Source organism: Triticum aestivum, chromosome 4A, assembly GCF_018294505.1.
Source record: "Triticum aestivum cultivar Chinese Spring chromosome 4A, IWGSC CS RefSeq v2.1, whole genome shotgun sequence".
NCBI lineage: Eukaryota > Viridiplantae > Streptophyta > Magnoliopsida > Poales > Poaceae > Triticum > Triticum aestivum.
In genome coordinates this window covers 70,722,925-70,795,013 of record NC_057803.1, presented here as the reverse complement: position 1 = coordinate 70,795,013, position 72,089 = coordinate 70,722,925, and the positions used below count along the sequence as shown (strand labels likewise).

General features: G+C 40.8%; 2 protein-coding genes and 1 long non-coding RNA gene across 8 annotated transcripts; all 3 read left to right on the top strand.

Annotated features, from left to right (window-relative positions):
• The first annotated feature begins 5,399 nt into the window (after positions 1–5,399).
• LOC123085209 (TSL-kinase interacting protein 1) lies at positions 5,400–11,117 on the top strand. 2 transcript variants are annotated; one of them, XM_044506824.1, is made up of 15 exons: positions 5,400–5,527; positions 5,643–5,696; positions 5,790–5,921; positions 6,012–6,094; positions 6,188–6,235; positions 7,138–7,247; positions 7,893–7,977; positions 8,065–8,338; positions 8,513–8,689; positions 8,780–8,886; positions 9,215–9,453; positions 9,551–9,866; positions 9,954–10,358; positions 10,431–10,568; positions 10,669–11,117. In XM_044506824.1, exons 3-15 carry the CDS (start codon positions 5,822–5,824, stop codon positions 10,849–10,851), a joined length of 2,265 nt encoding a protein of 754 aa, XP_044362759.1. In that variant the 5' UTR covers positions 5,400–5,527; positions 5,643–5,696; positions 5,790–5,821; the 3' UTR covers positions 10,852–11,117. The 2 variants fall into 2 exon arrangements, with proteins under 2 accessions (XP_044362759.1, XP_044362760.1); XM_044506825.1 differs by having other exon boundaries at positions 5,402–5,527; positions 8,783–8,886.
• A 5,424-nt stretch (positions 11,118–16,541) lies between these two features.
• Positions 16,542–20,772, top strand: LOC123085207 (protein FAR1-RELATED SEQUENCE 5). Of its 5 annotated transcripts, XM_044506819.1 has the most exons (11): positions 16,599–16,798; positions 16,914–17,062; positions 17,257–17,348; positions 17,454–17,549; positions 17,642–17,821; positions 17,906–18,131; positions 18,249–18,308; positions 18,389–18,939; positions 19,094–19,551; positions 19,662–19,949; positions 20,035–20,772. In XM_044506819.1, exons 8-11 carry the CDS (start codon positions 18,903–18,905, stop codon positions 20,317–20,319), a joined length of 1,068 nt encoding a protein of 355 aa, XP_044362754.1. In that variant the 5' UTR covers positions 16,599–16,798; positions 16,914–17,062; positions 17,257–17,348; positions 17,454–17,549; positions 17,642–17,821; positions 17,906–18,131; positions 18,249–18,308; positions 18,389–18,902; the 3' UTR covers positions 20,320–20,772. The 5 variants fall into 5 exon arrangements, with proteins under 5 accessions (XP_044362756.1, XP_044362753.1, XP_044362752.1 ...); XM_044506821.1 differs by having other exon boundaries at positions 16,542–16,798; positions 19,662–20,772; XM_044506818.1 differs by having other exon boundaries at positions 16,598–16,798; positions 18,249–18,939; positions 20,051–20,772.
• A 36,952-nt stretch (positions 20,773–57,724) lies between these two features.
• On the top strand, positions 57,725–58,329 carry LOC123081768 (uncharacterized). Its single transcript, XR_006438782.1, has 2 exons — positions 57,725–57,950; positions 58,039–58,329. It is a non-coding gene; the product is annotated as an uncharacterized lncRNA (long non-coding RNA).
• Positions 58,330–72,089: the final 13,760 nt, after the last annotated feature.

The following is a 72,089-nucleotide window of genomic DNA, read 5'->3' as shown; positions in this document are numbered from 1 at the left end:
CGAAAGCATAATCGAGCTTGATGCCCATGTTTTTGCACCAGAGTTTTACCTCGTCGGTGGTAAAGTTTGTACCGTTGTCGGTTATGATGCTGTGGGGGACGCCATAACGGTGTACAACCCCGGATATGAAGTCTATCACAGGTCCGGATTCGGCCATTTTAACAGGCTTGGCTTCTATCCATTTGGTGAACTTATCCACCATGACCAGTAAGTATTTTTTCCTATGGGTTCCACCTTTAAGGGGTCCGACCATGTCAAGCCCCCAGACCGCAAAAGGCCAGGTGATGGGTATAGTTTGGAGTGCGGTGGGTGGCATATGGCTTTGGTTGGCAAAAAGTTGGCAACCAGCGCATTGTTGGACTAAGTCCTGAGCGTCTGCTCGGGCCGTCGGTCAGTAAAAGCCTGTACGAAAAGCCTTGCTAACAAGGGACCGAGCAGCGGCGTGGTGACCACCGAGTCCGGCATGAATTTCAGCCAGGAGGTTCCACCCTTCCTCTTCGGAGATGCACCTTTGAAGGACTCCAGTAGTGCTTTTCTTATAAAGTTCTCCCTCATGGACTCTGTAGGCCTTAGATCGCCGCACTATGCAGCGGGCCTCGTTTTGGTCCTCCGGGAGTTCCTGCCTAGTAAGGTAGGCTAGGAATGGTTCTGTCCACGGGGCGATAACCGCCATTATTACGTGGGCTGAAGGTGTAATTTCGTTGGCAGAGCCTCCAATTGTGTCAGGTTGTTCGGCGTCGAGTGGTGCGGCTGGGTTCGGGCTGTTATTTGCGGGTTCCCCCTCCCATGTTACGGATGGCTTGAACAATCTTTCCAAAAAGACATTGGGGGGGACTGCATAGCGTTTTGCTCCGATGCATGCTAGGACATCCGCCGCTTGATTGTTTTCTCGGGCTATATGGTGAAACTCCAGCCCTTCGAACCGAGCTGACATTTTTAGGACGGCGTCACGGTAAGCTGCCATTTTTGGGTCCTTGGCGTTGAAGTCTCCATTTATTTGGGATATCGTGAGGTTTGAATCCCCGCGTACCTCTAGGCGCTAGCTACCCATGGATACTGCTATCCGGAGGCCATGTAGGAGGGCCTCATATTCGGCTGCATTGTTGGAATCCGTGTACATGATCTGGAGCACATATTGGACTGTGTCTCATGTGGGGGACGTCAGGACGACGCCGGCCCCCAGTCCGGCCAACATTTTGGAGCCGTCGAAATGCATAATCCAGTTTGAATATATGCCGTACTCTTTAGGGAGCTCGGCCTCCGTCCATTCTGCGACGAAGTCGGCCAAAACTTGCGATTTAATAGCTCGCCGTGGCTTATAGGTTATATCGAACGGGAGAAGCTCGATGGCCCATTTTACAATCCGGCCCGTTGCATCGTGGTTGTTGATAATATCGTTTAGTGGCACTTCCGAGGCTACTATTATGGAACACTCTTGAAAGTAGTGTCGTAGCTTCCGGGATGCCATGAATACCGCGTATGCAATCTTTTGATAATGCGGGTACCGTGATTTGCATGGAGTGAGGACAGTGGACACGTAGTAGACCGGCCTTTGAAGGGGGAATTTGTGTCCGTCAGTTTCCCGCTCGACAACGAGCATTGCACTGACAACTTGGTGTGTTGCTGCAATGTACAATAACATTGGTTCGCCGGTGATTGGCGCGGCCAGGACTGGGTTTGTTGCCAATATGGCTTTTATTTCATCAAGTCCGGTCATGGCGGCATCCGTCCACTCGAAGTGTTCGGTGCGCCGAAGGAGGCGATAAAGGGGTAGTGCCTTTTCTCCCAAGCGGGAGATGAAGCGGCTTAAAGCCGCCACGCATCCGGTTAATTTTTGTATTTGTTTAAGGTCCTTTGGGATATCCAATTGTGACAAAGCTCGGATTTTGTCTAGGTTTGCTTCAATTCCTCTACCGGATACAATGAAGCCCAAGAGCTTTCCGGCTGGAACGCCGAAGACGCATTTTTCTGGGTTGAGCTTGATGTCATATTTTCGGAGGTTATCGAATGTAAGCCTCAAGTCGTTTACTAGGGATTCGACATGTCTTGATTTGATGACCACATCATCCACATACGCCTCCACTGTTTTGCCGATCTGGTTTGCCAGACATGTTTGGATCATGCGCTGATATGTTGCGCCGGCGTTTTTCAGCCCAAAGGGCATTGTGTTGAAGCAGAATGGGCCGTATGGTGTGATGAATGCTGTTGCAGCTTGGTTTGATTCTACCATCTTGATTTGATGGTAACCGGAGTATGCGTCGAGGAAACACAACAAATCGTGTCCTGCGGTGGCATCGATAATTTGATCGATACGGGGGAGGGGGAAGGGATCCTTTGGGCAAGCCTTGCTAAGGTCTTTAAAATCGACACACAGGCGCCAGGATTTGTCCTTCTTTGGTACCATCACCAGGTTTGCTAGCCAGTCCGGATGTTTTATGTCTCTGATGAATCCGGCCTCTAATAGCTTGGCTAGCTCCTCTCCCATAGCCTGTCTCTTGGGTTCGGAAAAACGCCGAAGGGCTTGTTTGACAGGTTTAAATCCTTTTAGGATATTTAAGCTATGTTCGGCCAGCCTGCGTGGGATCCCTGGCATGTCTGAAGGGTGCCAGGCGAAGATGTCCCAGTTCTCTCGTAGGAACTCTCGCAGTGCGGTGTCTGCATCAGGGTTCAGTCGTGCCCCGATGGAAATTGTTTTATTGGGGTCCATTGGATGGACCTGGAATTTGACTATTTCGTCAGCTGGCTTGAAGGACGTGGATTTGGATCTCTTATCGAGTATCACATCATCCTTGTTAACCGTGGAGCGCAGCGCAGTCAGTTCCTCGGCCGCTAAGGCTTCGGATAGCGCCTCAAGGGCTAATGCGGCCGTCTTGTTTTCGGCGCGGAGTGCTATGTCCGGATCACGTACCCGTAATGGGGTATCTTAAGCTTCATGTACCCGTAATGGGGTATTGCTTGGAAGATTGTGAATGCTTCCCGCCCTAGTAAAGCGTGATATCCGCTCTTAAACGGGGCCACCTGAAACGTGACTTCTTCGGACCTGTAATTATTCGGCGTGCCGAACACCACATCTAGTGTGATTTTTCCTGTGCAGCACGCTTCCCAACTGGGGATTATTCCTCTAAAGGTTGTGCTGCTTCGCTCGACGCGGTTCCAGTCTATTTCTATTTTTTGAAGGGTTTCCTCATAAATGAGGTTCAGTCCGCTGCCTCCATCCATGAGCACCTTGGTGAGGCAAAAGCCATCCACTATGGGACTGAGGACCAATGCGGCTGGTGCTCGGGCTGTTCGGAATCTAGGTTCATCACTTGCATTGAAGGTAATGGCAGTGTCACTCCATGGATTTATTGTTGCAACTTGATAGACTTCGGCGAGGCTGCGGAGTGTTCTTTTTCGCACATTGTTTGATGTGAAAGTCTCGAAGACTGTGAGAACGGTACTGGTGTCCTTGGGTTGGCTTTCTGCGGCCTCCGGAATTAAGAGGTCCTCGCCGATTTTGGCCACCTGCCGGAGTATCCAACATGCTCTAAGGCTGTGAGTTGGTGTGGCGTCCTCTGTACTGTGAATTCTACAGGGTCCATCAAGCCATCTTTCCAGTACGGTTCCATGCCCTGTAGAGGGTTTTGGCTTTTTGGTGTTTATCCCGGGTGTCCTGTGATAATGCACCCTCTTAGTTCGGACGAGATTACTATTCAAGGCCGGATTATCCCAAAAATTTATTTCGTTTTTTCAGGCGCTTTCCATCGCACAGTATTTTTGTACTATGGACGCCAAGTCAGCGAAGCGTGTGATATCACGACGACTTACGACGTTAAGGATTCCCTTGTCCGTGCAATTACTGCAGAAAATTGAGATTGCGTCTTCCTCGCGGCAATCCTTTATCCTGTTCATAACCAGGAGGAATCTGGCCCAGTAATGATGTACTGTTTCCTCGGGCCTCTGCCTGATTTGGGAGAGATCGCTTATGATCGGGTGGACGGGTGTCGTTGAATCTGAAACCTCACCCAATCCAAGATTCGGAGGCCGAAGAGTTTCCGAACTCTGAAGTTCGGATTCTTGGATGTTGTCCAGTGAATCTGGCCCGTTGCCTGATCTTAAGCTCAGGTCTTGAGTTACATCTCCCCCTCCGCGGGTATCCGGCTTGGAGGGGTCGGGAATTCGGACGTAGCTAGTCCTTAAAATAGATGAAGGGTCGCCGCACTGCGTCTCTACCACGGCAACGTGGTGGGTGACTTGGGGAGAGTTAATTTCTCTTAGATCGGGTTTAAGCCCAACCTGGTCGTAATCCGTAGCGACCCCCAGGGCGGCGATGCGATCCAAGAGCTTGTTTATGGAAGAGAGCTCCATTGGATCTAGCTGCTCGACGAGCTCCGAGCTGGCGTGTAGGTTGCTTTTGATGACCCGAGAGGTCACCGTCGGCGCGACAACCGAACAGGCGGTCATGAGGAAACCACCTAGCCGGAGGGTTTGGCCGACAACCAAGGCTCCCTTAGCAACGGCGCCGTGTTTAAAGACGGGAGGAGGCATCCTTCCTGATTGTGACGGCACAGAGGAACTCTCAATGAAAGCACCAATGTCGGTGTCAAAACCGGCGGATCTCGGGTAGTGGGTCCCGAACTGTGCGTCTAGGCCGGATGGTAACAGGAGGCAGGGAACACGATGTTTTATCCAGGTTCAGGCCCTCTTGATGGAGATAAAACCCTACGTCCTGCTTGATTAATATTGATGATATGGATAGTACAAGAGTAGATCTACCACGAGATCAAGGAGGCTAAACATTAGAAGCTAGCCTATGGTATGATTGTTGTATATGGAGTTGATTGCCTACGGACTACAACCCTCCGGTTTATATAGACACCGGATAGGGTTAGGGTTACATAGAGTCGGTTACAATGGTAGGAGATCTTGAATGTTCGCATCGCCAAGCTTGCCTTCCACGCCAAGAAAAGTCTCATCCGGACACGGGACGAAGTCTTCAACTTTGTATCTTCATAGTCCAGGAGTCCGGCTGAAGATATAGTCCGGCTACCCGAACACCCCCTAATCCAGGACTCCCTCAGGGACGATGAGGTCAAAGCGGCGGTGAGGAAAATATGTGGCTATGAAGCTGCATGGAGAGAAGAGGATAAGCGGCCGATGGGGCCCACATGATATGTGTTGCGCGAGGGATGCGACTGATTTGTCTAAACATCAGCCGGTTGGTTTAAACACTTTCCCTAATTGTTGTTGTTGCGTAGCACGTTTCGCTTCATGGAGTACACCACAACATTAACAGTTGCATATATCTGCAACTTTAGAAAGTTTGAGCGTGGATATTCCTCTTTTTGAGATAGAAGGGCAGTAGTGTATTTTCCCCTTCTGTATCCCAAAAAGCTAACAATAGGAATACAACACCGCAGCAAAAATCGTGGTATTGCAAGGGGACGGACGGACCGACCGGCCAAGAGGGTCCAATACCACACTGTGTGACGTCGTAGGTTGTTTGGGCCATACCAGGGAGAAAAATAGCCGTGCGATCCAAAAGAAGGTACACGTGGCAACAGATCCCTCTTTCAGCGATTGTTCTCATCTTTCATTCCTTAATTTTCCCCAATTCCTCCAAATCCCTAACTCCCCAATCTCAAAATTTCCTCAAACTGTAGAAAATTTTGTCCCAAATCGAAATCTTCTGGCGGCGCTCCCCGATCGGCACCACGGTTCTCCTCTCTCTTAGCATGTGCAATTCTTGGATCTGTTCTTCCGTTTCGTAATTATTCGATTTTTTTTCCTCTCGCGTGAAATCTAAGCAGAGAAATCTCGGGATATTTGCGCCGCGAATGTCATGGAGAAGGAGGTGTGTGAAGAGATGAGTCCGCTTCCTCAACCTGTTGATTTGCCAGATGCCACTGCGCCCTCTGCGTCCGATCCCAGCCAGAAGCCTGGTTTGTTTTCCCCCCATTTCGTTCCCCTGAACTCCTCGTTTGCTTGTGCTGGATTTTCCTGATCTTTTTGCGCTGTGTTCATCTTGATAGCGAAAAAGGCGACGCGACAATGGGCCGCATGGACACGCCAAGAGGAGGAGAGTTTCTTCAATGCTCTGCGCCAAGTAGGAAAAGTAAGATGCATAATTTCCGGATGCAATGTTACGCCGTGGTTTCCAAACTGCTTAGTTGATAGATGGATAACATCTTGTCTTTGTTGTTGGTAGAATTTTGAGAAGATTACCCTACGTGTCCAGAGCAAAAACAAAGATCAGGTACATGTTCTTGGATTTTTAATATGCTGTACATAACTAATTAGGAATTTGGAAGGACAGGAAAATACATCTGAGACCGTAAGTCAAACTGTGCACGAACTGCCCTAAAGGATTCTCAATATTTATGAGAAATAGAATTGGGTAAGCACATTTTATGTTTAGAATCTGGAAGCAAGGCATAAGGGAAATCATTTTTATTACCAAGGCCTTTGTTATTAGTTCACATAGCACCACTATCCCCTTGGTATAAACATATGAAGCCATTATTGCTTAAGCTGCTCTTGTGGTAGCTGGGGAAGGGTTGCAGGGAGGGAGAATCACAAGCTTCATCTCAACAATCCAATGATGATGAGCTCCTTTCACTTGCAGCCGATGTCCCCTCCTTACAGCCACTCACCCTCCTAGCCTGCAGCTGATTTCACTTCCTAATTTTACTTCAACTTTTGTGGTTGGACAACTTCAAACCCCAGGCCATGAGATTTAGAAACACCCCACCATGTCACTTATTATTTTCCTGTCCTAATCACAAGCGTAATATCTTTTGCCTTTTATTTTCCCTTATTATTTTCCTGTCCTAACCATGTTTGGCTACGAGGTGCATGCCTCAGTATCTTAGCATCTTGTGCGGCGAGTAGAAAATGCACAAGCCTCATCGAAGACGCTACACCTAGAGCACCTTGAGGCATTTTGCAATGCTGCACGCTGCCCTAGCAAAGCGTGTTAAACTGGCCATTCCCAAGAAGACAAGTTTGGCTTTCTAGCTTTCTATGTTGGCAGATGCTTTGTCCTCGCGTATTGTTTTACAGATCACAAGTCTGACATAATTATAAAAATTCATGAACCAGCGAATATATTGTACTTCGCCATTAGCCTGAAGGTTCAATATTTATGTTGCAATACAGGTCAGACATTACTACTATCGCCTTGTTAGACGCATGAAGAAGCTTCTGGGTCCTGGGTTCTCACTTGATGCACGAAACTCCAAGGACACGATTGCTGCTATGCTCCGCTGGTAATTGAATGAGCCTTAATGATGTGCAATTAATCTGATGGGTTGTAGTTCAAACTACTATTTATTTATTCAAGTTGCATGATAGAAAAAAATAGTACGTAGTTGATTTTGCAATGTTTCTGTGCTATATATTTCTGACATTGTTTTTCTAGGATGCTTGAACTTTGGATAGTCATTCTAACCTACAAATCATGCGGTATATTTTCCAGCAATGCAGATTACACCTCTGGGGTATTAGTGTTTAGGAGCTAGAACTGTGAGGCCTTTATAGATCAATTGTGTTTAGGAGTGTTTTGTTGTTTTCCCCAAAATGTAAGACCATTTTTGACACTATGTTTTGGGACAGAGGGAGTATGACATTGTATGTTTTCTGTTCTGACTAATCAATCAAAATGAATTTTATGAAAATTTATAAGCTTCTCTTACTCCTGCATTGCATAATAACAATAACTGGGTGCGGATGCTTGGGACTAGGAGGGTGCTTATTGTTCATATATTGACACGCAAAATGCTCTTTTTTTTCTACGTGTAAGAGGGAGAGGACACTGCCTGTTGCTAATAATTGTCGCTTTTCATTTGATCCTGTGTTGTTTCTTTTATATTGTATGGAAAAAAATACTGAGATATTAACTGAGTTTTATGCAGGTGGTCTCTTCTCGAGAAATTTAGCTGCAGTGCTTCAAAGCTACATCTGAAGCCTCGGAGATTCAAAACATTTGTAGATGCATTGGTCCGTTCTCTTCAAGATTTTACCCCAATATAAAGGTTGTTTATTTTGAGTATTTCTGTTTCTCATGCAACATATCCTATTTTATAGGGAAATCAACTGCTAAAAGATAGAAAAAGAACGAGAAGAAAGTGTTCACTAGGGGATACACGTTTATCTTCTTCATCTCCAGTTCTCAGCAAGACTCCAGGAAATCAATCTTTTGCAGTAGGACTCTTGCCCATGGATGCACAAAACGGTAGCAAAGGAGCCTCTTCTAAAGGAGCGTTTATGAAACGGGTTGCAGAACCTAATTCTAACAAGTCAGGAGTAATCAGAGGAGACCTCTCTGCCACAAGAACTGTGAGACAAAAAAGGAGAGCAGGTGATCACTTCTTTTCATCTGTTTTGAGATGATGTATCCTTAGCCTCACTCATCTTTGATCGTATGAAATCTGCATGTTTGACCAGTCTTGCTGGCCCAATTTATCATATGGGGGATTCTATAGTGTTAAACATTCCTTGCATTAGTGTTGATAGCTGATGATTTGTGTTGTAGGGGGTGCTGGTGCGTGTGCGGCATATAAGAAATGGGAGAGAGCTGCCATGGCTGGTGTTTCTTTAGTTGCTGATGCAGCTGAGGAGCTTGAACGCAAAATGACGACCCAGAACTTGTCATGTAATGCGGATGCAACTGTGCTAGCTTCATCACCCAACAACGTATCTACTGTTGATGGTATTGTTTCTAGTCTTTGTTCTGTAGTTCATGTAATTACTGGACTTAGATTAAGTCATGCTAACTCCTGATATTTTTATTCTGTATTAGCAGATGTGGGCACAAATCATATGAAAGAAGCAGATCCGCAAGCACCTTCAAAGCTGAAGCTGCAGTTATTTCCAATAAATGAAGCCACACGGAAGGCATTGGAGAAGGTAAATGTTTCCTTTTGCTAGCGAGCTAAAAAACCAATCACATGTTTCCAGCAACAGCTACACTTGATACATCAGTTATTACTGCTTATTTGGTTAACTGTTAGTCTTAGATCCCTCTAGTCGGCAAAATATTCATGATATATGAAACATGAAGCACAAATAACTTTAGTAGTGCTATTTACATTGTGCGTAAGCTTTTTTCTGCAGTGGGCATGCTGCTGGGTGTTGCCTAGTGCTATGGCTGTGCACACACTGAGATATTATGTTCTTTTCTCATATTCTCAAACAGCACAAGCATGTTATGACATCCCTATCTCCTCTATAACAGGATGATCATAATCCACATCTGGAGCTCACATTAAGTTCCAAGAAAAAAATGTCTTCTGTTTTAGAACATCTGAATCGCAAGTGGGGCAACTCAAACATTGCATGTGGAGAGCTTGTGCTTTTCCCATATTGTGCTCATCAAGAGGATTTAGCGACCTATCAGAGGTGGACAACTCAAGATACTGTTGCAGTGGCTGATGTCTTTTTTTCTGTGAATAGCCCCTCTATTTTCCGATTAAGGTACGGTGTTTCTGTGCTGTATAAAATAGTGATGTTCTAGACCATTAGTGGCCAGCCATATGATTGCTAACTGCTGTATGAACTTTTTGTTGGTAAGGTATGGCTGGTTCTCCCTTGCCGAGCTTGAGGCAGGACTAAGTGAAATATCGTTGACCCGCTTTGAGAATTGCATGATACCAGAAGACATTCAGGTCAAATCTTCCTCAGAGGCCTGTGTGCAAAAGGATGGCACTTTACCCAGTGACTTCACTTCTGAGCAATCATCTAATAACTCAAAAGATCAGTCGGCATTATTGCTTGGTACACCATCTAGTACAGGCAAGAATGCTGCGGAAGAGCCTTCCATTAATACCTTTCCCTCTCAGTCTGGCGATCACAATCAAGAACAAGTTCCTGCAAACCAAGCTTTTGAGGTCCTTATTCCTGTTTTGTGCAAACTGTCTTAAGTTAAAATTCTTATGGTTGATCTGTTATCTCTAATCTGTTCTATTATACTTCAGGTTGATCCTCAGATGGATTGTCTTGCAATATCGGAAGTAGATTGGGCAGATACCCTTACTGATATCAGTGTTGGATACTTGCTGACAGAAGCATCCAAGGCTGCTAATTTGGATTGTGAAGTGACCTCTATTGCCAAAAATCCTCTTTTCGATGAGAATCTGTGCAGCTATGACTCGTTTGATGCTGCTGTTGCCCTACATGCTTCTCGTTATCAAGCGGCAGAGCAGCCAGCTCAAACATCCCATTCCACCATCTGGGGTGCAGAAGAAACATGTGATGAGTTCAGTTTTATGTTGGCCACAGCTAGGAAGCAACAAGGTTTAAACACTTCAGCTAGCAGCCCTCCTGATAGCGACAATGAAGTTCACTCTTCAAATTCAGAAGGGTTTCAAGGTTTTCTTCAGGTCGGTTGTCATTTTCAGGTTCTCAACAAGTTTTTACCTGTTCGACACCGTTAATTTACGTTCTTGTTGTAGGACTTGGCTGGAGGAGATACTCCTGGTAATCCTTGTGCTGATGATGTGAAGGCAATGGAAGAACTTTGTGCCAGATCACCACCTCAAAGTGACAATGATTTTGGATTGAAAGATCAGCCTCTAGATGACGTATTCTGGGTATTAGACGAATGCCCTAGCAGCACTTGTTATCTTTGCTGCAAACTAACCAAACTAGCTATGCCGAGACTTACATTTTTATCTTTATTTCTTTTTGCAGCCCGAATCACTTGGACCACTGGACTTGGATATACCGCCAATAAGATCCCTAGCTGATGAGTTCATCTTAGGAGACAGTCAAAATAGTTGGAGTCGGATGATGGAAAATAGCATGGATGCATTTCGAAACATGTCGTTCTTCGTGTCCGATAACAACGACTCAGTTCTTCCACCCATCATGTAGAGTTGTGGATGCTGGCTATGTTTGGCTAGGAAGGATACTGCCAATCAGGCATCCCGCCGAGGAGGAGGCTTTATATTGTCCAAGCGGGCTGCTTGTTGCTAATACAACATATGCGGACTTGCTGTGCCTTTGCAGTCAAGAGGGACGCATGTTGTTGTAAGGTTATAACATAAAATCTTGTACTATGTAAATCGGGTTGTTCCTGTACAAAAGGCACATACAAGCGCTTGGTTACAATAAAGCCTCTTCATCCGGATATTGTGAAATGAGCTTGGGTCAATTGGAGTTTGTTTTTTTATATACAATTTTTTTGACAAAAACATATTTGAAGTTAAAAATAAATCTTGCTTTTTTTCAACAAGTACATATACATTCATACGACGTACCTGCAAATTTCATAAATCAATGTGTTTATTTGAGGGGGGCAGGTGGTACCTCAGAAGAACATTTTTTGATATTTGGGGTCAATGTTTTAGATGGATGGTGATGTTGATGAAGATAAGAACCATTGAATCAAAGCAGGTTGGATGAAGTGGTGCTAAGTTTCTGGCGTTCTCTGTGAAAAGAGGGTGCTAGAAAAGCTAAAAGGTGGGTTTTAAGGACGGCGATTCGACTCACAATGTTGTATGGTGTTGAGTGTTAGCTGATAAAAATGTGATATGTTCAATAGTTAGGTGTTGTGGAGATGTGCATGTTGCAATGGATGTATGGCCACAAAAGAAAGGATCAGACATGGAATGTTGATATACGCGAGAGAGTTGAGGTAGCACCAATTTAAAGAGAAGTTTATCCAACATCGTCTGAGTTGGTTTGGACATATGCAAGACAAGCCTTCATATGCTTCAATGCATAGCGAACGGTTAAAATGTGTTGATAATGTCAAGAGAGGTCGGGGTCAACTACTAAATGCATCGTAACCAAGGCCCCTTTAGATAGTGTGTGGCTTGGCTTATGCCCATTTTTTTAGGTAGCTGATTTCCAATTTGGCATCAATTCATCCCCCCTCCTCTCCCCCTTCGGTTTATCCTAACCCTTGCACGCATGGCAATGAATTAAACATATTTCATGTCTATTTAAGGAAAAAACTTGTTTGAGTAATATTGGTTTATTAATTGAGTAAACTTTGACACACTAACACACTAACACGAGGTACTAAGAATATAATGATCCTAACATAAATAAATTTAAATATAATGATCCTAATAATATTTTGATCCTTATAGTAAAAAATAATAATATTTTGATCCTTGAGGAGACACTCCTTTGAAGGATCTTTTACATTTTTTAACCTCTGTTGAGATATTCGATTCTACAGTTCACTGAGAGCACCGATATAGAGTCCATACGTAATACTCGACCAGTCCATCTCTTAAATTTGCAGAAGTAAAATAGAGAAAACAAGAATTGCAGTCAATGGTTACAATTGGATATATCATACAATTTTTCATATGAAAGACAATACTCTTTAACATATACCTATCTATTATAACCTCCCTGCTCCCTAGAAATGGGGAGTGATGAGTGCTCCGAGCTTTGTTTTTGTGTTGTCCCCTTGTCAGTTGACGGGGAGCGATGATTTGATCTAGGCATAGCCATGAAAATTATATGAGCATTTTTATTTTATTTTCGTACCTCCATAGAAGAGCCAAGCTTGTGTTTCTAGGAATGTTAGTATTGTCTACAACGTTCATATTCCCTAGACATGGGGAGCTGTGAGTGCTCTGGGCATTGTTTTGGCAGTAGATCCCACATGTCAATCCGTGGAGAGTGATGATTTGATCTGGGCATAGTCGTGAAAATTCATATGAACAACCTTTTCTTTTTGTACCTCCGTCGAAGAGCTAAGCTTTTGCTTCTAGGGAATGCGACATTGAGTTATTATTTGGGTGTCTTATTGTAATATGTTTAGGATCCCGGCTCTGTGTGTTGTCTGCACAGAAACACGGTTAATTTTGGGTTTGCTTTTTCATTAGTGGATTATTTTTTGTATAATCACTCGACTATTTATTTGTGAAATCGGTGAATTTGTCTACTCCACAGTTGCACTTTCAATCTTTTGGTAACGTGCAACAATATTCATTTGTTTCTTTACTTGCACATTTGATGTCCCAAAATTGTATGATCTATTGCACTTAATATATACCGGTTTGACCACCACGAAACTGTGGCATGCCACACTTACGGCATAAAAGTGTGGCAAAGTGAGGAGGGCAACTAGAAATGTAGTAAAGATCATTTTCTCTTTGATAGCTTATATTCTCCATATTTATTAATTCGGTTGCTTTTATTCGTGATATTAGTGGACTAATTGTTTTTGAATATTCAGCCAACTGGTCACCACTTAGAGCCTAGACATTTACATCCTTTTAGGTTCGACACCTGAAATTCACAACACAAAACATTATATTTACATATAAATGGACATATATGAGATATTTTATGTGCTCAAGTCATGATACCCTCACATGACATCAAAATGAAAGAAAAATTGAAGAAACATAGTAAGCCTTGGTGTATTAAAAAATTGTGTGAAGATAAACTAATGAAATTAATATGTAATAACATTAAACATGGTAATATCAAGAAAAAGAATATTGCATACCCTCAGAAGTTTGCATTGTATACAGGAGACTCTTGAACTCACCTATTATTACAGACTGAGCAATTACAAATAGTTTTGCCTAAGCAAGGCTATGAGTTCTAGTATTCAAGTACTCCTACAAGAGAGTTTCCTGGTTAATTTGAAAATAAAGGGGCAAAAACCATTAAATAAACATGTGAAAAAGTACATGCAAGAGGATGTAAACATAGTTAGGCTAGGCAAAACACATAATCAGGGGACATCATCTGACCAACACTATAATCGCATGTAATTTAACTGAATTTGCAACTTTTTTGGGTAACTCGATTTTTTGGGAGAAGGAACGGTAGGAGGAGAAACAAAAATGGATGAACGAGAGAGAAGGACGGTTATCAGATCTTAATTTAATGGCCTAGAAAATCAACGTATCCAAATTAATACTCAGATGACTCACGTATAGCCAGTCTCAATTTTACAAATAACACTAGTGAAATAAACTAAATCAAATTATGATGCCAGACAAAAACTGCATAGGCACCTAAACACCCATCAAAGTAGCAGGAAAGAAAACCGCTAATGACCAATGGAGGCCAAGCTCCATGGAGCTCAGTTTCAAAATATCATTTTTGTACACCGCAAAAGAATTCAAATCTTTTTTTGCGGGGTATAATTCAAATCTTTTTACGAAGATACATAGACATGTATACTATGTATGTGTGAAATTTCATAAGATTATACTTCCACACGTGGGGTGAAAAAAAGACAAATATGTATTTCCAAAATGGGCTGACTTTTTTTTGTTGGGCCAGAATATAGTCTTTTTTGTACAGCATACATAATCATAATATTTTCAAACGATTTTTTACATGTTCGTGCGGAAAACACCTAAGTTTCCACGGATTTATTTCTTTTTTTTGAAATTTTAAAATGTGATTTTATTTATTTTTTAAAAACAGACTCCATGGAGCTCGGGCACCAAAAATCCGCACTCGAAAGAAAACGTCATCTTGTGGCTTATCTATGTACAGTACAACATAGCTATATTACCGAACGGCTCCTAGATTAGTGTCAATAAGAATGGACGATCAAACTCTCCTACAAAACAGCCACCCCATTTCCATCCAATATCTAAACGAAGGGTCGTAGGCCAGTCAAGAACACAAGATCATTATGGGATCAAATCTTAACAAACTTCAGTTAACGCAGGTGCCGTGCCAGCTGGCCCCTCCCCTCCCCTCCCATCCCCGTATAACTCGGCCGGGTGTCCCTCCTCTGCCGTCTCACCCTCACCCGGCCGCCGCCCCTCTCCCACTATATAAACACGCGGTGCAAGCCCTCGTCCAATTCATTCCATCTCCATTTCCTCAAATCCCAGCAATCCAAAACCCCAGAGCAATCGAAGCTTACAAGTCATGGATGCGCGCGACCGCAAGGGGAAGGGGGTAGCCCCAATCCAGCCGCGCCGCGCCGCACCCTACCCCGGCGGTGGCCGCGGGGAGGCCTCGTCGTCGTCGACGCCGCCGCCGCCACCGCAGCAGCAGCAGCAGCGCCCGATTCCGCCCGTGCTGCTGGGGCGGATGCCGCCGACCCCGCCGGTGGGTCTTTTGGACGAAGCGCTTCGCGTCGCGCCCCAAATGCGGACGATGGACGCGCAGACGCTGTACTTGCCAGGCGTGCCACGCGTCCCCGCCTCCGTTCCTCTGGCGGCGCCACCGCCGCGGATCCCGCCGCCGCACCAGCATACGGCCGCACCAGCAGCGAACCGCCAAGCTCTACTCTCCGGGCCCCGCCCGCCGATGGCGCCATCGCCGCATACGGCGAACTCCAGCACCAGCGAACAACTGAACGCCATGGATCCGCGCAACCCCCCCGCGCCCCCCGGCCTCCATCCCCAGCACCAACTTCAACATGATGGCGCGCAGGGACCCGTCGTCGTCGTCGAGGCAGCAGCCGCTGCTGCAGCAGAGGTACGCGGCGCCGACCTGGCCGTAGCCGCCGCAACGCTACGCGAGGAGGGAGCCGCCGATTCAGTACGCTCGAGGCTGGAGGAGGTCCGATCGCAGCTGCGCGAGGACCCGATGGTGCTGGAGGAGCTGGCGATGTCCCCGGCGTCCTCGCCGCTCGTGGTCCAACTGCTACTGCACCAAGAGGGTGGCGACGACATTCGCCAGCGCGTGCTCGACGGATTCGTGAACTACGCCGCGAGCAGCATCATGGGGGAATGAGCAGGGGCATGCCGTGTTCGCCGCGCTGCTGGGCAGCTTCATTGGGCGGCGCATCGAGCTCGAGGCCATCGTGGGAGCCGTGCCCGACTTCGTCTGGATGTCCGACGATGGGTACGTTCACAGATCAACGAATCCTCCCTGCTATTTCAGTGCTGACAGTTTGATCTAAACTAATTTACCATTGGGATTCGCATGTCCAAATTACAGCACTAAATTAACATCTCCATCTATGGCATAGACGGCTAGCTAATCAACCAAGCAATTTCGATCGCAACACCTGCTGTGATTCTGTCGCGATATTATTACTGTGGGTACAAGAAACAAAGTATGGTACTAGAGCTGTGCCCTGTGGGTGGTGAACCTTGCTGCTGAACTTGTGTTGCCTTCATCTGCATGATGCAGGATGGCCTCTCTGAAGCTGCTCATCACGGCTGTGGGCCGGCGACCCGGACTGCGCGAGCAGCTCGTCGGTCGCTTCGTGCGTGAAGGCGTGATCCATCGCGGCCGTGGGCACGAACTGATTGTCCACTGTTTCACCAACATGGATTACGAGGCGTCCAAGGTAAGTCCTGGCCGCAAGATCAGCAACCACTGGGATCAGCGATATGGAATTGCGTGGACGCACCATAGATATGCTTGGCTAGCATCTGCATTTTGTAAAATATACTCCATGAAAATTCTTTTAGTGTGTGCGCTACTTAGTCCTACTAGATATGATGTCAGGTCCATGAAAAAAATTCCACGCAATTCCATATCTATGGTCGTGTACATGTCTATTGATCGGGTTAGTGTCCTTTCAGCTCCTGATCAGGCACGCCCTGCGCACCACGACTAAGTTTTTCTACCGGTGCCGGTAGGTACCGGTGTTAGATCCACCGTTCCTCACTTTCGTCAAGATCTGTGCCGCCAGCGTCCGTATAAGTTAGTAATCGCAGCGGTAAACTTATACAATGAGAATACAACTGTGCAGTCTGACAGGTCGTATAGAATATAATCTAATGAAGCCCACCACTTGGGGATATTTATTCTTCTTATCCTTCTCGTCCAGACCTCCGTCTCCTCTGTTTCCGCCATTAATATTCTTTCTCTCTCTGTCGCCATTGTTTCTCCTCAAGTTCTTGCCGAGTGTATGAGTAGATTGGTGAGTCAAGTTCTCTCTCTCTGCGTGGCCATTGGTTCTCCTCAAGTTCTAATAACAACTGGTTTGTCCTCAAGTTCGGAATCTTAGGAATCTTATGCGTCAATTTGGTAATCAGATTTGAAGCCATGAAGCTGCCGTAGCCCAGATAAGATCTGATTGGAGATTGGAATCGTATAAAGCTACTTACTGGGATCTCTAGGTCCCTCTTTTTTCCAATATCTTAGCGGGCCATCAATCTGTTCGACGCCGAGGAAAGCAAAAAAGGTTAGTTTATCCCCTGCTATTTGACAACTTCCTTGTAGGATATTGATCCTTTTCTGTTGTGTTATAAATTAATCCCCTGCTATTTACTGTTATGCAAGTTTATTGAATTATTATAGCACGGTCATTCTTTTATCTTATTTGGTTGGAAAGTAGGAATATTAATTTAACCTATTGGAAATCCGTTGAGGTTGTAGGTTAATATGGATAGTGAGAGGGACAGCATCCCGGGCAGTTTTATGGCACTACTAAACATGGTTGAGCAGCCAATGTCAAATTTGAATCAACAGTAAGTTGACATACTTCATAATAAGTTTTAATATGTTTGCACCTAACTTTTAAATTTATTATTACAAATTTTGCTTATGTAGTAACTAATTCATTATCAATTTAGGAACAATCTGAAGTCATTACCCGAAGATAGTTCTTGCTTTTCTGATAGACCTTATTGCTCAGAAGACAATGATGTACTTTCGAGACCAAATTTAAGGTAAAATACATAAATTCCATTATGACAACCCTTCGATGTAGTTTACATAAAATTATTGATGTACATGAACTTGTAATCATGATTTCAAACAGGGTGGACACTTACGATTATGCTGATGACTCAAATGAAGTTCAGTCCCGTCTTGAATGTATCAAAGACACCGTTGAAATTACAGATATGATATCTGGGCCTGAAAATCTAGATCAGGACTACTTATTTTCTGCATACAATGTTCACACTGAGGAGTCTGATTCTAATGAACGATACCTTGAGTAAGTAAGAACTTTTTAATATATTTTTTCATACTTAATATGTATTGGGAGTTTGATTTATAGATGTATATTTGTTTTGGATAGAGGAGGACAAGTTGGAGCTGTTGAACACGAAATTAGAAGTTTTTGTGAAGACACTTCTGTTCAAATGTTAAGGCCGGTTGTTGGTATGAAGTTTTCATCAAAGGCAGAAGCATATGACTTCTACAATACTTATTCTTGGGTGCTTCGTTTCAGTATTAGATATGGTGATAATTTTATTAATTCCAAAGGCGTACAAACTATGCAGGAATTAATTTGCCAACGATCCGTAAGTAAATTTGTTAAAAATGATCATATTGTACTATGCTGGATTTTTAAAACATAATTGTAGAATGTATTACTATTTTTAATGACATTCAATCTGATACATCAATTTACTGTGCAGGGAATCAACAAGACTACTAAATATGCCACTACTAGATGTGGTTGCAAGGCAACACTCAGGGTAAATCTTAATGATAATTCAGAATGGTATGTCAAAGTTTTTAGGGAGGAACACAATCATTCCCTTGTGGAATCTTGCAGTGAGAAAAAGCACCTGCATTCACATCAACATATTGACAAGCCAATCAGAGATTTAATAAAGAATCTTTGGGAGAATAATGTATCACTCACAAGGGCTAATTCTATAGTAGCAGGTTTCTATGGATCAACAAAGAAAGTACCATTCTGTAAGCGCAAGTTGCGTACTGTTTGTTCTCAGATTGCAAGTGAAACCCTTCAGGACGACATTGCTAAGACACTGGAGAATTTCCGTGATATGATAGCAATGGACGATAGATTTGCTTTCTGTGCACAGGTGGATGATGACAACAGGCTAAAGTCACTAATGTGGACTACTGGGAGGAGTAGATCATTATATAATCACTTTGGAGATGCAATAACTTTTGACACTACTTATGGAACAAACATCTACAAAATTCCATTTGGTATGTTTGTAGGAGTTAGTAACCACTTTGAGAGTGTAATATTCGCTAGAGTGTTCTTGACTAATGAGAAGGAAGAGAATTTTTGTTGAGCTTTTAAGCAATTTGTTGCTATGATGGGTGGAAAACACCCAGTTACTATTCTTACAGGTAAACAATACTTTTGAAAGACCTTTACGTCTGGCTTGTTTATTTCATGTTTAGTGTATGAGATTCTTCACAAACTAAATTAAGTAATTTGCTAGGACTAAATTTTGCAATTATATGTTCTTAATACATTATTTTCCATCATACTTTATTTCAGATCAGGCTAGAGCAATTGGAAATGCAGTCCGGAAAGTTTTCACTCATGCAGAACATAGATGGTGCAAATGGCATGTTCTTAAGCGGGCTCATGAACTTCTTGGTGCTGTCTATAGCAAGCACAAAACATTTGCCGATGATTTCCATAAGCTAGTGAACCACATGCTAACTGTAGAAGAGTTTGAATATGCCTGGAATTTCGTTACGGTAAAATATTGTTTGCAGGAACATCCTTTTATGACTAGAGCCTACGAGTGTAGGCACAAATGGGCTAAACCATATTTTAGCAAAGTTTTCTGTGCTAGAATGTGTAGCACTCAACGTAGTGAGTGTGCAAACTTTATGCTGAAGATACATACGGTATGCAATTCTTCAATAAATGCATTCATTACCCAGTACACTAAGCTTATAGACGATCGTGAGAGTTGTGACGCAGATGCCGAAAGGAAAAACAAACAGGTGAAAATTTTGTAAAATCCACTTTTGTACTATTTTACGATAGTAATTTGTTGCTATATGTATGTTTTGTTAAAAAAAATTTAAATCTAATTTTCTATAAATAAATGCAGAAAATAATTAAGGTCCATTTTGGATATCCAATGGAGAAGCATGCTTCAGTTATCTATACTGCAAAGGTTTATAATCTATTCAAGAAGGAGCTCATTAAGTCAACATCATACCTTGTGCTTCCTAGCATGGAGGAACATACTTTTGTTGTGAAGCACGTCCAGGCCGAGTCTAGGGAATCGTGGTCGAAAGTAATATACAAAATCAAAGTAGACGAGTCTATTGGATATTACACTTGTGAATGTGGACTTTACGAACATTTTGGTGTTCTTTGTAGCCACGTCCTAGCGGTATGAATCTCAGAAATTTGAATTGTTAAATATGATGTTATATCTGAAAGCAACTAATTTTGTTCGTTGTTGTTTTTTGTCCTAAATTTTTGTGCACCGAGGTGTCTGCAAAATTCCAGATTGTCATATAATGAAGCGGTGGACAAAGCAAGCAAGGTCATCTAGTTTCAACAATAAGTTGGAGAAGTATATCAGCGACACGAACGAGGAATCGAGATCATTTAGGCACAAGCTATTATATTTTGCTGCAATAGATATAGTTAATGAAGCTGAAAATGATCAAGAAGCTTTTGCAATTGCAAAGTCTAATTTTACTCGCTGCAAGAAGGAATTACATGAGCACAGACTTTCAAAGACAACTACATGCTAGGTCGGATATGGATCAATCCCTGAAGATGAAGTAACTACACATTCTGGTGTTCAACAGCAAGTCAATGAAGTTGCTGATTCAGGTCTTCAAATTGTTGATACCACAAACAATATTTCAATTCCGGTTTCTTCAATTCTTGCGCCTGCTATAATGAAGAAGAACGGTAGACCTTCAAATAAGAGGTACATGTCTAGCATGGAAGCAAACATCAAGAAGAAGAACGTGGGAAAACACCGGACCAGAAGACCAAACATCCGGGTGGTGTGTTGGGTGTTGTCCAGTCAAGGTTTTGCAGCAAATGTCGATCGCCAACACACACGATCAAAAATTGTCCTCAGTTATATTTACCTTAATGTTATTTCTTTTCGTTTTGTTGTTGCAATGAAACTACTAATGAAGTGTGTACTGATTGCAAACTTAAATGTATGAATCCCTGAACTAATTTTCTTGTTCTTACCGTTGTTATTTATAATTTCCTTAGTAGTGTGTCGTTAATTAAAGTTTAACACATTGTACATATTTGGATTAACCTGAACGTTTTATTGGTGTGCTTTGTTTTTTGAACGATTTGTCATTATGCTATAGCGCCAATTATTTCAAATATTGAACTATTATGTACTGCATTAATTCTTTGTTACATTGCTGCAAACAGTATTAATCTTTTACTAATGTACAATTCCTTTTGTTAAGATTTTATATTATGCATTTTGAATATATTTTTAAGATTAACTATTAATAAGTATGTGTTCATTACTGTTTTATAAGGAAACCATGAATCATATATATATTTTGATCTAGTTTTTGTTTATATCACATTTATAAGGTGCTTATTAAGTTTCATATTTGAATAAAATTAATTTCCGTATACTTGTTTGTTTCGTATTTCACTTAGATTGACTTCATTTCACTTACAGGGATTGATTTCTTGTAATGTGAAATGAACTAAAAACTTCAATTTCAATTATTACTTATAAGAAAAATCTTCTTAGGGCTGACATTCCTGAGGCCCGATTTTGACATCTATTAATATTTATAATATGTCATTACATTTTTTTACCTTACGAGCATAAATAATTTTGTCAATAAAAGCTAATTCAATAAAGAACTACATTAATTAATTCCTTATGAAAATAACAAATAATTTCAACAGCCCCAGATACATTTATTTTAATTACAATTATGCGTTTAGTTATGAATATTTTATAGTTCCGTTGGAAAATTGCAAATGGATATGAAATAAGATTTGAATCTGGAATGTTTTCACATTGTAGTACGTAGATTTTACTTGCCTCTAATTGTAGTACGTACATTTACATTTATGAGTCAAATTGTTGAATATTAGCACAATTTCACAAATCATAAGTATTGATATTTTCTAACTACATTGCCAATTGAAATATGAAATACATGAGAACGTACAATTATTTAATTCATTTCCTACTGCAGCCGAAAAATGGTGTGACAGGTTTATTTATTTTAGTGAAATACATTACATAAGAATTAGCAGAAATGTTATAGAAAAATTTACATATGAAGAAGCTGAAATGTTATAGAAGCATTTCATATTTAGTCATTTCATTACACTCAATTTTCTAGACATAACGTTCCAAATGTAAGTACTTCACAATCCAAAATATGGTCTAATTGAAACCGAAGCTTAAATCCCCACAATGTTTACACACAAAATGACATTAGAAACACAACTAAGATCTGAAATTTCAATGTCCCACAGTTAACTATCGTTTCTTCTCCTCTTCATTGATATTACATCCGTGCCGATCCTACGCAACAAGGAATGTTTTGATATTCAAAAATGGTTCCATGACGGAATTCGACATTGTAGTACATAGATTTCACAAGTATTATAATGCAGATAGATAAACTAATTTCACAATTAATTGAAATCTGGAATGTTTTGCATATTTTTGTAATTTACATTTAATAAGTTTTACAAAGAATACTTGTCCTCGCGTCTCACTGAAATAAAGTACATAAATATCTCATACAAAATATTGAAATAGCACGTTCTTCCAATTGTGCAATTCAACTCTGGTGCTATTCACCTAATCCTCAATTGTTTCTATGTAGGAAGTTGGAACCGTTCCATGGTTTCCTTTAATGGACAGCAACTCATACAGCAACAATGGCTTGAATGACATTACGCTTTCCTGCACAAGAAGGAACATGTAATTAAATATTAGTGTGGTGCAACATATGGACAGAAGTTTTCTGTATTTTGATAATTACTTGTGTGTGGGTTCCAATAATGTTTTCTCCATGGAAATCACGAATTGATATAACTGTCACCAAACCAGAGTCATCACTTTAGTAAATTTTCATATTACTAAACCCTTTACATAAATAGTTTTTGTAAATGCATTAGGAAAGGTCAAGCAATAGTACCTGTTAGCACCATGAATAATAGGCTTCAAGTAATTTGTGTCCCATGTGGTAAAGTCAACTTCCCATCCAGAGTAAAGCTCTTCCACAACTGTTGTCATTGCGCAAAGAATTTTCTTGACGTTTGAATCATGCATCTTCTTTAGTTCATTTTCATTTGATCGTACATACGTTGGGTCAGCAACATGTACACATTTAAGCATCATGTCAAGGAAATAGGAGCACCATGTAACATTAACTAGAGCAGGAACTATAATCTGCACAGAGATTAATAGTTTACTTAATATGACAAAAGTTTGTTCCTCAGCAACTACTTTACCTTGTAAATATTAAGCTTGCACACACACACACAAACATAAACACATAATGGATGTGAAAATTCTTACGGTTCTGCACTCTGATATATCATATAATACTGCAATCTTCCTAAATTGGTCAAGCACAGAACGACTGGACATAACATTTTCGCTTGCTAGGACCATCATCTGCATTCATTTTATGAAATTTCATTACGTATTTTATAATTTGACAAGATCAATGATTATGACTAATAATATAATGGTAATATATATAATTGTTTTTTTTCGGGAACTTATAGCGAAGTCAGACTCCAGTATATGCCTACACCTTTGCTTCTTTGAAGTGCCATACATCAACCTTTCAAGTTGAACAAGTCTCCTTATACATAAATCAAACACTTCATAGCTGAATGTTCTGAAGAGTACAAGTGTATCCTTCAATTCATTGCCTGTGACCTCGATGTACCTTGGTTCGTAATGTATTATCCAGCACCTGTTGTATAGAAAATGTGAGTATTATTGATAATTATTTATATTATGTATATGCCATTCTTTAAATGAAGTATACTTACACTTCATTTTCCTCTTGCTTGCTTTGTAGTACCCAATTTGATAATGTAGCTAGCATGGCTGATGATCTTTTTAGCATATTACTACCTACAAGCACATGATTAATTGCCAATGGACCGTTGCTTACTTTAATTTTATCAATAGGTGAGTCTGTGAACTCTGCTTCCAGTGCTCTTGCATTTAAGTTCAGGATATCTTCTCTCTGAAACAAACGGAATGCAACAGCTGTTTCGGACATCCGACTAGCCACTGTTGCTGGTGAAAGTTGATTTGGTGGTGTTTGCACATTTTGAATTTCTACACATGTATTAGAACATGTTTTTTGTACTGCATTAGTGTTGGGGAACGTTGCAGAAAACAAAAATTTTCCTACTCGTTTCACCAAGATCATCTAGGAGTTCATCTAGCAACGAGTGATTAGATGCATCTACATACCTTTGTAGATCGCGAGCGGAAGCGTTCAAAAGAACGGTGATGATGTAGTCGTACTCGACGTGATCCAAATCACCGATGACCAGCGCCGAACGGACGGCACCTCCGCGTTCAACACACGTACGGAACAGCCACGTCTCCTCCTTCTTGATCCAGCAAGGGAGGGAGGAGAGGTTGAGGGAGATGGCACCAGCAGCAGCACGACGGCGTGGTGTTGATGGAGCTGCAGTACTCCGGCAGAGCTTCGCTAAGCACTATGGAGGTTGAGGAGGTGTTGGGGAGGGAGAAGGAGGCAACCAAAGGCCGAGGCGTTCAGGTATGAAGTCCCTCCTCTCCCCCACTATATATAGGGGTGCCAAGGGGGGGTGGCCGGCCCTAGGAGATTGTGACGCCCCCGATTCAATCGTACACTAATCATGCATGCAAATGTGTACGATCAAGATCAGGGACTCACGGGAAGATATCACAACACAACTCTAAAACATAAATAAGTCATACAAGCATCATAATACAAGCCAGGGGCCTCGAGGGCTCGAATACAAGTGCTCGATCATAGACGAGTCAGCGGAAGCAACAATATCTGAGTACAGACATAAGTTAAACAAGTTGCCATAAGATGGCTAGCACAAACTGGGATACAGATCGAAAGAGGCGCAGGCCTCCTGCCTGGGATCCTCCTAACTACTCCTGGTCGTCGTCAGCGGGCTGCACATAGTAGTAGGCACCTCCGGTGTAGTAGGGGTCGTCGTCGACGGTGGCGTCTGGCTCCTGGACTCCAGCATCTGGTTGCGACAACCAGAAAGAAGGGAAAGGGGGAAAAAGAGGGGAGAAAGCAACCGTGAGTACTCATCCAAAGTACTCGCAAGCAAGGAACTACACTACATATGCATGGGTATATGTGTAAAGGGCCATATCAGTGGACTGAACTGCAGAATGCCAGAATAAGAGGGGGATAGCTAGTCTTATCGAAGACTACGCTTCTGGTCACCTTCGTCTTGCGACAGGCAGAATAGGGTAGGTCGAAGTCCTCCAAATAGCATCTCCAAGTAACATCTCATAGCATAATCCTACCCGGCGATCCCCTCCTCATATCCCTGAGGTAGAGCGACCACCGGTTGTATCTGGCACTTGGAAGGGTGTGTTTTATTACGTATCCGGTTCTAGTTGTCATAAGGTCAAGGTACAACTCCAAGTCGTCCTGTTACCGAAGATCACGGCTATTCGAATAGATTAACTTCCCTGCAGGGGTGCACCACATAACCCAACACGCTCGATCCCATTTGGCCGGACACACTTTCCTGGGTCATGCCCGGCCTCGGAAGATCAACACGTCGCAGCCCCACCTAGGCAAAACAGAGAGGCCAACACGCCGGTCTAAACCTAAGCGCGCAGGGGTCTGGGCCCATCGCCCTGAGCACACCTGCACGTTGCGAGGGCGGCCGAAAGCAGACCTAGCCTAGTAGGCGTTCCAGTCCAATCCGGCGCGCGCCGCTCCGTCGCTGACGTCTGAAGTGCTTCGGCTGATACCACGACGTCGGGATACCCATAACTACTCCCACGTAGATGGTTAGTGCGTATAGGCTCGTAGCCAGACTCAGATCAAATACCAAGATCTCGTTAAGCGTGTTAAGTGTCCGCGAACGCCGAACAGGGCCAGGCCCACCTCTCTCCTAGGCGGTCTCAACCTGCCCTGCCGCTCCGCCACAAAGATCCACACAGAGGGCCGTCGGGACAAAGGTCCTTTCAGCCCCCAATCCGTGGATCACTCGCGGGTACTCTTCGAGCTGACCCGACTTTAGTCACCATCTGTATAGTATATATGTATGTATAGTATATACCCGTGATCACCTCCCAAGTGATCACGGCCCGATAGTATAGCAAGGCAGACTGACAAGAATGTAGGGCCAATGATGATAAACTAGCACCCTATACTAAGCATTTAGGATTGCAGGTAAGGTATCAACAGATGTAGCGACAATGTCAGGCTATGCATCAGAATAGGATTAACGAAAGCAGTAACATGCTACACTACTCTAATGCAAGCAGTATAGAGGAGAATAGGCGATATCTGGTGATCAGGGGGGGGGGCTTGCCTGGTTGCTCTGGCAAGAGAGAGGGGTCGTCAACTCCGTAGTCGAACTAGCCAGCAGCAGCGTCGGTCTCGTAGTCTACCGGAGAGGAGAGGGGGAAGAAATAATGAATACAGAGCAAACAAAGCATCACAAAATATAACAAGGCAATACGCGGTGTTCGGTGTGCCCTAACGCGGTAGTGGGTGATACCGGTGAAGGGGGAAAAACATCCGGGAAAGTATTCCCGGCGTTTCGTGTTTTCGGGCAGAGGAGCCGGAGGGGGAAAGTTGCGAGTTCGATAGGTTAGGGGTGTGTGGCGGACGAACGGACTGCGTATCCGGATTCGTCTCGTCGTTCTGAGCAACTTTCATGTAGAAAGTATTTTCATCAGAGCTACGGTTTATTTTCTATTAATTTTAAAAGATTTAAATCATTTTCAGGATTTATTTAATTATTTTAATGCAACATTATCCAGAATAGTGCACGCTGACGTCATCATGACGTCAGCATGACGTCAGCAGTCAACAGGGAGTTGACTGGGTCAATCTGACGTGTGGGTCCCACATGTCATTGACTGATTAGTCTAGTTAGGGTTTAATTAAACTATCTACGTAATTAGATTAATTAAACATGATTAATTAACTTAATTAATTCATTAACTATTTTAATTATTAATTAATTAATTGTTAATTAATTAATTATTTATATATTTATTTTTATTATACATATTTTTTTTTAAATTCCTTTTTTTTTAAACCGTTCTGGGGCGGGGGCCCCACATGTCTGTGGCCCATAGGGGCCCTTAGCGGGCACGGGCGTTACGGGCGTGGGCGCCGGCGTGCGGGGCGCTAGCCCAACTGGCCGTGGCCAGGCACGGCCGGAGCGGGCGCGACCTCGGGAGGCGGGAATGGCAGCGGGGCGAGGCCGGCAAGGGCGACCGCGGCCAAAGGCAGTCGGACGTGCGCGGGCCGGAGCGGGGCCGTCCGCGATGAGGTCACAACGGCACCGGGGGGGTTGCGCGAACGAGGCAAGAGTAGCCAGGGCGCGAGCGTGCGGCTTGCAGGGCGCACACGAGCGGTGATGGGCGCGAACAGGGCGCTGCCGGCGCGGCTGTGGGCGCATGGTGCGCGGCGACCGCAGGAACCAGGAGAGGGGAACGGGGGGGGGGGGAAGGGACAGGGTGAGCTCACCCCCGCTGCAGGGGTTCGGTCGGCGAAGTTTGGGGCAGCCGGCGTGGAGGGGACGAGGAGGCGGCAGTCCGGCGAGCTGGCAAAGGCTTCGAGGTCCGGCGACGGCGCGGCGAGGTGTCAGCCTTCGGCGATGGTGCGGCGGGGCAGAGGCCTCGGGCAGCGTCTCGCGGTGCGAAGGAGGGGCGAGGAGGCGAGGCGACAGAAGCGGGTGGTCGGAGGCGCCGGGCGGCGGCGGCGTCGAGCCCCCGATCTCGATCCAGATCGGGGGGGAGGAGCGGGCGATGCGGGAGGGGGCGAGTGGGGCGAGTGGGGTGCGGGCTAGGGTTCGGTCGGGTGTGGACCGAGGGGTTAAGGGGAGTGAGGGGGCCGGGTGGGCCATTGGGCCGGCCGGTGCGGAGGCCAGCTGGGCCGCTCGGCCCAGCGTGGGGGGGGGGGTGTTTCTATTTTTATATTTTTTTTTGACCTTTTCCTTTTTCTTTCTATTTTCCTGTTTCTTTTAGTTTTACTTTATATGCAGTTTTTTTTATATAATATATCAACTCAGCACCTAAATTAGCATTATTAGTTAGGCTACTGTCATAATTAATTTGGCACTAAATAATTTAGTTTTACATTTGTTTATTATTGAAAAGTATTTAATAATTGTTTTAGCCCCTGTTTTTAGTTAGTTTAGGCACTTAAACATTTTGAAAAAGGTTGGTTCCAACAACCAAAATAAGTTACGGATTATTTGCCACATGATGATCATTTTAAATTCTAACGTTTGAAGACCTTTATTGTTTGCCTGATTTTGAATTTGAATTTGAATCGGCTTGAACCAACTCGAGTTTATCAACAGTAACCGAGGTGACGTGGCACCATTAGCAGGGGTTTACTGTAGCTTAATTATCCGGGCGTCACAATTCTCCTCCACTACAAGAAATCTCGTCCCGAGATTTAAGAGGTAGTGAAAGGGGGGAAGGTTTGGTAACGAATCTAGCAGGTCTTCTCATTGTGGCTTGCTCTTCTCGAAGAGACCGGTCCAATACATTGATGTCTTCATTCCCTTGCTTCCGGCCATCATGATGAAGTCGACGTCCTTTCTTCGGGATCTTCATCGTACTTACGAATAGGTAACGGGGCATTCCGGAAGAACAGACCTCTACAAGGTCGACTATCTGGTCGACAACATCGAGGAAGGTGACGGAAGTACTCTCGAATTTAAACTTAAGAAAATATCGAGAGCAAAGTAAGGAGGTACCATGAGAAGTTTCAAACGGATATGCAAGCGTTTGATGCCTAATCAGAAGGTGAAAGGGGTTCAGAGCAACGAGAATAAGTATTGCGTCTGATACCAGAACTGATGATCTCATCGGTAGGTGGCTCATGAATTTCATACGAGTTCACGCGCGAGGAAAAAAAACTTTGGAAACATGAGGGTGTACAGGAGAGTCAGGTTTCGATCCTGTGGAACTGTGGGTTATGGGCCCACCATGTGGTTGAAAGTAGGAAGGGGGCCGACATTTTGCACGGTCATGATAGTAAGACGTGTCAAAGGGTAGCCTGTCAGATATGTCGGCAACAACATCGATACCAAGGGCGAGGGACGAAGAGAACCATTTTCCTGCTCGTTGAACGAGGCGGGCCAATAGGCAAAGTTCTCGTCCATCGGTGGTTACCGGAATATCATCAACAATCGTAACAGGGTCTTGCTGACAGAATTGTACACCGAGGTGTTTACAAAAGCAGGAGAATATTACCGCTTAGATCATATAGATCACAAGACGCGTTAAGCCAACCAATGGAAAGGCAGTTATGATTATCAGATTAAACAGAACAAAGGAAAGGAAAATGGGTTTAAACACATATTTCAAGGGTATATTCTTCCCAAGGGCAAGCAACGCATGATATTCATGACGGGATATAGCGTAGAAAACCCCTTTAGGAAAGGGAAGAGAAATTTTCATGACTTTACCCATTCAACGGTGTTTGGATAATTGGGCAGGAAACATTTAACATTGGGTTTCAAATGTTCTTGTTGAAAATTGGAGTACCATAGGCATGCTTCGAGATAGCATTGACATGGTCTTCATGTGAAGATCAGACTCTGGAAACACGAAGGATCCATCAGGAACAACTTGTACAATAAGTCTTACAATTTCCTCATGGATGAACGGATAACCTTGCTGAAAAGGAATATATAAGGATAGGTCCTCCAGCCGGGGGGGGGGGGTGCTAGGCATGACATCAGGTTACCGGGTCACCAAAGGATCAACTTCATGACTCTTGGAAAATTGTCCCAACCATCATATCTGATGGAGATTCAGATATGAGGGGTGTCAGGATACCTCAGGCCCAGGATGCCTGAGAAGAAAGGTGCAACACAAATTGACGGGATGACACTGTAAGATTCTCGGGAAATGAACTAAGAAGTGATTTCCGTTAACAAGAGTTCATCATTAACCCAAGGAGAGGATGATGAGGTGGCTGATGGACTCAGCGATAATTCAACGAGGTATCCAAAAGATGGATCTCCACAATTATGTGGATAAGGGGATAACATCTGTCAGATTAAACAATATAATGGGATATGCTCGAGGAAAACATACATAATTAAACATTGGTTGAACGGTGCGCCCGAATATGGGTTGGGTCGCACGATCAATGTTAGAGTGGTGACTTGACGAACAAAAGAATTAGAATGAAACTCGACCATTACTTCAAAGCAATGGGGTTGCTAGAAGTTTTGAATTCACACCTCATAGTTCAATTGTCGGTATTCCGGTTAGAAACAACACGGGTACCAAGAAAGAATGGTGAGGGTGAGAAGTATCACCATACCAAGAAGTCTTAAGAGGTGGAGTAATCCTCACGACCTTCTTGACATAAAAGATGGTAATACTCCATGGTAAAGAAGAACAAATGCTAGGTAGCAAGGAACTCGAGGTATAACACAGAACACAAACAAGTTTTTGTTGGAGGGAACGCAATAAAGAGGTCGATGACAACACAATTCATCGAGGGCAAGGATGGTATTTCTCATCATTAATTCAATTGATATCCTAGAAGAGCATCAGTATGTAGATGGTGATCATGACACATTTGTCGAGAGATTCCACGAAGATGTAATCGATCAGCGACGACATCAAGTCAAAGGAATGATGAAGTAAGAGGTTATTGGAACCACCGTTACGACACAAACTCGAACTCAAGCTTGTTGGTTAAGGTGAAAAGGGTATGACGAGGTCAATCGACGTAAGGTTAGTTCATCGTCGAAAATTGGTGCTCCGAAAATAAGGACCAGGTAGCCCCGTTAGAATTCGTCACGACAACGATATAGCCAAACAGGCTAGGAATGGCGTGATCGGGTAACAAACTCGTACTTATAGAAGCTTGCTGAAGAGTTGTTGAACCGTAGAGCGGACTCGGTTCAGTTATCGGTGTCTTTGAGTGTTCAATAACTCAGAGCCCGCGAAAAATTGGAATCCGTGGGAAGGTAGCACTTGATGAAGAACTCATAAAAAGTTATGCAGTTCCATGATAATCTCGAGATTCCAGGGGGGTAATACTCGACGACAGATCAAAGTAGAGGTTGGAATAGGGTATTGCTTTGTAGAAGACAAGTGCTTAAACTTGTCCGAGAAAAGGTATTTACAGGAGAACATGGTCAGAACCACGATTGCAAAAGGCCGGATCCCAGATATAAGAACTTATACCAAGGGAATAATTAATTTAAGAGAAGCTTCGATGAGAAGATCTACATCGTGTCTATGGGCATGAACACAAAGTTCAAGGTCGACTCCCACTTCTTTAATGTATAATCTTCCATTCACTTCTCGCTTTGATAAAGGCATTAGTGTTGAAAGTTTTACCTGGTGAAATACCAGATGAGTATGACTCGTGAAATCTTCCGAGTTCACACATATTAAGGAAGGCATAGGTTCAACCCATCCGGGCATCTTACGAACATACACCACAAACTTCGGGGTAATTAATACAAGCTCGAAAGTAGAGCATTGTTGGTCAAGCAGAGGATACAATGTACCAAAGGCATTATGTATCAGGGGAAAGAGCTCACAAGGTGATTAATTATGAAGGACATTGTCGGATAACAATCCAACAAAGGACTTGATGGTCCACAAAGGATCTGATACGAGTATCGGTACTCAACTAGAGGAAGAAGAATGCAAGGAGATCAGATTATAGAAACAACTGACTAACTCAAAGCTTAAATGCAAAGGAATTATGATTTCCAGAACAAGGGATCAGAAGCAGACGTTCTGATCAAGGATGGATCAATTGAATATACCAAAGGCACAATCGACGACAGATAGTTTGGTCGAGAACCAGCTCATGTTCAACATGACGTCTGAGCCGGAAAGATAATCCTAGGACTCGACTGATGATGGTGAACATTCACAACATATTGAATCAACGGTCTCAAAAATGATGGTGACGAAGGATGCCAATACGATTACTATACTTATCGGATTAACCACAATTTAAGAAAGCGAGAATTTCAAGAGCAATAGGCTGCTCGGGATTTTCGGAAGATCGAATAGTATTTCGAAGACCATTGTGAAACACATGAACAACTGGGGGATGAGCGGATACTCGATAAGTGTGAGAATTTTCCATAGGGGTATTCAGGTGACAAATAACTGCAAGGCAGTAAGCTTAAAGGGTTATCAAAACATCGACGAGTATTTCGGGGTATCTTGTAATAACAAGACCAACTGGGGATGAATGTAAGAATAACAACTGCAAGTAGTTATCCATAAGGGTTGATGGTGGAAGGGGAATTGCAAACGTGATGAACACAAGTTCTCGGGTTAACAGCGGAGAGTATCTTCAGGGTCTTCACGTGCAGCAGACGATCATCAGTAATAAAGGGCTCTCCGGGTGAAAGTGATAACGAGATCCTAATGTTAGATTTAGCAAAATTCATTTAACCCGAGTAGAAGAGAGTTCGGAATCCCAGAGTAAGGATCGAGGAGTAAAAGATCCTAATACCACCCAATGGCGACGTGGGCCCATGGGCCGCACAGCCATGTTAGTAAAGTTTTGGAAAGTCTAGACTCGACTTCGGCCAAGGAGTGTGGAAGGGGGATTCCTACAGGCAGTCGGCTCTGATACCAACTTGTGACGCCCCCAATTCAATCGTACACTAATCATGCATGCAAATGTGTACGATCAAGATCAGGGACTCACGGGAAGATATCACAACACAACTCTAAAACATAAATAAGTCATACAAGCATCATAATACAAGCCAGGGGCCTCGAGGGCTCGAATACAAGTGCTCGATCATAGACGAGTCAGCGGAAGCAACAATATCTGAGTACAGACATAAGTTAAACAAGTTGCCATAAGATGGCTAGCACAAACTGGGATACAGATCGAAAGAGGCGCAGGCCTCCTGCCTGGGATCCTCCTAACTACTCCTGGTCGTCGTCAGCGGGCTGCACGTAGTAGTAGGCACCTCCGGTGTAGTAGGGGTCGTCGTCGACGGTGGCGTCTGGCTCCTGGACTCCAGCATCTGGTTGCGACAACCAGAAAGAAGGGAAAGGGGGGAAAAAGAGGGGAGAAAGCAACCGTGAGTACTCATCCAAAGTACTCGCAAGCAAGGAACTACACTACATATGCATGGGTATATGTGTAAAGGGCCATATCAGTGGACTGAACTGCAGAATGCCAGAATAAGAGGGGGATAGCTAGTCTTATCGAAGACTACGCTTCTGGTCACCTTCGTCTTGCGACAGGCAGAATAGGGTAGGTCGAAGTCCTCCAAATAGCATCTCCAAGTAACATCTCATAGCATAATCCTACCCGGCGATCCCCTCCTCATATCCCTGAGGTAGAGCGACCACCGGTTGTATCTGGCACTTGGAAGGGTGTGTTTTATTACGTATCCGGTTCTAGTTGTCATAAGGTCAAGGTACAACTCCAAGTCGTCCTGTTACCGAAGATCACGGCTATTCGAATAGATTAACTTCCCTGCAGGGGTGCACCACATAACCCAACACGCTCGATCCCATTTGGCCGGACACACTTTCCTGGGTCATGCCCGGCCTCGGAAGATCAACACGTCGCAGCCCCACCTAGGCAAAACAGAGAGGCCAGCACGCCGGTCTAAACCTAAGCGCGCAGGGGTCTGGGCCCATCGCCCTGAGCACACCTGCACGTTGCGAGGGCGGCCGAAAGCAGACCTAGCCTAGTAGGCGTTCCAGTCCAATCCGGCGCGCGCCGCTCCGTCGCTGACGTCTGAAGTGCTTCGGCTGATACCACGACGTCGGGATACCCATAACTACTCCCACGTAGATGGTTAGTGCGTATAGGCTCGTAGCCAGACTCAGATCAAATACCAAGATCTCGTTAAGCGTGTTAAGTGTCCGCGAACGCCGAACAGGGCCAGGCCCACCTCTCTCCTAGGCGGTCTCAACCTGCCCTGCCGCTCCGCCACAAAGATCCACACAGAGGGCCGTCGGGACAAAGGTCCTTTCAGCCCCCAATCCGTGGATCACTCGCGGGTACTCTTCGAGCTGACCCGACTTTAGTCACCATCTGTATAGTATGTATGTATGTATAGTATATACCCGTGATCACCTCCCAAGTGATCACGGCCCGATAGTATAGCAAGGCAGACTGACAAGAATGTAGGGCCAATGATGATAAACTAGCACCCTATACTAAGCATTTAGGATTGCAGGTAAGGTATCAACAGATGTAGCGACAATGTCAGGCTATGCATCAGAATAGGATTAACGAAAGCAGTAACATGCTACACTACTCTAATGCAAGCAGTATAGAGGAGAATAGGCGATATCTGGTGATCAAGGGGGGGGGCTTGCCTGGTTGCTCTGGCAAGAGAGAGGGGTCGTCAACTCCGTAGTCGAACTGGTCAGCAGCAGCGTCGGTCTCGTAGTCTACCGGAGAGGAGAGGGGGAAGAAATAATGAATACAGAGCAAACAAAGCATCACAAAATATAACAAGGCAATACGCGGTGTTCGGTGTGCCCTAACGCGGTAGTGGGTGATACCGGTGAAGGGGGGGAAAACATCCGGGAAAGTATTCCCGGCGTTTCGTGTTTTCGGGCAGAGGAGCCGGAGGGGGAAAGTTGCGAGTTCGATAGGTTAGGGGTGTGTGGCGGACGAACGGACTGCGTATCCGGATTCGTCTCGTCGTTCTGAGCAACTTTCATGTAGAAAGTATTTTCATCAGAGCTACGGTTTATTTTCTATTAATTTTAAAAGATTTAAATCATTTTCAGGATTTATTTAATTATTTTAATGCAACATTATCCAGAATAGTGCACGCTGACGTCATCATGACGTCAGCATGACGTCAGCAGTCAACAGGGAGTTGACTGGGTCAATCTGACGTGTGGGTCCCACATGTCATTGACTGATTAGTCTAGTTAGGGTTTAATTAAACTATCTACGTAATTAGATTAATTAAACATGATTAATTAACTTAATTAATTCATTAACTATTTTAATTATTAATTAATTAATTGTTAATTAATTAATTATTTATATATTTATTTTTATTATACATATTTTTTTTAAATTCCTTTTTTTTTAAACCGTTCTGGGGCGGGGGCCCCACATGTCTATGGCCCATAGGGGCCCTTAGCGGGCACGGGCGTTACGGGCGTGGGCGCCGGCGTGCGGGGCGCTAGCCCAACTGGCCGTGGCCAGGCACGGCCGGAGCGGGCGCGACCTCGGGAGGCGGGAATGGCAGCGGGGCGAGGCCGGCAAGGGCGACCGCGGCCAAAGGCAGGCGGACGTGCGCGGGCCGGAGCGGGGCCGTCCGCGATGAGGTCACAACGGCACCGGGGGGGGGGGTTGCGCGAACGAGGCAAGAGTAGCCAGGGCGCGAGCGTGCGGCTTGCAGGGCGCACACGAGCGGTGATGGGCGCGAACAGGGCGCTGCCGGCGCGGCTGTGGGCGCATGGTGCGCGGCGACCGCAGGAACCAGGAGAGGGGAACAGGGGGGGGGGAAGGGACAGGGTGAGCTCACCCCCGCTGCAGGGGTTCGGTCGGCGAAGTTTGGGGCAGCCGGCGTGGAGGGGACGAGGAGGCGGCAGTCCGGCGAGCTGGCAAAGGCTTCGAGGTCCGGCGACGGCGCGGCGAGGTGTCAGCCTTCGGCGATGGTGCGGCGGGGCAGAGGCCTCGGGCAGCGTCTCGCGGTGCGAAGGAGGGGCGAGGAGGCGAGGCGACAGAAGCGGGTGGTCGGAGGCGCCGGGCGGCGGCGGCGTCGAGCCCCCGATCTCGATCCAGATCGGGGGGGAGGAGCGGGCGATGCGGGAGGGGGCGAGTGGGGCGAGTGGGGTGCGGGCTAGGGTTCGGTCGGGTGTGGAACGAGGGGTTAAGGGGAGTGAGGGGGCCGGGTGGGCCATTGGGCCGGCCGGTGCGGAGGCCAGCTGGGCCGCTCGGCCCAGCGTGGGGGGGGGTGTTTCTATTTTTATATTTTTTTGACCTTTTCCTTTTTCTTTCTATTTTCCTGTTTCTTTTAGTTTTACTTTATATGCAGTTTTTTTTATATATAATATATCAACTCAGCACCTAAATTAGCATTATTAGTTAGGCTACTGTCATAATTAATTTGGCACTAAATAATTTAGTTTTACATTTGTTTATTATTGAAAGTATTTAATAATTGTTTTAGCCCCTGTTTTTAGTTAGTTTAGGCACTTAAACATTTTGAAAAAGGTTGGTTCCAACAACCAAAATAAGTTACGGATTATTTGCCACATGATGATCATTTTAAATTCTAACGTTTGAAGACCTTTATTGTTTGCCTGATTTTGAATTTGAATTTGAATCGGCTTGAACCAACTCGAGTTTATCAACAGTAACCGAGGTGACGTGGCACCATTAGCAGGGGTTTACTGTAGCTTAATTATCCGGGCGTCACATAGATCCAATCTCCTAGGGGGTGCGGCGGCCTAGGGGGGGTTTTCCTCCCCCCCAAGGCACCTAGGAGGTGCCTTACCCTCCTAGGACTCTTCCCCTTCTAAACCCTAGGCGCATGGGCCTATGTGGGGCTGGTGCCCTTGGCCCATTAGGCCAAGGCGCACCCCCTTACAGCCCATGTGCCCCCCCGGGACAGGTGGACCCACCCGGTGGACCCCCGGGACCCTTCCGGTGGTCCCGGTACAATACCGATAACCCCGAAACTTGTCCCGATGCCCGAAACAAGACTTCCCATATATAAATCTTTACCTCCGGACCATTCCGGAACTCCTCGTGACATCCGGGATCTCATCCGGGACTCCGAACAACATTCGGGTTACTGCATATACATATCCCTACAACCCTAGCGTAACTGAACCTTAAGTGTGTAGACCCTACGGGTTCGAGAGACAAGCAGACATGACCGAGACAACTCTCCGGTCAATAACCAACAGCGGGATCTGGATACCCATGTTGGCTCCCACATGCTCCACGATGATCTCATCGGATGAACCACGATGTCGAGGATTCAATCAACCCCGCACGCTATTCCCTTTGTCTATCGATATGTTACTTGCCCGCGATTCGATCGTCGGTATCCCAATACCTCGTTCAATCTCGTTACCGGCAAGTCACTTTACTCGTACCGTAATGCATGATCCTGTGACCAGACACTTGGTCACTCTGAGCTCATTATGATGATGCATTACCGAGTGGGCCCAGTGATACCTCTCCGTCATACGGAGTGACAAATCCCAGTCTTGATCCATGTCACCCAACAGACACTTTCGGAGATACCCGTAGTCTACCTTTATAGTCACCCAGTTACGTTGTGACGTTTGGCATACCCAAAGCACTCCTACGGTATCCGGGAGTTACACGATCTCATGGTCTAAGGAAAAGATACTTTGACATTGCAAAACTCTAGCAAACGAACTATACGATCTTGTGCTATGTTTAGGATTGGGTCTCGTCCATCACATCATTCTCCCAATGATGTGATCTCGTTATCAATGACATCCAGTGTCCATAGTCAGGAAACCATGACTATCTGTTGATCAACGAGCTAGTCAACTAGAGGCTCACTAGGGACATGTTGGTGTCTGTTATTCACACATGCATTACGATTTCCGGATAACACAATTATAGCATGAATAAAGACAATTATCATGAACAAGGAAATATAATAATAATGCTTTTATTATTGCCTCTAGGGCATATTTCCAACAGTCTCCCACTTGCACTAGAGTCAATAATCTAGTTACATTGTGATGAATCGAACACCCATGGAATTCTGGTGTTGATCATGTTTTGCTCTAGGGAGAGGTTTAGTCAATGGATCTGCTACATTCAGGTCCGTATGTACTTTACAAATCTCTATGTCTCCATCTTGAACATTTTCACGAATGGAGTTGAAGCGACGCTTGATGTGCCTTGTCTTCTTGTGAAACCTGGGCTCCTTGGCAAGTGCAATAGCTCCAGAGTTGTCACAGAAGAGCTTGATCGGCCCCGACGCATTGGGTATGACTCCTAGGTCGGTGATGAACTCCTTCACCCATATTGCTTCATGTGCTGCCTCCGAGGCTGCCATGTACTCCGCTTCACATGTAGATCCCGCCACGACGCTTTGCTTGCAACTGCACCAGCTCACTGCCCCACCATTCAAAATATACACGTATCCGGTTTGTGACTTAGAGTCATCCAGATCTGTGTCGAAGCTAGCGTCGACGTAACCCTTTACGACGAGCTCTTCGTCACCTCCATAAACGAGAAACATTTCCTTAGTCCTTTTCAGGTACTTCAGGATATTCTTGACCGCTGTCCAGTGTTCCTTGCCGGGATTACTTTGGTACCTTCCTACCAAACTTACGGCAAGGTTTACATCAGGTCTGGTACACAGCATGGCATACATAATAGAACCTATGGCTGAGGCATAGGGGATGATGCTCATCTCTTCTATATCTTCTGCCGTGGTCGGACATTGAGCTGAGCTCAATTTCATACCTTGCAACACAGGCAAGAACCCCTTCTTGGATTGATCCATATTGAACTTCTTCAATATCTTATCAAGGTATGTGCTTTGTGAAAGACCTATGAGGCGTCTTGATCTATCTCTATAGATTTTGATGCCTAATATATAAGCAGCTTCTCCAAGGTCCTTCATTGAAAAACTTTTATTCAAGTAGGCCTTGATGCTGTCCAAGAGTTCTATATCATTTCCCATCAAAAGTATGTCATCTACATATAATATGAGAAATGCTACAGAGCTCCCACTCACTTTCTTGTAAACGCAGGCTTCTCCATAAGTCTGTGTAAACCCAAACGCTTTGATCATCTCATCAAAGCGAATGTTCCAACTCCGAGATGCTTGCACCAGCCCATAAATCGAGCGTTGGAGCTTGCACACTTTGTCAGCATTCTTAGGATCGACAAAACCTTCCGGCTGCATCATATACAATTCTTCCTTAAGGAAACCATTAAGGAATGCCGTTTTGACGTCCATTTGCCATATTTCGTAATCATAGAATGCGGCAATTGCTAACATGATTCGGACGGACTTCAGCTTCGCTACCGGTGAGAAAGTCTCATCGTAGTCAACCCCTTGAACTTGTCGATAACCCTTGGCGACAAGCCGAGCTTTATAGATGGTCACATTACCATCCGCGTCTGTCTTCCTCTTAAAGATCCATTTATTTTCTATGGCTCGCCGCTCAACGGGCAAGTCAGTCAAAGTCCATACTTTGTTTTCATACATGGATCCTATCTCGGATTTCATGGCTTCCAGCCATTTGTCGGAATCCGGTCCCGCCATCGCTTCTTCATAGTTCGAAGGTTCACCGTTGTCTAACAACATGATTTCCAAGACAGGGTTGCCGTACCACTCTGGTGCGGAACGTGTCCTTGTGGACCTTCGGATTTCAGTAGGGGCTTGATCAGAAGTATCTTGATCATTTTCATTAACTTCCTCTCTAGTCGGTGCAGGCACCTCAGGAACATTTTCTTGAGTTGCGCCATTTTCCGGTTCAAGAGGCAATACTTCATCAAGCTCTACTTTCCTCCCACTTACTTCTTTCGAGAGAAACTCTTTCTCCAGAAAGGACCCATTCTTGGCAACAAAGATCTTGCCTTCGGATCTGAGGTAGAAGGTGTACCCAATAGTTTCTTTTGGGTACCCTATGAAGACGCATTTTTCCGATTTGGGTTCGAGCTTTTCAGGTTGAAGTTTCTTGACATAAGCATCGCATCCCCAAACTTTTAGAAACGACAGCTTAGGTTTCTTCCCAAACCATAATTCATACGGTGTCGTCTCAACGGATTTCGACGGAGCCCTATTTAAAGTGAATGCGGCAGTCTCTAAAGCATAGCCCCAAAAAGAAAGCGGTAAATCGGTAAGAGACATCATAGATCGCACCATATCTAACAGAGTGCGATTACGACGTTCGGACACACCATTACGCTGAGGTGTTCCAGGCGGCGTGAGTTGTGAAACTATTCCACATTTTCTTAAGTGTGCCCCAAACTCGTGACTCAAGTATTCTCCTCCACGATCTGATCGTAGAAACTTGATTTTCCTGTCACGTTGATTTTCAACCTCACTCTGAAATTCCTTGAACTTTTCAAAGGTTTCAGACTTGTGTTTCATTAAGTAGATATACCCATACCTACTTAAATCATCAGTGAGGGTGAGAACATAACGATAGCCACTGCGAGCCTCAACACTCATCGGACCGCACACATCAGTATGTATGATTTCCAATAAGTCGGTTGCTCGCTCCATTGTTCCTGAGAACGGAGTCTTGGTCATTTTACCCATAAGGCATGGTTCGCACGTGTCAAATGATTCATAATCAAGAGACTCTAAAAGTCCATCAGCATGGAGCTTCTTCATGCGTTTAACACCTATGTGACCAAGGCGGCAGTGCCACAAGTATGTGGGACTATCATTATCAACTTTACTTCTTTTGGTACTCACATTATGAACATGTGTAGCATCACGTTCGAGATTCATAAGGAATAAACCATTCACCATAGGAGCATGACCATAAAACATATCTCTCATAAAAATGGAACAACCATTATTCTCAGATTTAAAAGAGTAGCCATCTCGAATTAAACGAGATCCCGATACAATGTTCATGCTCAAAGCTGGCACTAAATAACAATTATTAAGGTTTAAAACTAATCCCGAAGGGAGATGCAGAGGTAGCGTGCCGACGGCGATCACATTGACCTTGGAACCATTCCCAACGCGCATCGTCACCTCGTCCTTTGCCAGTTTCCGCTTATTCCGCAGCCCCTGCTTTGAGTTACAAATGTGAGCAACTGCACCGGTATCAAATACCCAGGAGCTACTACGGGCACTAGTAAGGTACACATCAATTACATGTATATCACATATACCTTTTGTTTTGCCGGCCTTCTTATCCGCTAAGTACTTAGGGCAGTTCCGCTTCCAGTGACCGCTTCCCTTGCAATAAAAGCACTCAGTCTCGGGCTTGGGTCCATTCTTTGGCTTCTTCCCAGCAGCTTGCTTGCCGGGCGCGGCAACCTCCTTGCCGTCCTTCTTGAAGTTCTTTTTACCCTTGCCTTTCTTGAACTTAGTGGTTTTATTGACCATCAACACTTGATGTTCCTTTCTGACTTCTACCTCTGCTGATTTCAGCATAGCAAATACTTCAAGAATGGTCTTTTCCATCCCTTGCATATTGAAGTTCATCACAAAGCTCTTGTAGCTTGGTGGAAGCGACTAGAGGATTCTGTCAATGACCGCATCATCCGGGAGATTAACTCCCAGCTGAGTCAAGCGGTTATGCAACCCAGACATAGTGAGTATGTGCTCACTGACAGAACTGTTTTCCTCCATCTTACAGCTAAAGAATTTGTCGGAGACTTCATATCTCTCGACCCGGGCATGAGCTTGGAAAACCATTTTCAGCTCTTCGAACATCTCATATGCTCCATGTCTCTCAAAACGCTTTTGGAGCCCCGGCTCTAGGCTGTAAAGCATGCCGCACTGAACGAGGGAGTAGTCATCGAAACGTGCTTGCCAAGCGTTCATAACATCTTGTTCTGCAGGGAGAACGGGTGCGTCACCAAGCGGTGCTTGTAGGACATAATCTTTCTTGGCAGCTATGAGGATGATCCTCAGGTTCCGGACCCAGTCCGTATAGTTGCTGCCATCGTCTTTCAGCTTAGTTTTCTCTAGGAACGCGTTGAAGTTGAGGACTACGTTGGCCATTTGATCTACAAGACATATTGCAAAGATTTTAGACTAAGTTCATGATAATTAAGTTCAACTAATCAAATTATTAGTGAACTCCCACTTAGATTAGACATCCCTCTGGTCATCTAAGTATTACATGATCCGAGTTAAACTAGACCGTGTCCGATCATCACGTGAGACGGACTAGTCAACATCGGTGAACATCTTCATGTTGATCGTATCTTCTATACGACTCATGCTCGACCTTTCGGTCTTCTGTGTTCCGAGGCCATGTCTGTACATGCTAGGCTCGTCAAGTCAACCTAAGTGTTTGCATGTGTAAATCTGTCTTACACCCGTTGTATGTGAACGTCTGAATAAAACACCCGATCATCACGTGGTGTTTTGAAACAGCGAACTGTCGCAACGGTGCACAGTTAGGGGGAACACTTCTTGAAATTATTGTGAGGGATCATCTTATTTACTACCGTCGTTCTAAGTAAACAAGATGCAAAACATGATAAACATCACATGCAATCAAATAATAAACGTGACATGATATGGCCAATATCACATAGCTCCTTTGATCTCCATCTTGGGGCTCCATGATCATCTTGTCACCGGCTTGACACCATGATCTCCATCATCATGATCTCCATCATCGTGTCTCCATGAAGTTGCTCGCCAACTATTACTTCTACTACTATGGCTAACGCGTTTAGCAATAAAGTAAAGTAATTTACATGGCGTTTCTTGATGACACGCAGGTCATATAAAAGAATAAAGACAACTCCTATGGCTCCTGCCGGTTGTCATACTCATCGACATGCAAGTCGTGAATCCTATTATAATAGCATGAACATCTCATACATCACATATAGATCATTCATCATTCATCACAACTTTGGCCATATCATATCACAAACCACTTGCTGCAAAAACAAGTTAGACGTCCTCTAATTGTTGTTGCAAGTTTTACGTGGCTGAATTAGGGTTCTAGCAAGAACGTTTTCTTACCTACGTTAAAGCCACAACGTGATTTGTCAACTTCTATTTACTCTTCATAAGGACCCTGTTCATCGATTCCGCTCCAACTAAAGTAGGAGAGACAGACACCCGCCAGCCACCTTATGCAACTAGTGCATGTTAGTCGGTGGAACCGGTCTCACGTAAGCGTACGTGTAAGGTTGGTCCGGGCCGCTTCATCCCACAATACCGCTGAAGCAAGAAAGGACTAGTAACGGCAAGAAAGTTGACAAATCTACGCCCACAACAAATTGTGTTCTACTCGCGCAAGAAGAACTACGCATAGACCTAGCTCATGATGCCACTGTTGGGGAATGTTGCAGAAAACAAAAATTTTCCTACTCGTTTCACCAAGATCATCTAGGAGTTCATCTAGCAACGAGTGATTAGATGCATCTACATACCTTTGTAGATCGCGAGCGGAAGCGTTCAAAAGAACGGTGATGATGTAGTCGTACTCGACGTGATCCAAATCACCGATGACCAGCGCCGAACGGACGGCACCTCCGCGTTCAACACACGTACGGAACAGCCACGTCTCCTCCTTCTTGATCCAGCAAGGGAGGGAGGAGAGGTTGAGGGAGATGGCACCAGCAGCAGCACGACGGCGTGGTGTTGATGGAGCTGCAGTACTCCGGCAGAGCTTCACTAAGCACTATGGAGGTTGAGGAGGTGTTGGGGAGGGAGAAGGAGGCAACCAAAGGCCGAGGCGTTCAGGTATGAAGTCCCTCCTCTCCCCCACTATATATAGGGGTGCCAAGGGGGGGCGGCCGGCCCTAGGAGATCCAATCTCCTAGGGGGTGCGGCGGCCTAGGGGGGTTTTCCTCCCCCCCAAGGCACCTAGGAGGTGCCTTACCCTCCTAGGACTCTTCCCCTTCTAAACCCTAGGCGCATGGGCCTATGTGGGGCTGGTGCCCTTGGCCCATTAGGCCAAGGCGCACCCCCTTACAGCCCATGTGGCCCCCCGGGACAGGTGGACCCACCCGGTGGACCCCCGGGACCCTTCCGGTGGTCCCGGTACAATACCGATAACCCCGAAACTTGTCCCGATGCCCGAAACAAGACTTCCCATATATAAATCTTTACCTCCGGACCATTCCGGAACTCCTCGTGACGTCCGGGATCTCATCCGGGACTCCGAACAACATTCGGGTTACTGCATATACATATCCCTACAACCCTAGCGTAACTGAACCTTAAGTGTGTAGACCCTACGGGTTCGAGAGACAAGCAGACATGACCGAGACGACTCTCCGGTCAATAACCAACAGCGGGATCTGGATACCCATGTTGGCTCCCACATGCTCCACGATGATCTCATCGGATGAACCACGATATCGAGGATTCAATCAACCCCGCACGCTATTCCCTTTGTCTATCGATATGTTACTTGCCCGAGATTCGATCGTCGGTATCCCAATACCTCGTTCAATCTCGTTACCGGCAAGTCACTTTACTCGTACCGTAATGCATGATCCTGTGACCAGACACTTGGTCACTCTGAGCTCATTATGATGATGCATTACCGAGTGGGCCCAGTGATACCTCTCCGTCATACGGAGTGACAAATCCCAGTCTTGATCCATGTCACCCAACAGACACTTTCGGAGATACCCGTAGTCTACCTTTATAGTCACCCAGTTACGTTGTGACGTTTGGCATACCCAAAGCACTCCTACGGTATCCGGGAGTTACACGATCTCATGGTCTAAGGAAAAGATACTTTGACATTGCAAAACTCTAGCAAACGAACTATACGATCTTGTGCTATGTTTAGGATTGGGTCTCGTCCATCACATCATTCTCCCAATGATGTGATCTCGTTATCAATGACATCCAGTGTCCATAGTCAGGAAACCATGACTATCTGTTGATCAACGAGCTAGTCAACTAGAGGCTCACTAGGGACATGTTGGTGTCTGTTATTCACACATGCATTACGATTTCCGGATAACACAATTATAGCATGAATAAAGACAATTATCATGAACAAGGAAATATAATAATAATGCTTTTATTATTGCCTCTAGGGCATATTTCCAACAATTAGTTGGTGTTGTTGTTGCATCCATATTTCCTGAAAGAAATAATGTACAGAATGAAAGAGCTTAAAATTTAGATATAAAGTGGAAACAACATATGTTATGACACCAAATGAATTATAGTTTATATAGTTGCACATATGTGACAACAAATTTTTATATGAACCAGAGAAGTAGGTAACTTGAATATAATAAGTACAAAAAAATAAAACATATATCAGTTCTTAATAATGCAGTATGACTTCCTATCTCTTACCAGTAATTCCAATTTCAAACATTTAGCTTCTAGATGAGTCCAGTTTTTTGGAAGTGCCTGCAACATTAATGAAAAAAACTGTTAGCATGTCTTAGTCAGTGCAGCACCTTGTTGTTTTACTTCAGAAGTACTTACAATCACTGTTAGAATCAGCTCCACTATATTCACTTCCAGAACGCTTTATACTGTTTCTGGACTTGGGTGGACCTTCAGATTGAACTTCTGTCGCTGGGCTGTGTTCATGAAGCCTCTTCGCTAATTCAAGGTTGTCATTTAAAATGATCTCCAATAGATTGTCTATCTTTGTAGACAGATTTTCCCTTCCTGATTTCGCTAATTCATGGTTAATAACATGACCGCCCAAATTACCAATTGGCTGTGTAAGGGATTTAAACTCAGTCATATGTCTTACAATCCTAGCACTGTGCCATTTAAGATCAATTATTTGAGGAACGGTTAGCTGATCAAATAAATAGTGTTAGCAAATATAGTTGTTGCCGTAGAAATATTCACATTTTTGCAATTGTTAGAAATTCATACCTTCTTCGGTGTTGTTCCTTGTACATAAGAATCAAGGTAAATATTTAGTGGGCGCTTAGCATGACTTGTATTGTGTACTGCTGCAGGTTTGCTTGAAACTATGTTAGGTATAAATGGAGGTTTCTTCATGGGAAGAGTTGCAAATTTTGATGCTTGCAGCCTGTTTACAAACAATATATTTTCTGTTCTTCAAGGACTTTAGCTGAGAATCATACAAAAACAATTTTGATTATTTAGACAAATTCAGAGAAATATATGTGATACGTAACTACGCAACATGTTTGTCATACTTTAATACATCTTTTCTATCTTTATTAGATTGTAAATTAAAAAAAATTGATTTCAACAGAGAAGAAATTTACTTTCTATTTCATTTCATAATGAAATATAAATTTTATGCGATACAACATGTGTCTTGATTTCATAAATGTGAAACGTTTGTTCATTTTTCATAATTCATATAACATAATGCATGTTAGTGAAAAAGGTGTTTGTTTATACTTCTAGAATATTGAATATGGTAAGTATTAAAGTATCCCATATTAGTGAAACATATTTCATATTCCATATTTCACATTAAAAATAGAAAAGATATTAAGTTCAACAATACGAGTCTTTTAAATCATTTAGTTAGTTATACATCTTTTGGAAAGTTGAATATGCTAACTATTTGATATGTCATTTATTTGATATAGTTAATATGCAACACTTTTATTACAAATTGAATAAGTTTTCTACTAACGGTTTAAATTTGAAACATCATATTTCAGTTCAAAGAAAAGATTCATATTATATTTTCAATTATGTTGCAATCACTTGTATTGATATTAGTATTTCATCTTTTGCAAAATTTAATACTGAAATTCATATTAAAGATATCTGACAAATCTAATATCAAAAGTATCATATTTCATTATTTGCATATATATATAGAATGTATGTATAAAAATTTGATATCAATATAGAAGGAATTAAGCTGAGAATGATAAAGAAACAATTTTTATAAGTAAGACAAATTTCGAGAAATATATATGATACGTTACTAATTATATTATAACCTCATTTGATCCGAATGAATGATCATCAGCCTTCTGCCTCACAAGTTCTATCATCTTTGACATCTTCTCACAGTCAAATGCAGAAATAGTAGGCACTACATAATCAGGTATGTTTAGAATTCCAAGATTTAGACTGTCCAAAACAAAAGCCTGTAATATATTTAATAAAGTACAACAATTAGTTTCCATGCATTAATAAATCATCAGACGCAGAAAATAATATAATATTTCATAATCATGCTTCTTTCAATTACATTACTCACCTGCAAAAGTAGTGCGCAACTTGAAACATATTTCACACATTTTTTGGTCTTCAGTTCATACTGAGCTTTTCTGGCTGCATTCATAATTTCATCAATTACTGCTGAGCAAAAGTTGTATGATGGTATTTCATTTGGTTTTAGTAGTGAACCCCAGAAATCTTTAGCTTCGTGATTTGCACTGCTACGAGCTATTAAGAAATATCCCATTATGAAGCAAACAAAAGAAGTCTTGAATTGGTCAATTTGTGTTGCATCCATACCATTTGGGTACTCCTTGGTTATTATTGTTTCAGCCACCTTCAAACTGTTCATTTCTTCAGGGTCGTATGTAACAGATCCCATTGCCAGACGCAAGAATTCAATTTTCTTGTCTACTGATTGGCAGTCCAATCCTCTCAATAAGTTCGGACCCTTTGGTATTCTTAGAATTCTGTGGACATCTTCATCAGTTATTGTGAGGGAAACTCTATCATTGATTCTTATTGTTCTAGTATCAGGTTCAGTGTTGCATAGCAACAGCACTGTGAACTTGCGATCTAACTTGTTTATTTGTGGAAGGTCCAACAAGCCTCCAAAATCCATATCTTTCACTATCTTCCTTTTACAATTATCAAACTTGTTTATAATTGCGGCAACTTTTTTGCAAGAACTTCTAGGAGTTGCTGCATCACATTCTGAAGTGTCTGAATTTTTAGAAACATTGGACTTCCTATCTGAACTATGATCATATGCAGACATGTTCTACCAAATCCTACATACACAGAGTAGGTACACGAGTTAATTTTACTATTATAATAATTTATCTTTTACTTTGAAGAAACTTTGTTTTATTAATTTCTTCAACTTGCTGTACTGCTATATGAAATGTAAAAAAATGGTTATAACATAATTTATTGTCCATATCACTTCTTTACCTATTGTTATACATGTTGAAGTAAAGTGTTTCTATATTTGTATAACAATTTAATTCCAATGTGCAGCTAAATATATAATTTCACTAAATTTTGAAATGTATGCACACAACACATTTAGCAGTTAGTTACAAGAAATATGTATACATATCAGTATCTATGTAATTCGTAGTGTCTTAAATATATCCATGTATAATAATATAATTTGATTTGTACTCACTGTAATAGTGAAATTTGATTTTTAAGTGACACACAAAAATATCAGACTTAATAATGCAAAACATGAAAACATATTCCAGCAAACGGTTCTAGTAGCTATAACCGAAACTATGCTAGTTAGCAAGAATTCAAGAAGTGTCCTTCCATGGTCCAACTACACATATTGGTATAGAAGAGATTGCATGATAATGGTAAGTGGTGGTCGTAGTAAACAGGAATTGCTTGGATGAACCGGAATAAAATTTTATAAATTGAACATCCTGCCTAACCTCTGATTGTTGAACAATCCACTCCTTCTTTAGATCAGTAGAAGAAGAGTTGACATACTAATCCCCCAGATGATGCAGTGGAGATTGGAAGAGAGCTAGAAGGAGAACATCAATGGCGATTGACCGAGAGCTGTGCGTGCTGATGCGGTGGAGAGCTAGAAGCAGAACATCAATGGCGAATGTCTGAGAGCTGTCCTAGTTGAGTGCTTCTCTGGCTGTGATATTGATTTATGGGCAGAGGTAGTGGGAGAGATGGCTTGCATAGTACCACGCGTGCTGTGACAGAAGTCATCCCCTCGGTCTACGGGATGGATTTGACAACACACAACACTCTCTTAATTGTTTGTACTATTCTGCAACAGACATGTAAATTTTACACATTGGCCACCTAGTTAGACTAGATATGTAAAGTTCGGAAGGTAGTATAATATGACATTACTAACAATCATGTGACAGAAACAAAGTAGACCAAACATTGAAACTACATACTATAAGGAGGTGTTATATGTTAAAAAACATGTAGGAGTGAAATGAAAAAACACCCCCCTAGATATTTTTTCTTGCATGGTTTCAAAATTGCAAGGTCCATTTTGGTGGGAAAACTACCTCTCGCAGGAGTAGTATAAGAGCAACGCTTACACTTGTACATGTCCTCCTACCTCTCAAACTATTAGGAGACAATGAGCATGGATGAGAAGAATGGTGTTTTCCTATCTTCCTTCACCGATGGCAGCAATGATCCGAATCAGATGGAAGGAAAAATTAGTTCATCCAAGGTACTTTGTATAAGTAGTTACTTGTTATGTTCTCATATTTGTTATTCGAAGATTCTTATTTCAGTATCAATTGGTGTGCATGTCAATATCTTCTTCTAATGTCTCATTTCAATTTGTCTTTCACTTATGTTTCTTAGAAAATTTCTGAGGGGAGCTCATGTGAAGATGATGCTGACTCCAGCATTCGTCCAGTACATACGAAATTCTTGCAGCAGAGCCAGGTCGAACCAATAGAAGTAAGTCGACTGTAGTACATTCTTATTTCATTCATGGGTGATTAATATGTTTCTGGTGTGCAGCCTCCTTTGTTACTACTTGAAGATAATGGTTTGGAGGAGGTGGTTGGAGAAAACATTGTTGGTGATAATATACAATTTGAAGCAGAGCTAGATGAAGGCAACCATGCGTTTGATGTTGAGGCTGAAAACAACATCGTGTACACGAAGAGCCAATTGCGTACTTGCAGCTGCGGAGGATCGGCACGGATGGAAGATTGATGAAGAGGAGAAGAATCGATAATTAACTGTGCGACATTGAAATTTCAGATCTTAGTTGTGTTTCATATGTCATTTTGTTTGTCAACATGGTTGGGATTTAAGCTTCGGTTTCAATTAGACCATATTTTGGATTGTGAAGTACTTACATTTGAAATGTTATGTCCAGAATATGTGAGTAAGCATGTTCTGTAACATTTGTGCTACATCTTATGTAATGGTTTTATCAATTAGAAAATTGAGGGAAATGAAATTACTCACTATGAAATGGTTCTATAACATTTCAGCTTCTTCTTATGAAAATGTTTGTATAACATTTCTGTTACTTCTTATGTAATGTATTTCAGTAAAATAAAAAAACCTGTCACACCATTTTACAGTTGCAGTACGAAATGTATTAAGTAATTGTATGTTATGATGTATTTCATATTTCAATTGGCAATGGAGTTAGAAACTATCAATACCTATGATCTGTGAAATAGTGCTAATATTAAAAAAATTCACTCATAAATGTAAATGTACTTACTAAAATTAAAGGTTTCACTTCTATAAGCTGTGAAAAATTGTTTCAAATTAATTTTTACCTTCACTAAAAATATTATGACACGTTAATAGATACTAGTGTAAAGTCTGGAAATAAATATAAGTTTATATAATCTGGTAAAAACATAAGTAGTACATGAAGTGAAACATGAGTAGTTCATGATGTGAAATACTGAAATATAGAGATAGTACAGCTAGTACATAGAGTGATGATCTAAGGTGCTGAATAATATTACAATCAGTGAAATATCAATTTCAGTGATAGTAAACACTAATGAATATTAGTAGAAGTGAAATACAAAAAAGTATTACGTAATATTTCTTCTTTGAATCTGCACTAATTGATAGGAGTCGCTCCTTCAGCATCTTGTTCTTAGAAAGGAAATGGTTGTCCTTGTAACTTTTCTCTTCATTGGCATCTTCTAGTTTCACCAATGTATTTTCTAAGTCCAGATGTAGGCTTGCCAGGTAGTTCTTCATGGGAGTTCCATGTTCCGGATCAACCCAACAGCTCCATGCACATTCTTGTCCCTGAATACAATAGCATTGTGGGAAAAGTAAGCATAAATATAGGAAGTTCACATTGCCTAGAGTGTGGGCTTAGTTGCTACTCCTTACATTTATAGGACAACCGAGGAAACGCCTACCTCCATGCTCGCTGCCCCATGCCACCCGGCGTGCAAGACTGTATCCATGGATGCATCGACGGAGAGTTTGCTGGTCAATCCCGTTCCAACTTCCACTAGGTTGTGGTATATACATAACATCTTCATATACGACCAATCCGACACCCTAAACACAAGATGGAAGTAAGCATGAAGTTATAGGAAACAAATCCTAAGGAGTTCTATTGGAAAATATAAGAACTTACCTGGTTATCTGTTCATTCCTGAGATGTCCAGAGGTGGTGCGAACGAAGACGGCTGCTTAGAGATTGGATTGCTGGCTGTGCTGGTGCCTCTGTACAATGAGTGGTGTGTATAATATAGGCAGGCAATGTTCCACTTACACAAGCGTTGGTTTGTAATAAATGAGCAATAAGTTCAAACATGTGGTTACAGCGGTAGCATCAATTATTGCCTCAGAACTAGTAGGTGAAAATTTGATGCATCTTATGTACCAATATGTGCGCTACTCTCCGGACAGGTATGTTGTAGGACGTGATATAACAATGAGCGTGTAGCATTTAACACCTTTTTGAAATAGTTGGGCTGAAATTATGCGAACCGATTTCTATTGACGACACACTGGTTTTAAAAATAAGTAAAAACCATAATAATAAGTTGTACTACAATTTTTTAATTAACGCATCTTTTTAGCCGTAACATAAGAGCAATTCAACTTGAACAACATTTGTGAACATATTAATATCAAATTTGAATTGAATAAAAAAATTAGTTCACTATGTTTCCCAATTTTTTATTAATGTTATAAGAAAATAAGGTAAAAGTGCCATTGAGAATTACTTATATAAAATGAATTTAGCCATATGGAAAAATAATATGGAAAATTTTCTATTATTTTCAATGTATAAGGAAGTTACAATATATTAGAAATGACACAATTTCCAATTTTGTACTAGTGAAATATGCAATGTAAATAACTTCATATTACAATTTATACTGCTTCATGAATGTGTTGAAAATAATTCAATATGTTAAATAGTAGATGTGAGATTAGGAATATTATTCAAATATAACAAAATTCATTAGATGATCAATATTATTAGATGTCAAATAACAAAAGGCATACTTTTGAATAGCTTCACTGACTGCAATGTAGAGTTATGAAACAATGTTTTAATATTATGAATCCCAAACACATGTTTTCTCATGTAGAAAAAATATTCCATTACATATGAAATATAAATTAAATATTCTTCTCTATTGGAATCGAATTATGTTACATACATTATAATATAGATACAAATTGTGTATTGACATATGTCGAACATGACATATGAAAATCAGTAGAAACGCTTGCAAACTGTTTCAATATATACTAGTCTGTTTAATTTTTACCAAAAAATGATGTTCGAAATGTTAATAATTAAGACATCTCATATTAAATAGTATACATCTGAAAATAAATTTAGGTTCTCAATGATTTAATGTGAGTAGGTGGAAGTGAAATGTCATATTTACAACATCTCGTCTTTCATTCTTTACACAATAGTAACCATATCAACTATGTAATTCTTAGAATATTTGTCAGCAAATTGACATATGCAGTACATACCATATTCTTCATATGACTATCTGGATGCGAAATATGAAACAAAGCAGAACACACGTTTCATTAATATGAAATAAGAAATAAACTAAACATATTGAGTACTACTTACAATATTGTTAGTGATGTATTTTGATACATACATTGTACTAATATCCAAAATGTGCAATATGACATTTATAAAAAAATATGTTATCTGTAATATGATTTTGTGAATTCACTTATGTCAAACTTGAAAAATGAAATTAAATCGAACTGATTGCACCGTACTTCAAAATATCATATTCTGTCTTTTACGAACTGAAATTTTTATGTTTCAAATTTGAGTCATTAGGACATATGCTATTTCATTCTAAACATGTGAAAAATGAAAATTGTCCATAGAAGTGCAAATTTTAAAATTATGAAATTTATATATGATATGCACAGAATAGAATATATTCGTAAATTAAATTAAATAACAAATTTGAATAATATGACTAATAGATGAAATTGTGTTTTCACATGGTTCCTATTATGGAAATAATGCTATCTGAGATGTTTTAATAATTGCAATTCACTTTCATAATATGAATTCCATAATTCAATAGCAAATATGAAACAAGAGATTTGAAAACGGTGCATATTTCAAACATCATATATTAGTTGAAAAAATTGAGAAATATGTTATTTTGAAATAGGTTGGAATCATTGTTATATATTTACATATATCATCTTTGACAGATGTGAATAGTGAAATATGATATTATGTTCATTGATATATGGTATTGCATCGAAAAGATAGCCGCATCGTTGTGCTGTTCAATGATCTAATTGTTGTAAGGCGGGCTATGCCTTGTTTCAGGAAACTATTATTTGATTTGGTTCATTTAGGTTAGTAGACTGCTATTGTTTTCCGTGTGAAGTGGTATGGTCTATCTCACATCGCACGACAACTCATCATTTACGGTATAGTACATTCCACCAACTAGACTATTAAAAATAATATAGCATGCGAACATAATTTCAATTGCATTGGAGAGAGTAGTTGTATTTTGTGCCGCCAACAATGGATCTCATTGATACTAATTGAGTTTGTACATTTGTAGGCCATATACATTGTCGATATCATACACATAAATAGTACGAAATGAATTGCATTTTGATTAAAGTAGGAGCTATAAATAAAACATTCAAGTTGGAAAACATAATTAATAACTGATATAACAATTAGCATCGTCGACATCTGAATCTAAGATTATATGATGGCAATCATGTTGTAATTTGGCACTTTTGAGGATGCGTTTGACGAAGCAATGGCATTTATTAGCATTTGAGGTTGATATTGGCAAAACTGATTACCGAAACACAAGCTGTGGCATAAATGATAAAAATGATTCAATTCTTATTACTTTATAAAGATATGGGAAACAATTTCGGTATGTGAAGTATTAAACTCGATTCGATAAATATTATTATACCAGTTAAATAAAAAAGTAATTTGTTTCTTAACATAGTTTAAGATGATCGAAAATAGACAAATATATAACATTATGTTCAATATGATGTAATAAGAAACACAGTAGATTGAACTGTTTTATGCCTTTAATATGTAAGTTCATATCATATTTGAAATAATACAATATGGACATTGCTCCATATAATAATTAAAATTAGATGTGTTCACTTTAATAGTAATGAAATATATGATGTTACTAATTTTAGACGTTATCACCGATGGATGTTGTCTATAGTACATTATATTGTAAACTTGTACAAATGTGTGTAGGGTGGATATCGTCGTCATACTGCGTGTTTGTTATGCTTGCATAAGACATTTAATTGTTCTCTTTGTCCATGTTGTTTATAAAGTTTAAACTATTTCAGATCATAAAGTACATTATTAAAATTATTGTGCATCAACTTATTTAGGGGATACATGCTTGCTATAAGCATGCACATTTTGATAACCATATTCATGTTATAATAAAATGCATTTTTTGGTGCAATATTTAAAATATCGCAAAACATTGCACTTTACAAACATACTAGATACATTCATACACAGATCATTACATATATTAAGTAGCCAATGAATTAAATTTCGATATATGTGGGAAGTAATAAATTAAAATACAATTTAGAAAACATAATAAGTAAGTAATGTAAGGAGCAACATCCTCCTCATATTAAGAAAACCTTATAAAGCTATCATATAGTTTGCGGGAAGAAGACGGTTGATACAGCTGCGGTGCGCTACCATCTTCTTTAACTAAGACAATGGTTCTCTGATTAGTTTGTGTGCTTTCATTGATATTCCTTAACCAAGACACATAAGTTATGATACGAAGTTAGGAAATGCGTTTTCTGATTAGTTTGTGTGATTAGTTTGTTATGATACCAAGCTAAGACAATGGTTCTATGGTTAGTTTGTGTGCTTTCAATGACAGAAATGTTGTTGTTGGTACCGCCAACATAGGATGTCGTTCACACAATTTTTTTTTGCACATTAGTACAAACTCGTACATTTTGGATGTCATCGTAATAGTGCGCTTTTGTGATAGTTCTGGATATGTTAGAATGGTTTTCTTGTTCCAGGCTCGTCAGAAAATAATAACTATTTCATATTATACATTTTTAGTATAGGCATGCACATTTGTAATACTAAATTCATGTTATAATGACATTCAAATTAGCGGTTCAAAAATTAAAAATTTGATCTATTACAAAACATTGTCCATGACGAACATTAGGAATACATTCATACTTATAGTGTTACACATAATAAGTACAAAATCAAATACATTTCGATTATTCTAGGAGCTAAATATATAACATTCAAGTTTGAAATCATAATAAATAATTAATAAAAGCATTAGCATATTTATTATCTTAATGTAAGATGCTATGCTTGAAATCAAGTTGTAATTTGGCACTTTTCGAGCAAGCGCCTAACGAACCTATGTCATTTTGTAGTAGTTGATATTCATAGTGGAAAAACTGAGTACTGATACACAACCAGTGGCATAAATGATAAAAATTATTCATTTCTTACTAGTTTATAAACAGATGGTAAACAATTTGGTATGTGAATTATTGACATAGTTTAACCTGATAGAAAAAAGACATATATGTAACATTATATTGCATATGATGTAATAGGAAATCCAGTTTATTGAAATATGCTTTGCCTTTAATATGTAAATAATAGAATATGGACATCCTTCATATCCTATTCAAAATTATAATTTTTCACTTTAATAGAACTGAATTATATGATTTTGCTAATTATAGGCATTATCAATGATGGATGTTGTGTATACTATGAGAAATTGTGAACTTTTAGAAATGGGTTTATGGTGGATATCGTCGTCTTACTGCCCATTTTTGATACTTGCATACGCCATGGAACGGTTCTGTTGATCCATGCTATTTATGAAATAGAAAATATTTAAGATTATGATGTACATTATTCAATGTGTTCTGCATCAATGTTTTAGGGGGAAAATGCTTGTTCTAAGCATGCACATATTTATATATATATCCAGGTGATAATATAACACATTTTTGCTGCAAACATTAATATATCGCAAAGCCTTGCACTTGGAAAACATAAGAGATACATTGATAGACATAGCATTACATATATTAATAGAAAAGAATTACATTTCGGAAAAAGTAGCAACTAATAATTAAAGATACAATTTGGAAAACAAAAGAAAAAAGTAATCTAAGCATTAGCATCGTCCTCATCTGAAGATAAGATTATAATGCTATCATATTGTTTGCTCGAAGAAGACGGTTGATACTGCTGCGGTGCGCTGCCATCTTCTTTATCTTCGACATTGGTTCTTTGATTAGTTTCTATGCTTTCATTGATATTCCTTAACCGAGACACATATGGATCATCTGTATATGAAACACTATGCTTGTTCTTAGTTGGCATACCATACATTTTTGCTTCTGCCTTGATGTGTTCGGATACCAAGTCCGTGGTCAAGAATCGGAGGACCTCAGGGGATAGATGGCAGCACTCACTTGAGTCGTCAAATGTGGAAGACGAGTTGGTCGTATTTGTTGGAGTAGCAGTACCACTTGTAGCAGCTTCAACTTGATGGTCAATAGATTGCCCAGAAGCCGTTAGGAACCAAGGTATCTTGGGTACATCCTTCTTCTTGGTTGGCTTAACCTTGTTCTTGTGCTTGCGCGGTGGCATTTCAACCAATATGGTAGTAGAATGACTGAATGGAATGTTGTTTTGATGACAGCTGGGAAATCTGGTTCTTATATAGAGGTTGATGAAGCACTGTTTCAAAAATTATTTTTCTAAATTAAACATAGGCAGGTACTCGCGTTGGCTGGTAATGGATCAATGCATATCTCTATTGATGTGACAATACTAGATGGAGAAATAGTTTTCCAGTACATAGTAAGAAAGTAACGTGTAATAACTTCCTAGCTGGAGAATCATAAGATTCTCTGACCAGTACTAGGCTGACAACTTTTTCAATTCAATTAGTACACGCATCCTCTAAGAATGAAACATCTGGTGGAATGCACATACCAGTAGTTCAAATTTTTGAAAACGCCCTCCTAGATGGTAATACTATGTTAAAAGTATAGTATATGTTATCATGTAATTTCTTCAAAATAATTTTAGACTTGATAAAGTATCAGTACAATTGTCGTATTAATAACTGGACACCCAAATATATATCACTAATTATTATTATAATTTACAGAAGTTTGATATTGTTTTAGCCATGTGAAATGTGAAACAAAAAAGTTTTCAGCATTTCATTTTATAGTGTCATTGTATGTACATCATAAGTTCTTACACTTCTCCATTGCTTCATATAATTTGATTGCTTTAGATAGATCAACCAAGGTGGTGAATAGGTGTAAATATTATGTAATAGATATTCAGACTGTAGGTAAGCATTATTGTTAGACAAATGAGAAATTAAATCTTCATACTTCATAATTTAAAATATGTGAAATGTACATTTCAAAGTTAATGAAAAATGAATATGATAAAATTTCAATTTACTGAAATATGAAATGGTCGCAATAGCAATCATACATAGGACATGGTTTGAAGAGTAGTAGCACTTCTCCATTGCGTCATATAATTTGATTGCTTTAGATACATCAACCAAGGTGCTGAAAAGTTGTAAATATTGTGTAATAGATAGTCAGACTGTAGGTAAGCAATACAGTTAGACAAATGAGATATTAAATCTTCAAATATTTTAATTTCAAATTCAATGAATGTACATTTGAAATTTAATGAAATAAGATTATGACCAAATTTAAATAAACTTAAATATGAAATAGTATCCACTTATATTTTTTCCTTCTTAATAGCAATCATACATAGGCCATGGTTTGAAGAGTAGTAGCATGAATCGCCCCCTCTGTTCAGAATTGTATTTATGTGGCTGCGCATGCAGGTACACAAACGGGTCATAAAGGATTCTTCTGCCATATGGACATAAAGTTATTCGATTCCTGCCTCAAACGTCTTGACCGGTACGGTACTATTGGGAGTAGTGACATGGTGAAAAATATAATTTTACTTGCATGGCAAAAACACTTTTTACTGCATGCGTATGTGTAGTTACTAGTTAGCAATCCAGATGCTATATATATGTTGTGCGCATGACATTTGAACACACATTGCTCTAGCTCTTAACTACTGAAATACATCTAGCAGTTAGCAATGGTTGTCATAGTCACAGTGGCCGTCCACCTGCCGCATAAGAAACTCACTCAACCTGAGTTCTTGTGTAGTTGCGATAGACCTGCAGCTTCTAGGAAGTGTTTAGGTGGAGAACACAATGGTCGAATGTTCTACAGGTGCGGGAACGGATGGGTTGAAAATAGTGTCGGTTTCAACGAAAAACTCTAGTGGAAACGGGTTAGTAAATTTACATTTCCTTTCTTCGAAGTTTATATTTTTTTGCAACATTGCGCCATGTTCTAAAATTTGGCTTTCTACCTTTCAGCACCTTGGTTGTGAAGTTTTTGTTTGGGAAGATGTCATTCAGAAGTTTGCGGAGACAGTGTTTGAGTACAATCAACTTGGTGAAGATGAGTTAGAGTCGGAGATAATTGGAACAATTGGAGCTGGGACTTCCAACTAGTTGCATGTGATCCTATCTTCTTATTACCTACTCTGTATCAATGTGTTGGCTATCTATGTAATTTCATTTTAGTTATTTGTTCGATGCACTAGAAATTTTTCATTTGGCTTGTCGATTTACTGAGAAATTATGTTGTATGATGGAAAATTAGTTCTTTGATTTGTTTTATCAATTTGATGTTCTAATGATATAATTTTGTCTTATATGCAATTGGAAGATGGAATAAAACATAAACTATGAACTCGTTTCAATAATAACAATATTCTGATTCGAAAACAAATTTGATCTTTATAATCATTACGCAAACAACTTTATAATAAGAATAATGTTGAATATATTTGAGCTTGTTTCAATATTTTGAATTAGTTCAGTATATTATTGAAACGAGTGAAATGAGTGAAATTTGTGATTGAAACAATTGTAATCATATTTGGTTGTTAGTGAAATTAGTGAATCATTTTTTGAAGCTAGTGAAATATGTTATTGATAACGAGTGAATTTAGTAAAATGGGATGAAACAAATTTATGAATTCACCTAAATCTATTATTGAAACAACTTAAATTAGATGAATGAGTTAAATATGCTATTGAAAGAATGGAAATTAGGAAATTAAGATATCAAAACTAGTGAAACTACTAAAATGTATTTATGAAATATTGAAACATGATATTGTAAGTAGTGAAATGTGATACCGTTTTCACACTTACATCAAAGAGTGGCATTTGATGGAAAAAAACCGCTTAATGCAAGGGCACTTGTTACCCCGTGACTGCGGAGACTCAGGTAACGCCATCCCAGCTTAGTAAAATAATTTTTTTATTATGTCATACATCTATCTTTGTGGAGTGGTGCACATATACCTTTTCTATAGTGTGTCCTCTACCTCTCGCTTTCAACGCCATAGCTACAGCACAGAGTACCAGGCAGAAGGAAAACAAGAGACATGAAGATAATAGAATGAGTTTGAAGAAGGAACCCTGGGCAACTACATTAGTCGACGGAACCATTAGGACCGAAGCTCGTCCACTCTGTTCGTCTTACTGCTGAGAAGCACATCAAATCTCCCCTTTCTGTCTCTGAAATCATCGGTACATTCCTTTACCCAATTTAATTGATGTAGATTTTGCTAGAAGACATTAGATCTTTGGAAATGTTGCATTTGGCGTTTGTTCATCACTTTCCTGCCTTTATTGAGCATTCAATTCTTGTAAATCAAAAACATAACATACTACTTATGTACTAGTAAAAATATATTCACTGAATGCTAGATGTGGCGATTTACTTGAATGTTTTTTGCAACTGTTACAAGAACAACAGCGTCACTGCGAATCTTTTAACTTGTTTATATCTGTGACAATGTATTTTCCAGTAAAATTATGCGTTAGATAGTGCTAATATAGTTGGATTTATGGCCTACGTTTATGAATTTATTGTTTCTCTGGTTCATTCTTTCAACATCTCACTATTATCAAGTTACATATATCAATTAGTAGGTGGAATTTGGAATTTCACTTAGAATATAAACCAGCTACTTGTTGTAGGATGGACGATCAAAGCGATGAAGAAATGGGTGACCTATCAGTATTACCTGATGACATTAAACAAATTATTTTATCACGTTTGCCAGCACACCCAAATAGTCTTGCCAGAGCAATAAGTGTGTGCAAAAAGTGGAAGAGGTTGATTGCAAGCAATTCCTTTAGGAGACTATTGATTGATAATCAGAAGAGTCCTCCTTTCCTAGGACTTTTCACAAGAATAGATGGAATATTTAGATTCCTTGCTGTTGGTCAACATCCTGATATGTTTAGAGCTAAAGTGTTTGAGCAACATTTGCAAAGTGAAACTGACGATCCTTTCTTAAACAATATGTGAATCGTTGATGTTCATCATGGCAAGGTACTATTGCTGTGCACACAAGGTAGGATTCTCGCAGTCTGGGATCCTATGAATGGAGAAACAAGTTTCACACAAGAACCAGAGAATGAAACGAATAGCCAGGCTAGTATATTATGTGCTGCGAATCATGATCACAAGGATGGATGCAATAATTGTCCTATCATGTGACGCCCGGATAATTAGGCTACAGTAATCCCACGTTAAACGATGTCACGTCACCACGGTTACTGTTGTTAATCTCGCGTTAGTTCAAAATCGATTCAAGTTCAAATCTAAAATATTGACAAACAATAAAAGTTTTCAAAATGGTAAACTAAAATGTTCGAAGTGCGCCAGTAAATGCCTGGGCAATTATGGTGAAGGGATCGTGCTTTTATAAAAAGGCCTATATATTTAAAATGAATGAAAACAGGAAAGAAAATTAAATTAAAAAGAAAAAAGGAAAAAAAACAAAGCTAAAAAAAAGAAACAACAGACCCCCCCCGCTGGGCCTCGTGGCCCAGCTGGCCACCAGGCCGCCCCAGCCCACCCGCACCGAACCCCCCCGGGCTACTAACCGCCCCACCTCCAAACCCTAGTGCCGCACCCTCCCACTCGCGCCCCCACAACCCCTCTCGCTCCCTCGTCCCTCTCCCGATCCGATCTGGATCCGGGACCAACCTCCCCCACTCCCCCCTCGATCCACTCCTCCCTCTCTCCTCCCACTTTATCGGCGCCGCCGCGGCACCCCGTCGCCCTTTCCCGTCACCGGCGTCGCTTGCCGCCTTGCCGCCTCTTCGACCCGCCTCACAGCTGCCGTTCGTCGGCGAGGTAGCCACCGCGCCGAGCCCCGCATCGCCCCTGCGCCCCTGGACGCCGCCCGGCTCGAACCCCGCCGTCGCCGCCGCCCGGAGCTCCACGGGCCTCGCCGGAGCGCTCCATCACCGGCCTGCCTCCTCCTCGTCGACGCCTCGTCCCCGTCCTCCTCCACAACGGTCGCCCCCGAGCCTCGCCGCCCCGCTTCTCTCCAACGCCGGTGAGGCCACCTCCGGCCTCTACTCCCTCCTTCCTTCCTCGCGCCACCCCGCTCCGGTCGTCGCTTCCCTGTCACTGGCCTCGCCCCGCGCCTCGCAGGCCAGGCGCTACTCGCGCGCCCACCCAGGGCCTTGTCGCCGTCCCTGCTACTCGCCCGACCGAGCGCGGCGCGCCCCCGCTGCCATCCATGTGCCTTCGCCCGCGCCCACTGCCCGTCGTGGCCCCGCCCCTCTGCCGCCTCCCTTGGCCCTGGCCGTCGGCGCCGGCGTGCACTGTGCGTGCCCAGCGCCCCTCGGGCATGCCCTCATTCGGGTGGTGCCCGTTAGCCCGCACACGTTAGCGACCAAACCCGCCAAGGCCCCCTGGCCCAATGACAATTGGGGCCCGCCCCCCAGAACGTTTTAATTAAAAAAAAGAATTAAAATAATAATAATAAAAATAAAATAAATAAATAGATAATAATAATTAAATTAATTAATTAATGAATGAATTAATTAAGTTAATTAATCACAATTAGATTAACCTAATTAACTGTTAGTTAATTAATCAAACAATGACAGTGGGGCCCACCCCCTAATTAATTATGATTAGTTTAATTAATCTGTTAATTAAAATGTGTCACTGACCAGTGGGACCCACTGGTCAGGTTGACCAGTCAACCCTGTTGACCGCCGACATCAGCATGACATCATGCTGATGTCATTAATCTATTTTTCGAATTAATTTAAATAATTAATTAAATTCTAGAAATTAATAAAATCTTTAGAAAATTATATCTTTTAATCCGTAACTCGGATTAAAATAACATGAAAGTTGCTCAGAATGACGAGACGAATCCGGTTACACCCTCCGTTCGTCTGCCACACACTCCTAGCATAGCGAACATCAAACTTTTCCCCTCCGGTTCGTCTGTCCGAAAATGCTAAACCTGGGGAAACATTTCCGGATGTTATCCCCCTTCGCCGATAACGTGTAGCACCGCGTTAGAACACATCTAGCTCTGCCTGTTGTCCTGTTATGCTCTTGCTTGCTATGTATTTACTGTTTCTTCCCCCCTCTTCTCTTCGGTAGACCCTGAGACTGCCGCTGATGCCGCTGTGATCAACTACGTCACCGACGACCCCTCTCTCTTGCCAGAGCAACCAGGCAAGCCCCCCCTTTGATCACCAGATATCGCCTACTCTTCTCTATACTGCTTGCATAGAGTAGTGTAGCATGTTACTGCTTTCCGTTAATCCTATTCTGATGCATAGCCTGTCATTATTGCTACAGTCATTGATACCTTACCCGCAATCCTAATTGCTTAGTATAGGATGCTAGTTTAGCATCATTGGCCCTACATTCTTGTCAGTCTGCCTTGCTATACTATTGGGCCGTGATCACTCGGGAGGTCATCACGAGTATATACTATACATACATACATACTATACAGATGGTGACTAAAGTTGGGTCAGCTTGATGAGTACCCGCAAGTGATTCTGATGAGGGGGCTGAAAGGACAGGTGGCTCCATCCCGGTAGTGGTGGGCCTGGGTTCCCGACGGCCCCCGACTGTTACTTTGTGGCGGAGCGACAGGGCAGGTTGAGACCACCTAGGAGACAGGTGGGCCTGGCCCTGTTCGGCGTTCGCGGATATTTAACACGCTTAACGAGATCTTGGTATTTGATCTGAGTTGGCTACGAGCCTATACACACTAACCATCTACGCGGGAGTAGTTATGGGTATCCCGACGTCGTGGTATCAGCCAAAGCACTTCGTGACGTCAGCGACTGAGCGGCGCGCGCCGGGTTGGACTGTGTTAACGCAACTTCCTTTGTAATGGAGGTTGCTAGGTCTGCTCACCGGCCGCGTACGCAACGTGCAGGTGTGCTCAGGGCGATGGGCCCAGACCCCTGCACGCTTAGGTTTAGACCGGCGTGCTGGCCTCTCCGTTGAGCCTAGGTGGGGCTGCGACGTGTTGATCTTCCGCGGCCGGGCATGACCCAGGAAAGTGTGTCCGGCCAAATGGGATCAAGCGTGCTGGGTAAGTTGGTGCACCCCTGCAGGGAAGTTAATCTATTCGAATAGCCGTGATCTTCGGTAACAGGACGACTTGGAGTTGTACCTTGACCTTATGACAACTAGAACCGGATACTTAATAAAACACACCCTTCCAAGTGCCAGATACAACCCGGTGATCGCTTTTCTACAGGGCGACGAGGAGAGGATCGCCGGGTAGGTTTATGCTATGCGATGCTACTGGAGATGCTACTTGGAGATGCTACTTGGAGGACTTCAGTCTACTCTCTTCTACATGCTGCAAGACGGAGGCTGCCAGAAGCGTAGTCTTCGACAGGATTAGCTATCCCCCTTTTATTCTGGCATTCTGCAGTTCAGTCCACCGATATGGCCTTTTACACATATACCCATGCATATGTAGTGTAGCTCCTTGCTTGCGAGTACTTTGGATGAGTACTCACGGTTGCTTTTCTCCCTCTTTTCCCCTTTCCCTTCTACCTGGTTGTCGCAACCAGATGCTGGAGCCCTGGAGCCAGACGCCACTATTGACGATGATTCCTACTCACTGGAGGTGTCTACTACTACGTGCAGGCCGCTGACGACGACCAGGAGTAGTTAGGAGGATCCCAGGCAGGAGGCCTGCGCCTCTTTCGATCTGTATCCCAGTTTGTGCTAGCCTTCTTAAGGCAAACTTGTTTAACTTATGTCTGTACTCAGATATTGTTGCTTCCGCTGACTCGTCTATGATCGAGCACTTGTATTCGAGCCCTTGAGGCCCCTGGCTTGTATTATGATGCTTGTATGACTTATTTATGTTTTAGAGTTGTGTTGTGATATCTTCTCGTGAGTCCCTGATCTTGATCGTACACGTTTGCGTGCATGATTAGTGTATGATTAAATCGGGGGCGTCACATATCAAAGTCATTTGGATTAGCACAGGAAGAAATCCAACCAAGGTGTACACCTTTTGTTCTGCTACTGCTGAGTGAAAATGTGCTGTGTGTGTTCTTCCATCTTTGTCATATGTCGAATTCCGTCCTGGAACCATTGTTGGAAATGTCATGTATTGGGTAATGAGTGTAAACCATCTGTTTAGTTTCAATATGATTGACAGCAGCATGAGCTACATAGAACAACCTCATGAAGTTGATACAATTCTTAGGAGGAAGGTTCATGTAATGAAGATTAGAAATCATGAACTTGGTGTTGCTGCTGTTATTAATTTTGAGATGAGAATATGGAGGATGGAAGCTGATTTAGATGAAACAATATGCTGATTCCTCATAAAGTGATTCAACTGCAGCCAATTATTTCCTTTCCAAGAACAACACATTTGTGTTGGAAGCCTAAAGCAATATTACTTCATGTTTTTGAAGATAGAGAAATGGTGATTGTTAGAACTGCAGATGGTGTCTATGAAGTGGACATTTGCAATGAAGCTGGTAGAAAGCTGTTTGGACCAGAAGTTACTATGTCAGTCTACTCATATGCAACTTTATATATCCCTGGTAGGTTTTTGTTTGTAATTGAACCAGGATATTTAGTGCTACCAGTTATGAAACACTCACATTTATGTTTGAAATGTAGGCTTATCTGGGCATGTGAACTAACAAGGCAGAAGTGTTTTTATTTTGGGCGATGAAGACGTATCATGGACACTTGAAACGTCAAGTTGGTTCTTCCTACCTTTTGGCGAAGCTTCCATGTCTAATATTTTAAGGATTGTAAGGATGTTAGTCCTATTTGGATGATATAAGGTAGATTGTAATATATTTGAATGTTTCGAACGTGCCTAATAACTATAATATTTTAATTTGAAGTTACATATTACAGTGTTGAGATGTCCTTCCATGTCGTACATCCTGAATATTGTACTTATATTTGGTCATAGGTATTTATTATTTAAAAAATGAAATATGAAAAGTAATTCATATAAAATCTGACACGCAGTATATGAAATAAAATAATGAATACATATATTTCACATGTTAATTATAAGTAAATAAAAAAACATATGAAATTTGACATTTTTTGAAACAATGTAATATGATTTGTTCTACATAACACTTATTAGTTCCAAAAAATGCGACGCAATAAATACATTGCAAATATCAAATATCATATTTCACATTGGAGTCACATTAGGATTATAATTATTTACTTGGTACTGTTTCTTTTGTGGATACAATGAAATATGAGATGTTGTAACTATGACAATTCACTTTTATAGTAATTGATGAAATAATTGAATAACAAATATCATTTATCAGATGTATAGAATGAATTAAGTGATGTATTCACATTTGAAATTGCAAATATCAATTTTCGGTCAAATAACTACATAATATGATATTTATATTGGTTTTCATATATGACGTTTTAAATTCGTTAATACAGCATTTCATATTACATTTTAATCAGAAATGAAATTTCATCAATATTATATGTGACTACTTGGGTATGAAAACAATGTATGTATAAATTGATTTGAATAGACAAGGATTATATTTTATATTTCATATGATAGAATTTGCAAAATGAAGAACTGAAATATCTCATGAACAACTGTGACATTTCACATAAAAGAAATGAAATATGACATGTCATCGGTGGTACAACTGAAATATGTTCCGTCAGATATATCATATTTGATATATTGTAACTATCACATTTCATTATGATAATATGAAATGGAACAAGTTATGGAATAATGTAATATGATTTGTTGTACATAATTCTTTTTAAGTACAATATATGCAACGGAATAAATACATAGCAAATATAAAATATCATATTTCACATCCATATTTCCTCATGTGACTAAAATGTGAATTATAACTATGTATTTGAAATGGAAATACTGTAGTGAAATATTATGGCATATCATATATCATGTTGTACATATAAATTTTTCGTTTTAAAATTTGAAATGTAATAAAAACATTGCAAAAATAAAATATTATATTGCACAACTGATCTTTTGGAATATAATTATGCATTTTTGTATGGTTCATATTGTGGATATAATGAAATATTACACGTTGTAACTATAACAATTCAATCTATTCATGTGAAATGCAACAATTGTGGGGACAATATAATATGTGATAAGTTTTATAGTATGAAATGAAATAATTGAATATGAAATATCATATTTCAGTTGTATAGTATGCATTAAGTCATGTAGAAAAGTTTAACATTCATATTCCCTCATGTGACTACACGTTGTTAACATGCTTAATTAAATAATTTGACATTTCACATGTATACAATGACATATGATATGTCCTCGTTGGTAGTACTTCGACATGTAGTTTAATATATATGATATTGCACATGTATAGAATCACATATTGTTCCTATTTTGTGTGTAATGAAATATGAGATGTTGTAACAATCAAATTTCATTATCATAATATGTTCACATTTCATTATGTACAATAGTGCAAATATTGAAATGTGATATGTTCTATATATGTCATTTCACTTTCAGATTATAAAATGTAATATTTACATAGCAAAAATGGAAAAGCATATTTCACATTTGTGTCACATGAGTAATATAATTATTAATTTGTTAAGTTTCCTATTGTGGATAGAATGAAATATTAGACATTCTAATTATCACAATTCAATATCATTTTATAAAATTAAATAATTGTGGAATCAATGAAAATATGCGTTGTTATAAATATGACTTTTCAGTTGTATAGTAAGCAATGAAATAATGAACTGTTACACGTTGTAACTATAACAATTCAATCTTTTTCAGTGAAATCCAGCAATTGTGGGGAAAATATAATATGAGATCAGTTTTATAGTATGAAATGAAATAATTGAATATGAAATATCATATTTCAGTTGTATAGTATGCATTAAGTGATGTACAAATGTTTCACATTCATATTTCCACACGGTGCTAAAATGCTTAATTAACACATACGACATTTCACGTGTATAGAATGACATATGATATGTCCTAGTTGGTAGTACTGAAACATGTAGTGTAATATATATCATATTGCACATGTATAGATTCACATAATGACATGTCATATTGCATTTCACTTTCATAAATATTGATTGACTATTTGGAAAGAGTGAAATGTGTATAGAATGAAATGTGCTATGTTCTTTAAAGCATAACATTTGATGATATACTTTTCAATTGAAAAAACAGGTATATATGATATTTGCAATAATTTTTACTGATGTTAATGTTACATGTTTGACAGACCTGAACAAAAAAACATATTACATAAAACAAAAATTTTGTAAATAATATATATCATATTTCACTATTTCACAGGTAATAGAATGTATGATGGAAAATTGAAATGCAAGATATGACTGAACTTATCGCATTTCACAGTTGCACATGTATAGAATCACATATTGTTCATATTTTGTGTGTAATGAAATATGAGATGTTGTAACAATCTAATTTCATTATCATAATATGTTCACATTTCATTAGGTACAATAGTGGAAAGAATGAAATGTGATATGTTCTATATATGTCATTTCACTTTCATAATATAAAATGCAATATTTGCATAGCAAATATTGGAAAACATATTTCACTTTTGTGTCACATGAGTAATATAATTATTAATTTGGTAAGTTTCCTATCATGGATAGAATGAAATATTAGACATTGTAATTATCACAATTCAATATCATTATATGAAATGAAATAATTGTGGAATCAATGAAATATGCACTGTTATAAATATGACTTTTCACTTGTATAGTAAGAAATGAATTAATGAAATGTTACACGTTGTAACTATAACAATTCAATTTGTTTATGTAAAATCCAACAATTGTGGGGACAATTTAATATGAGATCAGTTTTATAGTATGAAATGAAATAATTGAATATGAAATCAGTTTTATAGTATGCATTAAGTGATGCCGAAATGTTTTACATTCATATATCCTCATGTGACTACACGGTGCTAACATGCTTAATTAACAAATACGACATTTCCCATGTATACAATGACATATGATATGTCCTCGTTGGTAGCACTGAAACATGTAGTGTAATATATATCCTATTGCAAATGTATAGATTCACATATTGTTCCTGGTTGGTAGCACTGAAAAATGTTGTCTAAGATATATCATATTTCAGATGTATAAATTGACATATGGTTCCTATTGTGGGTATAATGAAATATCAATTTTGAACAGTATTGGAAAGAATGAAATGTGATATGTTGTTTATATTGCATTTCACTTGCATGAATATTGATTGTCTGTTTGGAAAGAATGAAATGTGGATATTTTGAAATGTGATATGTTCTATAAAGCTTCACATTTGATGTAATATTTTCCAATTATAAAAATAGGTATATATGATATTTGCAATAATTTGTACTGATGTTAAAGTTTCATGTTTGACAGACCTGAAGGAAAAAACATATTACATAAAACAAAAATTTTGTAAATAATATATATCATATTTCACTATTTCACCGGTAATAGAATGTATAATGGAAAAGTGAAATGGAAGATATGACTGAACTAATTGTATTTCAATATTTCACATGTATAGAATCACAGATTGTTCCTATTTTGTGTTTAATGAAATATGAGATGTTGTAACAATCAAATTTCATTATCATAATATGTTAAAATTTCATTATGTAAAATAGTGGAAACAGTGAAATGTGAAATGTTCTATATATGTCATTTCACTTTCATAATATAAAATGCAATATTTGCATAGCAAATATGGAAAAGCATATTTCATATTTGTGTCACATGAGCAATATAAATATTAATTTGGTAAGTTTCCTATTGTGGATAGAATGAAATATTAGACATTGTAATTACCACACTTCAATATCATTATATGAAATGAAATTATTGTGCAATCAATGAAATATGCGCTGTTATAAATATGACTTTTCACTTGTATAGTAAGAAATGAAATAATGAAATGTTAGACGTTGTAACTATAACAATTCTATCTGTTTATGTGTAATCCAACAATTGTGGGGACAATATAATATGAGATCAGTTTTATAGTATGAAATGATATAATTAACAAACACGACATTTCACATGTATACAATGACATATGATATGTCCTTGTTGGTAGTACTGAAACATGTAGTGTAATATATATCATATTGCACATGTATAGATTCAAATATTGTTCCTGGTTGGTAGCACTGAAATATGTTGTCTAACATATATCATATTTCAGATGTATAAAATGACATATGGTTCCTATTGTGTGGGTAATGGAATATAAAATTTGAACAATAGTTCAAATAATGAAATGTGATATGTTCTTGATATTGCATTTCACTTTCGTAAATATTGATTGGGTATTTGGAAAGAGTGAAATGTGGATAGAATGAAATGTGACATGTTTTTAAAGCTTCACATTTGATGAAATATTTATCAATTGAAAAAACAGGTATATATGATATTTGCAATAATTTGTACTGAAGTTAATGTTTCATGTTTGACAGACCAAAATATATTACATAAAACAAAAAATCTACAAATAATATATATATATATATATATCATATTTCACTATTTCAACGGTAGTGTAATGTGTGATGGGAAATTGAAATGGAAGATATGACTGAACTTATCGCATTTCACAGTTGCACATGTATAGAATCACATATTGTTCATATTTTGTGTGTAATGAAATATGAGATGTTGTAACAATCAAATTTCATTATCATAATATGTTCACATTTCATTATGTACAAATGTGGAAATAATGAAATGTGATATTTTCTATATAAGTCATTTAACTTTCATAAAATGCAATATTTGCAGAGCAAATATGGAAAAACATATTTCACATTTGTGTCACATGAGTAATATAATTATTAATTTGGTAAGTTTCCTATTGTGGATAGAATGAAATATTAGACTTTGTAATTATCACAATTCAATATCTTTATATGAATTTAATAATTGTGCAATCAATGAAATATGCGCTGTTATAAATATGAATTTTCACGTATATTTGGAAATATTGAAATGTGGATAGAATGAAATGTGATATGGTCTTGAAAGCTTCACAGTTGATGAAATATTTTTCAATTGAAAAAACAGGTATATGTTATATTTGCAATAATTTGTACTGATGTTAATATTTCATGTTTGACAGACCTAAACAAAAAAACATATTACATAAATAAATTTTTTGGTAAATAATATATATCATATTTCAATATTTCACTGGTAATAGAATGTATGATGGAAAAATCAAATGGAAGATATGACTGAACTTATCCTATTTCAGTATTTCACATGTGTAGAATCACATATTGTTTCTATTTTGGGTGTAATGAAATATGAGATGGTTTAACAATCAAATATCAGTATCATAATAAGTTGACATTTCGTTATGTACAATAGTGGAAAGAATGAAATGTGATATGTTCTATATATGTCATTTCATTTTCATAATATAAAATGCAATATTTGCATAGCAAATATAAACATATTTCACATTTGTGTCACATGAGTACTATATTCACATGTAATTTGGTAAGAATGAAATATTAGACATTATAATTATCACACTTCAATATCATTATATGAAATTATATAATTGTGCAGTGAATGAAATATGCGCTGTTATAAATAGGACTTTTCACTTGTATAGTTAGAAATGAAATAATGAAATGTTACACGTTGTAATTATAACAATTCAATCTATTTATGTCACATCCAACAATTGTGGGGACAATATAATATGAGATCAGTTTTATAGTATGAAATGAAATAATGAACAAATACGACAATTGACATGTATACAATGACATATGATATGTCCTCGTTGGTAGTACTGAAACATGTAGTGTAATATATATCGTATTGCACATGTATAGATTCACATTATGTACAATATACATCATATGTTGTCTAAGATATTTCATATTTCAGGTGTATAAAATGACATATGGTTCCTATTTGTGTGAAAAGTGAAATATGAATTTGAACAGTAGTGGTAGTAATGGAATGTGATATGTCATTGATATTGCATTTCACTTTCAAATGTGAAGGGCGCCAAGGGCAACCTTCCAGCCCTCCAACGCGCCCAACTCCTGCAGGCCCAGAAGAACCTGGAAACCGAAGGTAACCCCATGCCCCGCTTTACGATCTTTGATGAATATTCTAATGAGTGCTTGGGGGGTATCTTAGAGGATAGTGGGGTGGTGATGTCTGACGAGGGGGAAACGCGCGAAGTGCTTTCTCTTATTCGTGCTAAGGAAATCGCGCAGGCCGCGCTAGCTCAGGCAGCACTGGCCCGCGTTGCGCTAGTAGCAGAAGAAGCAGGGGCTTCTCTGGTGACTGCTGTGCGGCCTGATCAGGAGGACATAGCAGCAGGGGCTGCGCCGTCCACCTCCAACCGTCGTCCTGCCAAGACACGACGCGTGGCCAAAGCGGTGACCACTCGCGGTATCCGCCTCCGCAATCGCATTATCTAATGCGTTACATATTCTGGAACATCCGAGACTTCGGCCACGCTGGGAGGCGGACCCAGTTAAAAGAGTTCATTCAGAACGAGGCGATCGATGTAGTTGGCCTGCAGGAAACCATCAAGGCCGATTTCAATCATCGGGACCTGCTAGCTGTCGATCCGCTGGAGCGTTTTGTTTGGCATTGGGTGCCGGCGGTCGGGCACTCGGGAGGCATGTTGCTAGGCATCAACCTAGTTTGCTTCGAGGTGGTGGCGTGAGATGTCGGTCATTTCTTCCTGTCGGCCCACGTGCGCCACCGCGCAACTCTCCAAGAGTGGGAGGTGATTGTGGTTTACGGCCCGGCTGACCACTCGCTCTCGCTTGAGTTCTTGGGAGAACTCCAGGCGAAGGTTGCGTCTGTGGGCACGCGAAATTTGCCTCTGCTAGTGGGAGGGGATTTCATCTTAATTCGCTCGGGAGCGGATAAAACAATGGTATTATTAATTGGACAAGGGTGTCCATGTTTAATAATGCAATTGCAGCCATGGACC

Excerpts from the sequence above, each read along its gene's own strand:
- LOC123085209 (XM_044506824.1), top strand. The coding sequence starts at position 5,822 with ATGGAGAAGGAGGTGTGTGAAGAGATGAGTCCGCTTCCTCAACCTGTT. Across the intron at positions 8,690-8,779 it reads CAACGTATCTACTGTTGATG|CAGATGTGGGCACAAATCAT; the intron begins GTATTGTTTCTA and ends ATTCTGTATTAG. Across the intron at positions 10,359-10,430 it reads GGTTTCAAGGTTTTCTTCAG|GACTTGGCTGGAGGAGATAC; the intron begins GTCGGTTGTCAT and ends TTCTTGTTGTAG.
- LOC123085207 (XM_044506818.1), top strand. The coding sequence starts at position 17,263 with ATGGATAGTGAGAGGGACAGCATCCCGGGCAGTTTTATGGCACTACTA. Across the intron at positions 17,550-17,641 it reads CTTTCGAGACCAAATTTAAG|GGTGGACACTTACGATTATG; the intron begins GTAAAATACATA and ends GATTTCAAACAG. Across the intron at positions 17,822-17,905 it reads TCTAATGAACGATACCTTGA|AGGAGGACAAGTTGGAGCTG; the intron begins GTAAGTAAGAAC and ends TGTTTTGGATAG.